Source organism: Parasteatoda tepidariorum, chromosome 8 (genome assembly GCF_982258835.1).
Source record: "Parasteatoda tepidariorum strain Cologne lab strain chromosome 8, Ptep-v5.0, whole genome shotgun sequence".
NCBI lineage: Eukaryota > Metazoa > Arthropoda > Arachnida > Araneae > Theridiidae > Parasteatoda > Parasteatoda tepidariorum.
This window is the reverse complement of record NC_141762.1, coordinates 87367922-87440010: the sequence shown is the minus strand read 5'-3', so window position 1 is coordinate 87440010 and position 72089 is coordinate 87367922. Positions and strand designations below refer to the sequence as shown.

At 29.4% G+C, this 72089-nt stretch overlaps 1 protein-coding gene across 2 annotated transcripts; it reads right to left on the bottom strand.

The window, feature by feature from the left end:
- Window positions 1-28221: 28221 nt before the first annotated feature.
- On the bottom strand, window positions 28222-69523 carry LOC107442533 (uncharacterized). Of its 2 annotated transcripts, XR_001583881.5 has the most exons (3): window positions 69370-69523; window positions 54220-54602; window positions 28222-28347 (listed from the first exon to the last, which is right to left on the bottom strand). XR_001583881.5 is itself a non-coding variant. In XM_016056125.4 (2 exons), the coding sequence occupies exon 2, from the start codon at window positions 65126-65128 to the stop codon at window positions 57878-57880; it is 7251 nt and encodes a 2416-aa protein (XP_015911611.3). In that variant the 5' UTR covers window positions 65129-65142; window positions 69370-69523; the 3' UTR covers window positions 57390-57877. The 2 variants fall into 2 exon arrangements, 1 of the variants encoding a protein (XP_015911611.3); XM_016056125.4 differs by lacking the exons at window positions 28222-28347; window positions 54220-54602 and adding an exon at window positions 57390-65142.
- Between the last annotated feature and the right edge of the window lie 2566 nt (window positions 69524-72089).

The window sequence follows — 72089 nt, the reverse complement described above, 5'->3', positions numbered from 1 at the left end:
TATAGAGGGGAATTTAGGGATACTTCTTTTATCTCACTTTCCCATCCCTAAACAAACCAGCAGATACTTCCAAACCTGGCAGATACCTGTAAGGTGTCAGTGGGATCAATATGCATTTTCTGTCAGGATTGTTCATCAGCTAAAGATTACAATTTTTTTTTTTTTTGTACGCAAGAGGAAGAGTAATGAAAAATAACACATTTTCATTTTTCTCTACCAAATAATATTTTTCAGTCATTTATTTAAGTAATGTGTAATAAGGTTTGGGAACATTGGTTAAATTGCCTGCGTAACGGATATAGTGAACTCCCGGTTATAGTGAACCAAAATTTCGGTCCCTTGAAGGTTCACTATAGCGGGGTTTGACTGTACCTTATTTGCAATGTATACCTTATTTGGGTAGAGAGCGCCAAAAGAAAAAAAAAACCGGACCACTTTTAATTACTTTTGTTTCAAAGATAACGTTCTATGACTCATCCTTTAGTAATTGAAAATATCGTCTTTGCTATAATTATTTAGCATATTTAAGAATATCACTAACCATTGAGAATGAGGTCAATAACATGAAAATCTGATCATTAGATCAAAGGTTTTTTAAGGTGATCTATTTTTTGAAGCATTGTACATCAGAGCAATTGAATATAAATATTGTCTTTCTTAAGATTGGTCAGAATGAGCATTTTAAAAAACGTTTTCTTTTTTTTTCTCAGTATATATTTAGCGTGCATATATCTTTTTGTAATTTTATCACTGACCGATAATAAAGTTCTTCAATTGAATCTAAAATAATTTACAATAGTTAGTCCCGTTCATTGTCAAACGTGTAGAGAGGAACTGATTATTATTTTTTTCTGAAATAAAGATTACATCAAATTTATCAAATTCATTTTTCTGTATTTAAAGTGATAAAATATTACTTTTTTCAAGCGAAAAACATAATCTTTTGCCACTTTTATTGAAAATCCTTGTTCGTAAGGATTCACAATTTGGCGAGGATTGTGGAATGCGATTTGAGCTTTTGCTTCATGGATAAATGGTGGATATCCAATATGGTCAGTATCCACTGACAAGAAAATATCTGAAAATTCATATATAAATATATATATACAACAAAATAAATAAATACAAGAAAGCACGAAGAAAGTTAAGAAAAACAATAAGTTTCATTTATTGCGCATAAGCTGCAAGTAAACAGAACTCATTAGATAAGTTCAAAATGAAGATTAAACATAGGAAAATTATAGACATATGAAAAAAAATGGGGGCGGGGGAATAATAATGAAAAAAAAATAATAATAATAATTTCAAAAAAAATAACAAACAACTGATAAGATTAAAAAAAAGGGATGAAATTTTTTTTAAAAAAGCCGGAAAATAAAAGATGTAATCTTCTCATCAGCCCACTCTTTTTTGCGGATATAATCGTGTGGGCTGATGAAAAGATTATATCTTTTATTTTCCGGGTTTTTTAAAAAAAATTCATCCTTTTCTTTTTCTTTTTTAATCAGTTGCCTGTTAATTTTTTTTACGTTATTATTCCCCCCCCCCCTTTTTTTTCATATGTCTATAATTTTCCTTTATTTTATCTTCATTTTGAATATATATATATATATATATATATATATATATATATATATATATATATATATATATATATATATATATATATATATATATATATATATATATATATATATATATATACAGAGAGAGAACTAAAAAGGTTGAAACGAAGAAAGAACACATTAAGTAAGCATAACATAAGACGAAATCTATAAAGTTTATAAAATGATAAATCTATAAAGTGAGTTTAAATGAACTTAATACGCACTGGAATCTTTTAAGAGTGATTTGAAATATTTTCGTTATTATATTGCTAGATTAAAAAGTATGAAAAGAGAAGCGCAAATAGTGTTAGAAGTATAAATTAAGGGAGCTTTTATGACTCGTTCTTACTTGAGCGCGTTTAACTTGTTAGTTACCTTATATTCATGAAAAACTGGATGTGTTCAAGGTAACAATATTATACAGGATAATTTAAAATTTATAATTAATAAGGTTGATATTTGATTATACATTTTTTAAGATTTTTGAAAATTAGCATTTATTTAAAAAAAAGAAATAATGATTTGCCCGTTTTGCACAGACTTTCAGTCAAGGATTTGCCCGGATCAGATTTGCACATGGTAAGAATATAAATTAACAAAGAAGTTTTATGTAAATAAATTAATAATAACTTACAATTAACTCAATAGTTTTTAAATTAAACTTTAATGCTCCAGGTGGGTATCCATTATTTTTTTATCAAATTTAAAAGAGTTCGTCTATTTGTTTTTCGGATAAATAATCAATACTACTTATTCATTTAATTCCAATCAATTGATTAAAAATGGTATTGAAATAAATATTTTTAGTTAAAGTTAAACTAATAGTTTTAGTTTAACGAAATGGAAAATTTATATTTCGTTATTAACTTTCAAAATCCCACTTTTGATAATATTTTTAAAAATTTTAAAAATTTGTTTCCATTAAAAGATTTTAACATAATTAATTGCTTTAAATAAAATAAATCTCCTGGTAGAACTATTACTGGTAGAATTACAGTGATACTAGCAAAAAGTTAGGTAAAATCAATATATTCGACTATAAATGTCACTCTGAAGAAGAGATTTTGTTGATGAACATAAAGATATTATTACTGGTAATATAAATATTATAGAAAACTTAGAATTTAGAAATTTAATGATAAAAGGCACAAAATTTAGTCCCATTTATACTATATTAATTAATGCATGTAATACTTAATGATCTCAATAATTTTTGTTTATAGATATGAAATAGATTCGTCTTAACTTTATTAAACGTTAACAGCATGGAAATGGGTTGTTTATTATTTCTTGAAAAGCTTTGTTGTCTGTAATAAAGAAAATTCAAATAACAGTAACAATTCAAAAAATTTTCTAAAATTATTCGATCAATATAGCAAATACAAAAAATTTTATAATTATTACCTATAGTATGTGTTTGGGTTTCAAAAAAAAAGAAAATACCTTCTTTGTTGATGTATGCCAAAAAGGAAATGTTTTAATATAAATAAACTAATTACTTGAAATTCTAATGTTTCTAAAAACATCTACTTAAATACCATTTTTAGTCAAATCAATAGAATTAAAAGATTATGTAGTAATGTTTATTTATGCAAAAAAAGTAGAGAAACTCTTTCGAAATTTGATTTTAAAAAAGCAAAGGATACCCACCTAATGAAATAAAGTTCTATATAAAATCATTGCATGTTATTATTAATAAAGTTACTACAAACTTCTTTGTTAATTTATATTTTACCGGGAGCAAATCCAATTTGGGCAAATTATGTTTCTCTCTCTCAATTTTTAAAAAAAAAATTATATTAATTTTCGAGTTAGTTATTTGATATTTTTGGCGCAAGAACCAGAACTAGCTATACCGCATTATGAACTTGGTCTAAAAAACGAGTGCTTGGCTTAAATAAGAGAAATTAATATTTTAAAAGGTAAAAATAAATTGAGGTATAAAATCCTATGTCCTTAAGGTGTAAGAGAATATTATAGTGTGTTTTATTGCCGATAAATAAATGTAAAGTAGGATAGTTGCAGCCAAAATAGCGTTGTCTTAGAAATTTAAATTTGTAGCACTGGGTTGGAATGTATTTAGCAATTACATATAGAGCTATCTGGTGCTGGTTCATCTAGATGTTTATGAGTAATACGTATATGACCAATACGCAAACGATTCAGTATAACTTTGTATTTTCTCGTTACAGTTTGTTTCATTACTGGTTGTATATTTGGTTTTAGACTGTGTAACTTGTTATTTGTCCCCTCATTGCAACTTTTTCCCCATTCTGACTGCAGTGTAAGATTAATTGTGTTTCTAATATCTGAATATTATAATGGTCTAACAGAAAGATTTTAGGTCAATATAGCGAATGCATCAGCCTTTTAACTACCCAGAATGCCGTAGTGACCAGGAATCCACGATAGTATCACAGAATAACCCAAACTTTATAAATTTTCATTAGTATAAATAGCATTAACTACGATTCAATGAGACTTTTGGGTAATATTGTTCAATGCTGCCAGACAACTTTTAGAATCTGTATAAATGCACCATTTTTGGTGCGTTTGGGTGAGGATAAATTATAGAACTAATAAGAAGGCGTAAGATTCACATGTAAAAACTGAACAAGATGCAGTGGTGATTTCATCCGGTGTGACCACTTCTAATGCTGAGTGACAGTCATTCTTCGTGCCGTCAGTGAAAATGATGTTAAAACCCTGATACTATTCACGATGTCATTTAAATATTTGTCGGTACATTAAAGTAGATGTCTCTTGTTTTGTCTGATTTTTAAAAATATCAATGGTGCTAAAATACATTTCATTCCAAGGTGTAAGTTGTTTATATGATGGTAAAATTTCTTAATCCTCTAAATTTTAAATATCGTCATGTGAGGCTACTTTGTGCAGGATTTAGCAGTTTTTGAACTTTGACATGTAAAAAAACTATGTTAATTCAAACTTTAGTAAAATTTATCGATATTATATTCCTATCTTGACTTAGTCGAGTAAATTTGATCAATATTGGCATTATTTGTATGTAATATTTACAAATAATAAGTCAAAGCATACCCTGCACAAATTAGCCCCCAAGTGGGGCTACTTTGTGCAGCGATAGGAATTCAGTTTAATAATCATGTTTTTAGTAAAATATTGATATAAAATTGTTAGAAAAGTTAATTGTTGACATTTTTAATGACAAAAACATCAAGATATGTAAAGATATTAGTTTGAAAATAATTTTCATCGTTAAAAAACCATTTTTTATAAAGAATTTTTTTCTTAAAAGGAATGTTTATTTCAAAACATTTGAGTTTAAACAAAAGGAAACCATATACATTTTTGAACACTGAAATGGATGAAATTTCAAAAATAATAATTATTACATTTCATTAACATTTATAATATTGATAAATTTGAACATAACATGCTTGAATGAAAATGACAGAACTTGCTCTTCAGTTTCTGTCAAAATCACCTGATGTCATATAAAATATATTTTTATGTGTTAAATCGTTTGATTAATTCATTAGAAAAATCTTTGTAGAAGAAAAATAACAGTTTACCAGCACGTTTCACGTGCTTCTTGTGAATTTTATTAGAGATAGTATTTCTGTGGATTTTGTACTTCCGAGAAGCTTCTGCAATCAGCATACCACCAGCTACTGCTTGCAAACATTGTTGCAGCTTTTCTAAAGTGTAATCACGGTAGTTTCTCGTTCCATGTATTTTTTTTAATGTCTAACAATTTTTCTGTCGAAAAAAAAACGAATGAAACTTTACACAAAGTAGTCCTACAGTGACTTTTTTTTTTCATTTTCCGTTTATTTGTTATTAAGTTTCAATTTTTTTTAACGCTAACATGATATAATTGTTTATCAATATACAAATAAAAAAATTTGCACTTACGACAATTGTTTTATCAACGTCTTTGCATTTCACAGCTAAAGTTTCCACGCACACTTTTCGACGTCCGACGTTCTCGGAAAGCTGTTGACATTGGATAAACAAAACACCCTCTGAGATTGCTTTATAACTCGAAAAAATGTTTGTAGTAATAGAGGAGACTTCTATCTTCAAATTCCACGCATTTTTAACTTAAAAAAAACATAATACTGAATAGCAGCACTTGAAAAGTGCCAAATTCAAATTTGCACAAAGTAGCCCCCGCTGCACAAAGTAACCCCACATGACGGTAGATAAAAGCTTTCTCATCCTGAGTCCAAAAGTCGGTGTGCAAGATGATCTATTGTTAAAAAGGACATCGGGAGTGAAAACCTTGTCAAACATGATTAGGGTTACTCTTTAAAACAGATGAAAGTAGTAATTTAATGCAAGCTTAGGTTCGTATGGAGATGAGATCTGTTTCATGAGTTAATAATTGCAAACTTTTAATGAGTGAAGTGCGAAAAGCATGTGTTGCTATACGCATGCCACTGTTATGAGCCGTGTCTAAGTAACGTAATAAAATGAATGATCTGGCAGATGAGTAAACCGCAGAAGCATAATCTAGTTTCGAATTTATGTCTGCTCCCCATGAACAATTTGATATGACTTTTAGCAGGTTTAACTTTGTCACGCATGTCTTTCTTAAGTACTGGATATGAAGCTTAAATGTCAGTATCGAGTCTAAAATCAATACTAAAAATTTGACTTCATTTCTAACTGGAATAATCGAATTGATTAAAAATATTTCAGCATCAGGATGGATACCTCTTTTTCTACAAAAGTGAATGCGAAACGTTTTGGTCGAATTAAGTGTAAAACCATATAAGTCAGCCCATTTCAAAACCTTATTTATAGCATGTTGGATTTGGCGCTCCATGGTGCGCATATGCGAAGCTCTACAAGTGATACGAAAATCATCTACAAATGATCTGCCGTCAACTGCTAGTGGTAAGCAAGCGAACATTTCAGTGTCACACTTATGACGCTGTCCTGTGGAACTCCATCTTCCTGCTCTAAAATATCAGAAAAAGTTGGGTCTAATAAAACTTGAGAAGTTCGGTCTGCTGAAAAATTTTTGATAAAATAAAACAATTAATATGTTTTATATTATATAATATTGTAGAAGATATCTTTCAAAATACCGTACCGTTAAGTGGGATCATAAAGTATTTTCCCATGTCGAAAAAAATGTTCAAGTATGAGTATGTTGTATGAGTTTTACTGTAGAGTGACATTTTCTAAATCCACTTCGTCTGCGAGTTACAATACATGTTGCAATACATGTACTAAACTATTAAATACGATTTCAGTCATGCTGTAGGAAATATTTTTTGGTACAGATGTAATTGAATAGCTGTAATATAGTTTCGATGTGGGTTTCTGTTAAATTTTTAATATGCTGTTGTGAATTTTATCAGGTCCAGGAGAAGTATTCTTACAACGATTGGCTATTTCTAATTTAGTCATGGTCAAATCTGAATTATAATCGTCAATTGGTAACAGGGATGGTTTTAGAAAAATCTTTTCTACTTGGGACCTATGGTTCTAAGCTTGAGAGTAGTTGTTTCGACTTGAAGCATTCGAAAAACTTTTTCCAAGAGTATCTCTTATTATTTTTAAATGTGTTGTTTTGTTGCCATTTATTTCCAAATGTTGGATAGATAAATTGGAGTAATGTTTGGATATTGCTGTGATATTTTTCCATATATCTTTTGAAGAGGTATTACTATTGATTTCACTGATGTAAGTTATCCAGAAATTCCTTTGACTTTGACGATCGCTAATGACTCGTTTGGATATATTAAGAGTATTATGTGGTGTTATAGTTATATTAGCGTTTCCAAGTTTGCGTAATTTTGAGAGAGAAGAAGACTGTTTTTTAGAATTTATTTTCTCTCAAAGGTCACCTAAGGTCATCTGAGGCACATTTTTAGGGTTTCCAGTGTGTGTTTCCAAATATTTCTGAACTAGGAATGGTGACATTTCTTTTCTGTAGAACTTAGTATAAGAAATTTCGCTTTAGAAAAATTGTAATTTGGGCAGCTTGCCGGGATAAAACTAGGTAGAGAGGTTGATGTTTCGCATTTATTTAGGTGAGCGCAACTGAACGCAGGTTCCTTTTCAGCAATAGATAATTAAACAAACTTCGACCATCAGCAGCACCATCCACCACAGAGTCCAACTTGGAGATGCAAGTAACAAATATGAATGTGTTACTTAAGCACAGGTGCCAGCTAACAGCTATACGCCCGAAAGTCACCCTTAAAGCAGTCACCTTCCTTAACGAGGTGCCCAGTAAGTGACCCCACGCTTGACCTTAACCAACAGATGACGTTTGTCACTAACCGATTGATGCACACAGTCCAATAAGCACCTCCTGTTCGCCTGAAGCACGTGCAAAAGCAGCGTGTTGGGGTACCAAGATCTCCTTCAACTACCAGGATCCCCTTCAACTATCAGAATCCCCCTTTCCAGGGACACAGTTCTCCACGTCCGGCGAACACACGGTTGGTTTCTGCCCATCAGGGTCCGATATAACACTGAACCAAGACGAAAAGCCCTACCAACAATCACGACAATGGTGAACATAGAAAACAAATGAAGTTCAACAAAATTAACAAATATATTCATGTATATATAAAGGCAATAAAAATAAGAGAGAATCAAAAATATAAAAATTCCTTATCTTATATGATAACTAGAGTTATAAAGTACATGAAATATTGTTCTCTCACAAGGCCAATGTAATAATTAATGAAAGCCAGAAACTCAAAACAGGACCGTTGCAAGAGAGAACAGAAAATGCTCAGGTTTAAATGTCAACCTTATTAATTATAAATTTCTTTAAATTATAAAGTATAATATTATTACACTGCACAGATACTTTATCGGGCCAATCTTTGGGAACTAACAATACAAACGCACTTCAGTACTGCAATAAGAAAGCGTCATAAAGCAAAACCCCTTTATTTACGCTTTAACTTTATTTGCGCTTCTGTTTTCATATTTTATAAGCTGGGAATCTTATTACGAAAACATTTTAAAATCATTCATGAAAGATTCCTATGCATGTAAGTTCATTAGAATTCGCTACTTGCTTTATAGATTTCGTTTTGTATTTTATCATGTTTTTTCCTTACAGTTTATTTTTCGTTTTTTGCGTCATATATTATTTACTTAATGTAATCTATTTTTTTTTAAATTATCTTTAATAATCTATTTTTGAGTACTTCGCACACTACTGTATTGATATATTTTGCTTTGGCTATATTGATACAATATTTGAAAGCACATTTCTGTGCTCATATAAAAATGTATATATATATATATATATATATATATATATATATATATATATATATATATATATATATATATATATATATATATATATATATATATATATATATATATATATATATATATATATATATATATATAAATATATATATATATTCTATATATATATATATATATATATATATATATATATATATATATATATATATATATATATATATATATATATATATATATATATATATATATATATATATATATATGTATATATATATATATATGTATATATATATATATATGTATATATATATATATATATATATATATATATATATATATATATATATATATATATATATATATATATATATATATATATATATATATATATATATATATATATATATATATATATATATATATATATATATGTATATATATATATATATGTATATATATATATATATATATATATATATATATATATATATATATATATATATATGTATATATATATATATGTATATATATATATATATATATATATATATATATATATATATGTATATATATATATATGTATATATATATATATATATATATATATATATATATATATATATATATATGTATATATATATATATATGTATATATATATATATATATATATATATGTATATATATATATTCTATATATATATATATATATATATATATATATATATATATATATATATATATTACAGTTCCGATTTTTAACGGTTCGCTGTCTTTCAGCTCGAATTTCTGATGATGACGCAATATGGTGCGCCACAGTCATACTCCGTACACGGTGGTCTTCTGTTATGTGGTCCCCCAGAACCCGGTCCTCTTGGAGCAGTACCTTCCCTAGCAATTATGATAATAGCATATTATTCGTAAAAAAAAACTAGCAATTATGATAATAGCATATTATTCGTAAAAAAAAGGAAAAAAAAAACATTATTTCGATAGTGACAGTAAAGCCTTTGGAAAATAGCTTTGAGAATTTTTTTCACCTTATTATTATTATCTCTGAATCCGTCTTAGATATTTAGCCTTATAACAAAATAATGCTGACAAAATTATACACATATTTACGAATTCCACAATAAAGATTTTTGCAAATGCTTTGCAATAATTTTAGCATTGTTATATGTCAATATATTATTTCCATCATTCTTAATTTGTCAATTGTTTATCACGTGAGGGACAATCGGAAAAATCGTGCGAAATTTCGAATGTGAAAATTGATAAGGGAACAACTTTAAACTGAATGATTATAAATGGTAGCTTATCTGGTGATTATGAGGACTATTGTAGTTTGTGTGGCTTATACTCACATCTTTGTGCTTATCATTTATGAGTTTTCAAATTACAATTACAACTCAATTACAATTACAATTCAAATTACAACCCTAAGCTCCTTCCTCGGAACATTTTCTCATGATCGTCTTAAATGGGAACCTCTCAAATGCTACTAAATTATTTTCCATTTTTTTTAAATCTTTATTTTTTTATGGAATTAAACCATTTTATTTTGTTTACTTCCGGTGATTGGCTCAAGTTTTAAAGTCATGTCCCCTTAAGAGACATCTTGTAAAATATGAGAAATTAGAGTAAGAAATTAAATATAAAACATATCTTTCCTTATAAAAATCGATTAGTCTAAACTGTGTATTTAAATAAAAACGTTCTCCGATTGTCAGAAATTAGACGCCTTTCAAAACGCCACTTAATATGTTTTTCCTCTTAGTTCTTGCATTACTTACAGCCATTTGAACCTGACGTGGCTAATCTGGTGTTAGGCTTCCCAATCACGGAGTTAAAAGTAAAACAGGAACTGACAATTGGAAACTCAGAATTTGGGCAAAACATTACACGGGTGAGATTGGCCCTTAAAAGAAAAGTAATATAATTAGTGCATGTAAAATTGAATTTTCACATTCAACTTTAACTAAATATTACAAGGACAATCATGAAGTCACTCAAATGTAATAACTAAGACTAGGAACTGAGAATAATATATCTAAAGGGTGATAAAATATCTAAAAGGAAACCTATGAGGTTAATATCGAATTATGCAAGTTTAAGTCGTCGTTTTGTTTTTGCTTTTTTAACTTAATAACTGAAAAATGAATTACTGGTATTTCTGACTTTCCATCATTCAGACTTTTTATCAAACGCCAGTATTTGATCCAATTTTAAAGCTTATTTAAACGTTCCAGAGTTAGTCTTACAAAAACATATACATAGAGCTTTAAATCTAGAATGACGGTAAAATGACAGAATGGCCTCTTAAGAATTTTGGAATTATAAGATACTTTTAAGTGAATGGTATCCTTTAGTATACAGGGTGATTCTAAAAAGATGGGCAAAATTTTAGGAAGTGATAGTACACACCCAAGCAAACAATTTTTATCAAAGAATGCATATAGACAGCAGAATATATATATATATATATATATATTTGTGATGTAATATATATATATTTGTGATGTAATGGTCACATTTTCATATACGTCTTTTCGTGAGCCTAATCTAAAATATGTAATTGAACAATGTATTAAGTTACGCAAAAACGTATTCAAGAGCAACAAGATTTTCATTAAAAAAAATTTTTAATTTTTTTCTTATTTCTTGCCAGTTGCAAAATAACCTTTTATTTTATGTTCACCTGTTTTACCACGTTCTAGTCATTATCGTATCGTTAGAATTTAAAGCATTTTTGTTTATTAAAACAAGTTGAGGGATATTTTTATGAAATCTTTTTATCAACCATTAGCATCACTTTTGTTTCTCATATGCATTTCGTACCAGAAAAAAAGAGCATACCTGCATTTAGTACCAGATCTTTGATGTAAATAAGCAGTAGCTAAAATATTCGAAAATAAGTTCAGACATTCAAATATAAAAATCACAAATTTACATACCAGGTGACTTCCTGAGCAACATTCCCTGTTAATAGCAGGTTAGAGTGAATAATAAAATTCTCTTTTGATTGGAGAAGCATTGAGTAATTTTTGAAATCCATAGAATATAGCTCATCATAAATTGACATAGAAGGAAACTAAAAAACAAAGAAGAAAAAAAAGAAAGAAATATGATAGTTATTCCAGGAAAAAATTGAATAAGATTTTAAAAATTGGTTTCCTTCCTCCTAAGCAGCCATATGTAAAAAATTGAAAATAATTTTTATCTGAATGTTAATTTACTTCTTCTGTATCAAACATATATTTTTTTAGGTATTCTTGTATAAGATCATATTCAATCTGACACTCACCCTGCATATGCTTGTATGACATATCCTGCATTATAAAATAGTACTAATATGTATTAGAAAAACTGTATTACATTATCTGCGTTTAATAGAACTGGTTTATTTTTTTTATCATAAATCACTATACCCACAGTCACTTTCCTAATGGGCATTAACTGTGTGATAGAAGTCAAAAAAGCGATTAAAAATGTCAGCGAAATTTTATTTTCTGAAATGCCAAAACGTATTTTAGATAAATTAAGATCTTCAAGAAATAATTAAGAGTAAATTCTTCTGGTTGCTTTATACATTCACTCTTAAAGCTGCAATCTATTTTTACGCAAAATTCCGAACGCTTTATTAAGTTTGAAATAAAAACACTTTATATAGCAAGTTTCAAAAGAATTACATTAATAATATCTTTGATATTCGTTTGTCTCAGTTTTTTTGCTTCTTCATTTTTACAATCTTGCTAATGTAACGTGCTCCTACATTAAATCTATACATGCATCTGTGAAGAAAAAACATTAGATCGACTAAAAACTAAACTCAGCGGCGCGAGAGACCTAGAGGGCCAAGGCCTACGGTACCCATCTCAGTTTTCTTGACCTTGGGCTCTGAGGTGCAGAAGCAGATGTTCCGGTCAGGTGGTCAGCCGAACGCAGTGTTTAGTTCCCAAACATGCTTGGTACTCATTTATCGACCCACTGACGGGATGAAAGACTGAGTCAACCCTGCCCGGCCCGAGGATCGAACCAGGGACCTGTGACACGGCAGCGCGAAGCGCTACTGCTCAGTCACCGGGTGTCATTAGATCAACTACTTTTCGATAAAATAATCACTAAAAGATTAACGAGAGTAGAACCTAGGATTCTTTTGAATGAAATTAAAATAATTATTTATGTTTGCCAATTGTACCATGCATACAAATATCCTTCAAAATTAACTGATACCTTTGATACGCAAGCTATCCCCAATGCTTGCGAAATGCCATCTCGCATACAATATCTCATCGGAAAACATCTGCTCAAATTTCCATACTTTCCGTTGTCAGTTAAATGAATGCATCTTTCTTGGAACCTCGAATCGTTACAAACTTTCCTTGGATCAAATCTATGGGGAAAAAATCAAGAATTATATATTTTCATTTTTAAAAATAATAATAACGGAAAGTAAAAAAAATATGCTTAATACTTGATTCTTCATAACAAACAATCGGGTCTTTAATAAAACTCATGTTTTCTCAGAAAAACAGAAAACTTTTTAATGCAATAAAACAGACATCCTTATAAAGCAATGACATATTTATTAGGGTAACCAACAAAATGTATCGTACAGGTTTTAAATCTGGATGCGTGTTTACGAAAATAGACGTATTTAAATGCGCTTTTAAGAAAGTGAACATGGCATTTGACTCCCTTTTTTAAACCACAGTTGAGCGTCAATTACACTAATTGATTACAGAAAATTACTAATATGTAATCGATTACTTGTAATCGCGATTACAGTAATCATGATCTTTGGGCCAAGATAGCCTGGTTGATAGGGCACTGGACCCATTCCCAAGAGATCGTGGGTTCGATCCCCGCCTGCCAAAGTCTCCCGCAATGGTGACTGATGCAGGTTAAATCTGTCAATTCGCAAAGTCGTCCCTGCTACCCTAGCAAATCAATACCTCTGGGGGTATTGATTCAGGAGATTCCTTGTCTTTTGGATTGGTACAAAATTGCAAGGCTACTGAGTTGAACATTAGTAGTCGTAAACTCAAAATTAGGTCGGCTGTTCTACGACGGATATAAAATGAAATAAAAAACATGATCCTAAAATACTTGTGGTCATGAACCCTTGTAATTACAAAAATAAATGATTACAATTATCAGGATTACAAGCAATCAAAATATATTATTTCAGTTAATTATGATGGCATGTAATCGTGATTACAATCAAAGTTCTCGGGAAGGAAGGAAGGAGAAATATGTCGTTCACCAATTCTTGTCATTCCCGTTTCTTTGTTTGTTAATCTTTACAACGAAGTAGGAAAGTGAAACCGTGAGAGCTTTAATTGAGAGTGGTTCACGGCATTCATATATTTTGAAACGCGTTGTTGAATATATGAAATATCTCCAGATCGATTTTCAAACACTGATCCATAATTTGTTTTAGTGGGGCAACAACAAGTAGTGCAATTCACGAAGAGTTTGCAGTTAACGTTGGTATAGTTTCTTATATATACATAAGTCTTATAAAAGTATAGTTCGATAGTATAATTTCTGGTGGGAGGAATGTTACGTTTTGATAATAAAATTAATATCTTTAGAGTAGGTTGGCAGTAGCATGTTGCAACTATTGTATTATATTGGTACCTGTTTAGGTGTAGAAGTAGAGATTCCACAGTTTTATATTTTGATTTAGAAGTTGTGTTTTCTGAAATTGAAGAATAAATTATTTCCGAGAATGTAAAACTTCTTTGCATGTTCAACACATAGCAACAATAGTTAACATGAGTGCTTGGAACGAATACTTAATTTAGCGTCTCTCAGAGGTCTCTTGAATAAGAGTGTGGGCTAAATAGTTCTGTCTTAACCTTAGCGTAGGTCATCGTGAGTAAACCAATCGACACCTTCTTTCCTCCATTTCACCCCCATTAGAAATGTGCTCTCGCTTGTTGCCATAGCAGCAGACAGCTCCAGACTTTCAGTCGTTCTCCTCATAGTCGCAATATACGTAATTATTTACATCGCACAAGAGCTGCTTAATGTATAAGAAGTGAAAAATGTAATTTGAGCTCTTTAACCGTCTGAGTTTTGATAAAACGAAAAATTCTATTTGTATATAATATGTATTAAACTTTGTCCATTACGATCAGGAAACCATTAAAATTTAGTAGGTGGATAGACTATGAAAGAATATGGACTATCAAGGACTAAGAAATGGAATATCATGTCCCCAACCCTTTTCACCGTCACCATCTCAAAAGAGACAATTTTAAATTACCACCTCAAATGGGATTGTTTCAATCCGTGTGAAACTGATGATTAGAGTAAATAAAGCCGATTCAATTTCTTACCCATGATCGTTGCATATGGTGAAAGAAGGTAGCTCAAACTCATCTGGGTTTGAAACTGTAACACTCACAACAGTTTCATATCTCCAATACAGTTGCATAAACTCCCAAGTCTGGAGAACAAATCCAATCACGCAAACGATGAAAAACAAAGTGCGCAATACTTTCACTTGAAGGCTGTTTGCAGACACTATCTTAGGAATGCCAGTGATCATCGAATCTTGAAGTAAATTCGATGAGAATTCCTTAAACGACGTTTCATCTTTTCTGCTCTGCTTTCTAAAACAGGAGTAGAACCTTAATTTGAAATAACATAAAAGACTAATTAATATTGTAATGTAAAGTACGATATATCAACCAAGGAAATTTTTATACGATTCTTAATATTTCTTAAGTGTATATACACACTGGTGGACAAAATTAAGAGATGGAAGACATTTTCCCAAATACCTCAAAAAATACTGAATATAAATAAATGAAATTTGGTATGGATATAGCTTATTCCATGATAATAAAGTATGCAAAACAAAATGAAAGTGACATTCACTGGCAAGACCTATTTCCAATAAATCTAATGTAGTCTGAGCTTAAGGATAAAAGATGACAATAAAAGTGAGGCTTGTACAGTGTGTGTTGCCTCTAGTATGGTGTATGGTCACCCCTGACAGACAGACAGCATGCACAACGAGTTTACATGCTGTTAATAAGGGAGTTAATGAGGAGTTGTGGAAGACCCTCCCATTCTTTCACTAGAGCAATTTTTAACTCCAGAATGGTTCTGGAGGGAGGTTGGCTCATCGCAATAGCTCTCCCAAGAGCATCCCAAGCATGTTCAATAGGATTCAAGTCAGGGGATTTGGCTGTCCAATCCATTCGTTGAATATCCTCGCTTTCCAGATACTCATCAAACATGAGAGCCCTGTGTTACGGGCATTGTGGTCCATAAAAATGAGCTCAGAGCCAACAGTGCCCCTGAAAAGATGCAGATGGGGCTCTAAGACCTCCTGTCTGTACCTCTGGGCATTCACGGAACCATTGTCAAACACATGGAGTGGTGTGCGGGTATCTTGCATGTGCGAATGAATATGCGAAAAGGCTTTCCATCTCTTAATTTTGTCCACCAGTGTATTAATAGTTTAAAATTGAATGAAAATAAATAGTTTAAAATCCTTTTCACAAAAAAAATCAATGGTTTTATTTTTTGCTAGACACTAGATGACACTTAATCGTTGATTAAGCTTAATAAATGACTTCAATAAACTGCAGTTAAAAAAATAGAGCATTATATTGTCTTGAATATGAATCTAGTTTGTAATCCTACTTTCAATTATGAAATGCTGATATGCAAAAATAAGACTCTCTAGTTTGCTACGCAAAAATATCAATCTCCTGACGTCTTCCTCCTGGTATATCAGTCTCCTGTGCCAAATAATTAACTAAGGCAGAGTCATTTTTTTTCTATTAAGACTAGAACGATCGACATTTTTACTTTCCAAGAATAACCATTGCGATCATTTTGACGCCATTAAAGAAATCGGATGAATTTTTGTTAAAAATATTATACCGAAAGTTCAATTTAGGTAATATACTAGTGTTAATATACCAGAAAATAATATACCAAAAGTTTAATTTTGACTTTCTGCAGTGTTTTCAATGCTGTTTATTTATTATATAAAAAAACCTGTTTTTAGGCAAATAATATGACATCATCATGAAACAGTTATAGATCATTGCACATGTTAGTACATTATCTGAAATTAAAGTCCTTACATTTTATTTTTGGAATTTCACTGTATGTTTGTCTGTTTAAAGCTGTTTTATTAGAGCGGTTGCACCGTTGTGACTACGGAGTTTTCTCGTAAAGTTAGGACGAAAATTTGTTCTTGTATTGCAAAATACAGTGGTGAACTCTGAGTTACTTTGTAGCTTTTGCGGAAAAACCTGTTCTTGTACTTTAAAAACCGTTGAGCCTTCGGATTTACTTCGTATGTGTTACGTTTTTGCACAACCAAACCCATCTGCCAGTATTTAACCCTAATTTGTGCGAGATTTCCTTACAGTATACTTCTGCTGACTCTAATGATGCCTAATTAGTTGTTGTAATTGGTAATATGGTTATGGAAACCAAATATACTAATATAGATACAAGGGCACTGTGTTAACGTTGTCAAGTTGTCGTAAACTTAAACTATGAGAAGTAAGTGATGGACTCGTGTAGGTTTCAAAGTCACGGCAAAGAAAAGTTTTAAAAAAATAATAATAAATAAAATTTTACTAACAGCAAAGCAATTTATATCATGAATAAGAATTATTTTTAGCGGCGAGTGCTGTCAATTTCTCAGTTTATCGAACGAAAAAGCAAATCACGGACATGTTTGAGATGCCAGATGTGTTTTAGAAGTTCGCTGAAGCAATATGCGCTATGAGATCCTGCTTTGCGTCTAAAGGGCATCTTATAAAGAAGTAATTTAAGGTGAACTTAGGAATCTTTGGAAAATTGAGATATTGATATCTGTGCGAACTCTCAATTTAGGTTGCCAAAACTCAACTTACCCCCATCTTTCATCTAATATAAGTTCAGAGTACTACGGTAAGTTTTTACCCACGTGATCCCCATTAACCCCCTTCTGAATTTCGGAATACCTTGCATACATTAATAGTCGCTTCGCCGATTCCTTAGTTTCTTTGCTTCTGTATTCGAGCTTTTCTTGGAAACAATATAGTGATTCATAGCTTCGAAATCTAATTTAATTTTCCATTATCAATGATTAACAAAACAACATTCTATTTTATGTTCAAGAATTGATACGGATTAGTCTTCATATTCTGCCAATATAATGATCTCGCGAGTTTTATAAAACAAAAAACAGTCGAAATAGATTAAAAAAGAAATTTGAATGTAAGAACACTTATTGATTGGTCTCCACATTTGCTATAAAACATTATTTTAAGAAAATGAGAGCAAATATTTGTAAGATTCAAGCTTCATGATAAGAGCAATAAATTATTAACTGAATATAAATTATGGTGTATAAATTATGGCATGAATCTCATATAAATTTGAGATAGCTTTGTTGCATATATCAATTAATACAATAGCTTATGATAACTTGAGTCATATATAACTATAAAAATATATTAAGGAATAATTATAAAATCAAAATATAAAACCTTGTTACGTTTTCCGGATCATTTTGTAGCGCTGAAGCTATCAGATATGATTATTATCAAATAGTTACCAATAATTAAATTATTTTAAATCCGTAAATGGCATTTTGACATTTCTACCAAACCTTTAATTACATAAAATTATTTTAATAGTAATAAAATACAAAAAATGAATTAGTAGCCAAAATTTAAATTTGTCTTACCTGATCAAAATTCTTCCGGAATTCATTATTAAATGAGTGAAGAAAGCAATTAAATTTCCTCAGAATGCCATAAGTAGACTAATGTGTTTGTTAAAAAAAGAAAATCATAATTGAGATTTTCTTGCTTTCAAAACGAGCTTGTCTATGTTCAAGAGATAAGATGTATTGTATTTTTCTAAAAGAAATTACTAATTAATAAAATTAAATTTCACTGTTATTGCAGTGTTATTTTCTTTACTGACTGAATTAAAATACTCAATTAACTATTTTTAAAAGTAAAATACTTCCTAAATTTGCTTTCAATATTTTCTGTACCTGATCAAGGCGTCATAACGGGCAAAATTAGAATAACAACTTGATTGACTTTTTTTTTACATGCAATCAAACATTTCGCTTCATTTTAGCAATCGTGGTCAAAATGCTTTTAGTTAACTCCTAATTTGAAATCGAACATTTTTATTCAAATCTTTTTATCGTTTTGTAATGATGATTTGCATTTTTTCATTAAATTCTTATTATTCGGCTTTGAAAACGTATAATCATCTTTAAAACATTTTTTAAGATCCTATTTGCATTAAAGCGAAAAAATGATTGCGTGTGTTACTTATGCGCTGATTAAGTGTGAGTGAAGTAATTACTTTCAGCATTGTTTCTGAAAAATATTTCTAAGACTTCAATCAATACAAAGTTGAATCAGAGAAGAATCATGTTTTGTCATGATTGAAAACTTTTATAAAATTTCAAATTGACACTGGATCTGCCTTTGAACATATTCCCGTTTAAAAACAGAAATTCATCGTATTTGTTATTGCAATGCATGTTAGAATTCATCACGCAAGTAAATGGTTATCCAATACGTTTTTTACTTAATTATAACCTGTTTTTTTAGAAAAACTCACAGACCATTAAAAACAATCTATATTATATAAAACTTTTATATGTAAGTGGTTATAAAATCGATGAAATTTCCTTTCATGGGTCAGCAAAGCAAAGCAGTTCGACACTGTTTGATTATTCCACTTTTTAAGTTAATTTTTTTTTTTTTGTCAATTAAATTATGTTTCATTAAAAGTAAGGTGTTATTTAAATTTAATTTCTGTCAGTGTTTAATTATGCTTAATACTCTCCGTACGGTGTATAATAATCTACGGTGAAGAGGGTGTCGCTTTAATAAAATTCGAAATGAATAATATCAACAGAGAGCAATCAGCTGCGTTCTAAGGAAACACTAGATAAAATAAAGGAATTATAGTTGTTGTGCTTCTGAATGCTGAAATTCACATTTGTGTACTTGTGAAAAATCTGTAAACTGTTTGTGATTTTAAATTTAAATTAAGATGGATATCTAATATATATAATTCTCTTACGTGGCTCCCAAATTTTGGCTGTATTTCTTTTCCGCCGGTGGCAACGTTTGCTTTGTTTTGTTTACGTTACTATTTCTCTTACACGGCGACAAAAAAAGCCTCATTACAACTCCCCGAATGGCAACGCTAGAAAATCGACCAATGATTGCCGCTAAAAATGTCACATGCCAAATCTAGCTAAGGTGACTCAACATATAGCGCTTTTAAAAACGGAAACTGTTATAACTGGAGAGCATCAGCTGTGGCAATCTCATACTATTAAGCTAGGCAGAAGTGAGAAGTCTTTGTCGATAGATCTCTATTTTAGTATTTTGTCGAAAGCGCTTCTTTTCACGAATTTATTTGACGATTTTTGATTTATATCACGAATTATATTATAGCACATTTCCTATAGGTTAAGCGAATTACATGTCATTTATTTGAATTCAAGTTTATTTTAATGACTTAGTATTTACTAAAAAGATGTAATTTTTTTTTTTAAAAGTTTTTATATGGATTTGAATGAGTGTTTTAAATTCTTTTGAATTTCGTGCATTTGCAATGTACCTAAGTTAGTAGCGAGCGAAGCGAGCTTTTTTTGCGAAGCTAACCATATAAGATTGTGTAGCAATTTTCGGGGATTGGTGAGCGTTAGCGAGCAGGGGGTGCATCCCACTAGTTATTTTAGAGTAAGTTTTAAAGAGAAAAGTTTTTTGAATTACTTATTCTAAACTTAATTTTCAAAAAAGTACATAAAGCTACGCCATTATTCCTCAGTTTTCCTAGTGTTAAAAGGGTTTTCTTTTGATATCAAGTAAAGCAATACTCGTTTGCATAAGAAATCGCTATGTTTATAAGTACTTTAACTGTAATAAATGTACTACTGTATGTAATAAAAGTGTATTGTTCAAACGTACTACTATTATACACTCCCATTTTATTGAAGATGAGGATTTGTTAGGAGACATGGCATTTTTCTGATTCTAATAAATAAAAAATTGTAAAGTTAGTAAAGTAAAACTCAACACAAAAAAATTATCAAGTCTACAAAATTGTCCCAAGTTAAATTCGATTTTCCATCAAAAGCTTTTACACGAACTATAAATTTCCTCTCTGCTCTTTTAGATGTTAAGCGAATTGATGCTAGACAAGATGAAAAATTTTGTTTCAAATGTCATTGGAAAATTGGTTCAAAGTGTAGAATTTTAAGTTCTTCTGATGAAAGAGAAAAGACGATCATTTGTGCGACAAAGCAGATTATGTAGAATCCATAGCGGAGTGAATTCGTATGACGACACTGCTAATGTTATTGAGTCCGACACAACTGATAATCTGGAATATTTAAATATTTAGCTTAATGGTATATCTTAAAAGTTTTCCTTGTGTTATATTTTTTGAAATACTTTTGAATATAATATCTAAACTTTTGATTTATTCTGAACATAATTCAACAGATTGTAATTGAAAAAACTTTAACATGTAAAGCAAATTTGATGAGCGAGAATGCAAAACTAGTTAGATTTAACATATTAGAATTAGTTTTTGAAATTCTTTGTTTATCATGCTTCTCAATTGCCCGATCAATGAATGCCCGACTTTATTACCAGAGTATAAGACGACTTCTTGGTTTTCGTAAAATTTTAGGGGTATTAAAAGTCGACTTCTACACTTATACGGTAATGAAATTATGTTGTGGACTATAAGATTAAAATCTTTTACATTTTCTAAAATTTCAGCAAATGTTAACATAACAGGTTGTCAATGATTGTTCAGATAAAGCAAGATTTTAAAGGTTGGTAAAATGCTAGGAGCAAATCGATACATATTTCATCAATAAATATTAAAACAATCGGAACAATAGGATAGGATTTGTAAACAATACGAAACAAACAGGATATGGTAAAAAAAATCGTCTATTTTGTTAAGGTAAAACAACAAGGCATAATACAATGATGCAAGGCAATACGAGTTTTATCTCCTGACAAAATCTCTGTATTTTTACATTATGATATTTTGAACCTTGCAAAGACCATATTAAAGTCTTACATACTTTATCCTAGACCAAATCTCAATAACTCTTAATAATAACAACTGCAGATCTTAATAATAGCAACTAGACATGCCCCTCTCAGAAATAAAACTATCAGTTTGGACGAATCATTAATCTTTCAATTATATTTCGTTAATTTTGAGAATTATTCTGCGCGCGGAAGAAAAAAAAAACGGCTGAAAATTTTGAGAATACTACGTTTTTATTTTCTATTATAACTTGCCACGCTTTTAATTGCTATTTCTCTTAAACTACTTAAACAATTATTTTCAAATTTCAGTTTTCTCATAAAGTATCACATCGATATACATTTATGAAAAAAATTATCTAAATATACTGGGCTATTTATAACAAATTAATTAGTGCTATTTTTCTGGCATTTTCCTTTACTTAAATGCACGATTGACATATCGATGAGATATGCATACATCTCTGTATTACCATAGGCTCTCCGTTCCCATTTTTTACAACTGAGGTACTCTATCCAGATTACCTGGGATTTTGACTTTGTCTAACTTGTTCCTTATAGCCTTTAGTATTACCCGGATTTGTCTGATTAACCAGGCCACGGTTATATCCAAAAATACCAGTTAACGGAAAAAAAGAATAATTTTTGACGTGTTGCGAAGCTAAAGAGAGACTTGGAGGTTCCAAGGATAGAGAGTTCAACGCGTCCGCTGTTTGAAGCGAATTTGTTCCCCCTGGCTCGCACAGACTACAACGCTGACATAAAATATCCTCAGTGGTAAACAGATCATGGATTAGAATACCCTTTTCATCCGACTAACCATAGGAGGTTTTCATAGTTTTCCTCTCCAATTGCGGGTTAGTTCCATTAAAAAGATTTCCACCAAGCGTAGATTGACTTAGTGCTTAATCTAGGATTTATCTCTTCTTCTGAGTTAGATTCAAATTTAGAATGATACGGAGTTGAACACTGATAGTTGTAAACTCAAAATCGGGTCGACTCTTCAACGCCGGTTATGAAATAAAAATGAAAAAATAAAAGAGGTGTTATCTGATGTTTGACTTATCTAAAATAAATCCTCAAGTGATTAGAGTCCAAAAAGTAGACTAGGTGGTGTAAAATTTTTCATTAAAATTTTTAAATAATTGGGGTTGATACATATATAGCCTATTTTGTCGTATATTCATCACAAAATAATATGGTGACTGCCTGCAACTACCTTGTGCTTTCTGATAAATTTCCTGGAATTGTGCAGGTAATATAAATGTCGGATCCCGATTTTATCCAACTCACCCTTGCATTCCCTATGGAATGAAAATATCTCTGTATTAGAAATATTTCTTTCTTTTCTTTATTTATAAAAAAATGGGCACCTGGTAACAAAATAAAAGACAGTTTTAGTTCAGCAGTCTATGGGGTGGCTGTTACAGGGAGACAAGCACCTTGCTTGCATAACGGAAAGAAAATGAAAATAATAAGAGCAACTTGCTGTAATCTGTGAATGGCTGTAGTTTGATTGTCAACATGAAGTAACATAGGTCAAGATTTCAGTATTGGTAAAGTGTTTGATGCTGTGGACTATTGTTACTTTGGATTATTGATGTAGACTATAGATGCTGGAATTGAAGACTATTATTTGTGCTGATAGTTGTGGTATGAGGCGTTGGAGGTGAAATGAGCGGCTATAGGTCTTAGTTTATCGTCTTTCTTATAGTTCTCGAAGTTAAAAATCTGATTGAAGTTGGCTGTGCTGCATTTTATGGCTTTGTCGAAGAAGTCTGCATTAAATTTGTGTATATATTCGGATAGAAACGGAATTTTGAGATCTTTATAGATATTTGACTTACGTATGAACCATCTGGCACGGGTGATCTTTCTGAGTATTTTATTTTGACATTGGTTGAGCTTTTTCATTAGGTGTTCGGGTATTGTAGTCCAGGCAGGTGAAGCATATGTAAATATAGGTCGGATCATAGAGGTGTATAGTAATTTTCTGGTTTTTAGTGAGACGTTTTGGTTATAGATGAGGGGTTGGATGATATTAATTACTGCTTTGGCTTTGTCTGTTATATTTTTAATATGGTCGCTCCAAGTGAGTTTACCATTAATTATGAGTCCAACGTACTTTTCTCTCTTAACTATTGGGATTTGAATGTTGAAGAGTTTCGGTTTGCATTGAGGTAAAATTTTAATTCTTCTTTTTTGTATGATGAGGATTTGTGGTATTAGAAATCTCTCTACTAGAAAAATCTCTGTATTAAGTATCTCTAAATATAGAATTACCTATACCTTAACTGTAAGAATTAATATTCTCAAAGGATTTAAGCCATAATGTCTCTTTGAGAGCAGAAAACAAATATAAGGCTCTGTTATGAGCTAACGGAAATTGAAGATTAACGTTTGCAAAATACAACTAGAATTAGGTTTTATTTGACAGTGATGCGGTACAAGCTAAAGCATGTGTATCCATGTTTGGAAATGTTCGATTAAGAAATTTTGAATTCGTATAGGGAACAGATAATATAGTTCGGCTTTACCCTGTCCCGCCCCCATTTCGGGGCATCCAGGGAATACTGTTGAAGGATCGGTTTAGGCCAGATCCACCATTCTGTTTTCAAGGAAAATCTCTTCAATTCCTTTGTTTAGTTTCTTTTGGTTCCAGTTTCTTTTAATGGTATCAAAGTTGAAATTTCTCATAAAAAATTTAATTCTTAAATCATTATAAACCAGACAGACAGTAAGTATGTGTTCGATATCTTCATAAGTTTTACAAACTTTGCAGTTTGGATCTTTCTGGAACAATTTTGACTGGTAACTAACTACCTTGGGCTCCATGGTTAGTTAGAAATTGATTGATATAGAAGCTGGAGTAGATTTTTCGATTGTTGACTTTTGGGATAAATTGGTAAGTGTGTCGACCTTTTGTATCATCACTATCCCATCTTTGCTGCCATGTTAAAAGGTTATTATTCATAAGTTCTGTTCTTGTTGTTTGTTTTGATGGTATGTCATATGGATCTATTGTTGATTTTTGACAAGCTAATTTGGCCTGTCTATCAGCTTCCTCATTGCCCTCATAATGTAATATATATAACGACCCACCCTATTAATTCAGGGTATGCGTTAAAAATCTGTACCGTCGCCGCGGCAGGCCCACCCAGAAGAGGGGGCGCAGGCTCAATCAGTGCCTCCACCGTGGCATTTGTTAAAATTCAGATCAGTTTATTATAAGTTACATGGCAACAGCCCGACAATTTGATTTCAGCAAGGTATACACTACAAGTTGTTCAAAATATGCCACAAGGGATAATGATAATTAAACATTTAAAACACAAATAAGGGGAACCACCGAATTGAAATAAGGTCAAAGGATCCTAATAAATTAAGAAAATATTAAGTCTAGAAGTCAATGGACCCTTGTATTATTATACAAACCCTTACGTATTGCTCAGAATAGTACAGTGAGAAAAAATCTTGCAATAATATATTTGCATACTGATTTCAAAAATAATTATGACAGGATTACTCGTGATGACGCAGTGAGAAGATAATCCCGCAATATTTTGTTTGCACTTTGATTTTAAAAAAAGATTGCAAGATTAATCAAGATAGTATGGAAGAGTGATCCTGGTATAATTTTTTTGATTTTTAAAAAAATATATATGACAGGGATTACTCTGAATAAATTATTAAAGCAGAGTGAAAAATTCAAAATATACTTTCAATCATCATTATATAATTTTTGACAATTACATTAACGCTGGATCTTGAATTCTCTTGCCAATAGTTTTTGAAGCAAGCAAAATATAAGGTTGTCACCAATTTAGAGTTTGAGAAATATAGCGAGCATTTTTTTGATAAATTCTCGACTAACTTTTCTGACGAAATTAAATCATTGCCATTCTGCAGTGAGTATTTCTTAAAAGATTTATCACTACTATACATTTGCTTGCTTTTTAGTTTCTCGATAAATGTTTTTGTTTTTGCACAGTTACCGCTAGAAAATTTTTGAATGACTTCCAATTTTGATTTGATATGTTCAAATAGCAATAAAAGTCAATTTAGACAAAAATTAAAAGGCAGAGATATCTACAGTATTAAACTACCTACCTAAAATGACTAATATGTCATACAATGATGCCAATCATTTAAAAATCTCGATTTTGAATTTTTTGCCGATTACTTTAATATCTTTACTGCACGGTAATATACACAAATATTACAGCGCTTAGAAAAGTAAATAAATATGTGGTTGGTGTTATCGCTGATATAAATATTTACATTTTTATTAAAATGAAGCAGCATCTTGTAGTGCCCCAACGCCTCCTTCAAACATTTAAAAGTAAAAGCGAAAATATGAAATTTTCAAAATTTTTCTTTAGTTTTTAAAGACAACTGATTTGATTTAAGGTATCCGACTAGTTTCGAAATTTTCTTTTGAAATATTATTATGAGATTTTCAAAAAAAATAGTTAATTGGTTTTATTAAGCGTGAAAACGTATGAAACTAGCAGAAAATATTTATATTATTATTTTTTAAATGGCTATTTTCATGTAAATATAAGGCATTTTTTGCATGCACGCTAAACAATTTTTAAAAATTTCCATGGCGAAAAACAAAAAATCCTTTAAGAATTTTACTTAGAAGGCTATCAACTAAGTTTTGAACTATTATCTCAAAAATTTTATTGCTTACAAATTTTATTCGTATGTTTTAAAACCTATATTCTTAATGTTTCAGTATGTTTCATGATATGTTTACTAATATCATCAAAAACAAGACAAGGTACGATTTTGGCAACAACAAAAAAAATAACAGCACATGAAGAGTGCATAAAATAAATAATTATAAATAAAATATTATTTATAGCTAGAAATATTTACCTCAAATTTTGGTCTATATAAATAAGTTGTTGTCGACATCTCATTTAATTTAATAATGATTGTTGCGTTGTGACTGAAATAAATGTGAACATTTACTAAATTTTAAAATTCTACTTAAAGAGAAATTCATAAAATTTTCCCCTTACATTGAATAAAGTATATAATTAAAACTACAGGTCTTAAAATATTTCCAGGAGCTAGCATAGTATAAAATTTTTTCAAAGAGCAAATATAACATAACCACTATTTTGAAAATGTGAAATAACTTCATTCGCTTCAAATTTATAAAGATGGTAGACGTTCGATTGTAGGCATACATTTGCAAGACTCGCTTTTCAATCATATAAGTCTGGTGAGTTCTTGATAATGGCACCAGTTTTCGAGCTTTCGGAGCACTCTTTTCACATTTTTAATGTTTTAAGCAAATTGAGTTTTTGCATTATCAAGTATAAATTACCTCTTCGGTTTGCTTTACTTTTAAGGATTATTACAATACTGTGAAGAGAATAGCAAAAAAGTCTGAAACCAAACTTTTTAACTTTGCACAGTTTGAAAATTTTCTCACTTTTCAAGCTTAATTATATAAATATAAAGGAAGTACTTTTCTGTCTGAAGTTTCTAATTTAAATGAACCAGAAAACCCAATTACAACTTTAGGTTATTATCATATTGGATTTGACAGCTGAAATCTAAAAATTACTGTTCCTAAAGCTTCGAAGATGACAAGAGGCACAATTGCAGAAATTTGCATTGACCAGTTTGCTCGTTCAGCATCTCAGTTCTGTTTTGGAATATTTTTCATAAATGGTTGCCACTAGCCTTAATCTTTTTTCATCAGATTGTAGAAACCCAAAATAAAAAACTGCTTCCTCTAAAATATGAAAATATACCATAGCACTTTGTAGATTTTTCTCTTTTTATGTTGTAATTAAAATTAAGTATCAAATATAAAAAGACGAAATACGACATAATAAGAAAGTCTGGTTCCAAGAATGTTCTTTTTTGAAGTACTGTTAAGAAAAATCGTATTTTTTATTTTACTAATTTCAAAGAAATTATTCAAAGTTTTGTGCCAGATAAATAGTTTTTAAATACTTGAATATGGGCTCTAGATGTTTATCTTTAGGTACCATGACAACTAGTATTCCAATATTTGCCGATTAATTTCATTCAATATGCAAATATAAATAGAGAATAAGTATACTGATTAATTTTATTTGCAAATGGATTAAATATAAACATAAATATGTGTCGTTCTGTAAATCAAATAGCATTTGTCTTTGATAACATTTATCGTCGGAAAAAATGTAGACATTATGGCCAAAATGTCTACTAAATAATTTCGAAAATAATTCTCTCAACTGAAACTTTCTTACAGAACTGAAATTGGCCTTGGATGAGTTAATGAAATGTAAAATTTCTCTTTTTTAATCACTAATGTATTTCAGGTACTTTATAAAAATATTACAGTTTCTTATACGTCTTACATTACACTTCTCTTTTTGCTTTGCTTGCTTTCCTTCAAATGATGGCTACAGGATTCCTGGAAAAAAATAAACAAAAACATACACAGGAAATACGATAAAAGGAAAATTCTGTTTAAAAGCTAAAGTTAAGATGAAACGTACATTTAACTATATTACCACTCCAATTTTTTCAACCGTAATATTGCGCTAAATTGAGCTATATTTTGATACTTTTTATACTTTAGTACATGACATTATGGTTAAAGTTGATAGGAAATACGATTCAATTCAAGATCTCATTAAGGTTGCAGAAACTTTGAATCGTATTAGGAGCCAAGGTCAACCGATTTTTCTGAAAATGTTTAAACGTATATTTTTAGAACTCATCTACTTAAGAAATTAGAATTTTTTCTGAAAGAATGTAAAAAATTGCAAACATTGAGAAAGCAATGGTAGTTCAAACAGTCAATCACTTTCTTGATGAAACTATTGGGACCATATTTTCCAAGTTACTGCAATTTCACATTTTGAAAGTAGATATTCTGAAATCGTGAAAAAAATATTTATGCAGAAAAACTTCAATTTTTGAGTCAGATCCACTGCTTAAAATATTGTCTATCTCTTGTACCATTAAGAATGTAGCTTAGAATATTGATTTTTTTTTTTTTGTCGTATGCTTGTTTAGGCAGTGGGGGTACGATTGTTCCTGTTTTTCAGTGGCGCCATCTATGGCCAGGAATTCGGCTGTATATTGATGAGCCGAAATAAAAAGTCATTGAGTTGGTGTCTGTTTTCTTCCTTTAATTTTGTTTTACTTTCATAAAGTTAAATGAAAATTCATCTTCCTTTTTTTAAATGAAACCTCGAATTTGTGGTTAAAAATAATTTAAACACACACACACACACACACGCGCGCGCGCGCGCGCGTGTGTGTGTGTGTGTGTGTGTGTGTGTGTGTGTGTGTGTGTGTGTTGGCAAGGGCCGGCAAACGAGGACACACACAGGCAATTTCGCCGTCGAACGAGGACCTCGTGCCAACCGAGGACGTCCTCGGTTAGAAAATGGTATTTTCGTACTCAGGGGGTCATGAAATAGTCCCAGAAAATTTTTTAGCAAAATCTAATTTTGTCCTCGATTGGCAGCATTTATCAAAGTTGTGTATAAAGAGCCGAGTCGAAGTGTGTATGCGTGCAAAAACGACGTCCTCGGTTGGTCGATAAAACCACACGTTCAGCGGGGGTCCTCGTTTGCACTTAAAAACCGCCTACTCGGATACACCCACCCCGGTCTTTTTCGTATTTAACGAATAAACATGAAACAAATAAAGGAAATGTTTTAAACATATTTAGATACGATATTAACTGATTTCATTTCATTTTTATCAGTTAAATGTATATGAGAGTTCATCAGTTAATGTATAGGAATAAATAGTTGTTCCTATTTGAAATATTATCACATCCATATTTTGTTAACTTTCTTGATATGTAAGAACGTTAGAACTTAGAAACGTTTTCACGCAATTTTAAGAGAAATTAATGATTTTCTTTACTTTTATTTCACTGAAAGTGCTTGTATGTTTATAACGAAGAACGTGTTAATGAAAAATAATACCGTTATCTAGTCATTATTAATTAAAATGTAGTCATTTAAAGTTAAATTGTTACCTTAAAAAGCTCTCCTTTTTTAAATTATTTTTTTCAGTAAAATTCAGATGATTTTAACATGAATTACCTTTTGAAATAACAGATTTTTAAAAATTCGCCTTACACATATTTTAATGTTGACACGCGTTTCAAAGAAAACCATTTTCTTACTTTTCTTGTATGATAAGACTTCTTTTAATAAATTGTAATCAAATTATTTTTACTTTGTTGATAAAATGATCTAGTGATAACATTAGAAGCTTTTAAAAATTTATGTCTGACATTTTCTTAGGACTAAAATATTATTTAAGTCTCTATTATTAATTAGAACTTATTAGAACTATACGTTCGGAAAAAAATAAAATTAAACATATTTTGTAATTAAATTTAATATTCGAAATAAATTGTTTTAAATAAAAAAACGATTATACTTTTTGCTATTTAAATGGATTTTAATTGAGATTAAACTGGAAAACAGTTTTAGATATTTTCTTCAAACTAGAACTTTATTATTATAAAGAACTTAGCGAAAGACTTTCGTACACACAGCCTACGATACATACAGCCAAGGGAGGACCTACAATACACACAGCTAATCGAGGACCTTCTATACACACAGCTAATCGAGGACCTATAATACACACAACTAATCGAGGACCTACAATACACACAGCTAATCGAGGACCTACAATACACACAGCCAATCGCGGACCTTAATTACACGCGGCTAATTGAGCTTTTTTAAGGGATAATTTTTTTAAAATTAGTGACTAATCAACCATATGATATTGACTTATACTTTAAGACTTTGTTAGTGATATTTTTTTCATCAGACTTTAATTTAAATTAATTTTAAAATTGCAAACTAACTGAAAATAGTCTAATATTTACTATTGCTCGGCATGAAAATTTTTATCTTTAGGTCATTCAGAGTGTTTTGTAAATACCACCCTTAAAAACTATTTATTTAATATTTGTCGAAATTGAAGACAAAAAATAAGTTTATATGAGGTCAAAATTAATATTAACGCAAGGTAAAAATAAAAAATACAAAAATACAGTCGAAATATAACATATCACAGTACAGTGAAGCAAATGAAACAGAGAACAAGGCAATTTTGATTAGGGAATGAAACAGAAAACAGTTGAAAAACGATGGTTAAAAACATTTAAACCTCAATAAAACTTATTTTTTTGCTTATTGGACATTCACACTCCTTTATTGTAGTTAGTAAGATTTCAATAAGCTTTCTGTTTTTAATCACTTAAATACTAATTTACAAACCCCAATTACTTGGTTTTCATTTTTAATAAAGATTTTAAATATATATATAAATTACGGATTTTACGGAACACCCTGTACTCTTATAGGTCAAAGCTTAAGAATGAATATTACGGAAACATTATGGAATTAAATTGCCAGAAAATACGCAGCAATCAATTGCAAATTCTTTATTTGAAAAAAAAAAGTGTTTAAATTTGGCAAAAGACGAATCACCAGTTAACCAAAAACATTTTACCTGTGAAGAAAAACAATATTTTTTGCATGAAATTTATTTATTTCTATAACATTAAAAGATTCTTACAGTTTCTTACTGTTATCTGCGCATACTTGTTGACCACAAAAATTCTATCTTAGTGTTTTTAATCAAAAAACACCTGAAAAAAGTATGTAGATAACATAATGTAGATAACTCTATGTAGATAACATAACTTAAATTAGGAAAAATATTCTTAAAATTATTATTTTTTATTTATTTAAATTAACCGTCGTTGAACAGCCAACCCAATATAGGGTATACGACTACCATCTCCATATCCTTCCAATTTCGAACCCAATCCAGAAGACTAGGGAACTCATGGATCAAGTATTGGGAGAAATTTGACTTCCTGTAGGACATTTTGATGTAACTAGACCACAATTGCGTTAGATAAAGAGGAAAACCACGAAAGCCTCTCGCGGTTAGACTCACTGCAAGGGGACTTTAACCCATGATCCATCTACCACTGGGAATATTTTAACTCAGCACTGAGGTCGGTGCGAGCCGGGTGCAAAATTTGAATCAACCAGGCATTGCCGGAATTCGAACCTGGTTCACCCCGTTGGGTGGCAATCGTTCGATCTCCTGACCCACAACTGCTCTCCTAATCTTATTGTGCTTTTGCTACCACTCAGTAAAGTCTTTCTCAACGATCGTTTTTAAGTAGGCATGAATGTATCTGCTGTGCTAAGCTGGCCTACGCCTCAAAAAACTAAAAACTAGTTCTAAAATTTTTAAATTAATATATGAAATTAAATATTCTGATAACAGAAATACTTCGCAGAGATTCTCTGTTATATTTTTTTATTTTTTATTTTAAATAACTAGAAAGGTAAAGTGGGACTTCTCGAATGTTTTTTTTTAAAAATGCTTCTGCCAGTTTTCAGTTTTCTGAAGACCCTGGTAATCTTACACAATGCGGCAGTGCAGTGGTCCACATATCTCTGCAAAAAATTCGGTTTATATAGATAATATATTAATATTTTCTTTTCTGTGACATAAATTAAGTTTCAAAATTGCCACAAACGCTTGAATTTTATAGAATGAGGGGGGGAAATATTATAAATTCACAGATGATAAGTCTTTGCTTCTCCCTTAAATATATATATTTGTACTATTATACTGCGAATAATATAATATAAAATTACAAAGGACTAGTGAAAAAGTTTTCAATCTTCATCTTCTATTTTACTTTCATAATTTAACATTAACCAAGCATTAATTTTAAGTGACATTAATTTTGTTAAGTGACATTAATTAATAAACTAACATTAATTTTGCAGTGAGTTTTCAAATAAAACATAAATTCTTTGCACAAATTAAAGAATTTTTCATGACTTATTTTGCAACTATGTCAACAATCATGTCAACATGTTTCCATGCCAACAACTACGTGATTACTTAATTAAACAACTATCTTTAGTTATTTAATTAATTTATTTATTCTTTTTGTTTGATTCCGGTAATTTTCAAAACTACTCTGAAGAGTTGTGTTAAATAGTGTTTAATTTAAATTCTTCTCAAAACAGAAGAAGAAGTAAAATAGTTTATAAAAATTAAAATATATCATAAAAATTAGATGAGAAACATTCAAGTAACTATCTCTATCGAAATCATATTTTATTAATTCCCAAGTACAGATTTTGCAAGTTTTCGGTGTATCTATTTTTATTAGATGTAATATTATCATTTTGATAAAAATATATTTCTAACAAACTCTACACATTAAAGGCATGCTTTTCCAAATAAAAATGTTTAGCGGGCAGTAAAAGGATTTACAATGACACGGAAGTAGCTCTCCCTCCTAGTTGAGGGGAGAGTAAAACTGGTTCCTCACCCCCGACCCCCCAAGAATTGTTTCCAAACGAAAGCCAAGAAGTACTTTGGAGAACAGCCTCAATCCACCAGCTTTTAACTAAGGGAATAAAATTACTTATTGCAATGATTATCCATAGTAATTTTTATTTTTATTTTTTAATGCTTTTATAATTTATAATATTAATTTTATATTATAGTTTATTTTATTATTAATATTTCATTATTTTGAGTTTATTTTACATTATTATTTTTTTACATTATTATTTTTATTTTCGTCTCAATGCTTTAGGATGAAAAACATACTTATTAAAATTAATTTTTAATATTTTTTCTTCAAATTTTGTAAAAAGTTTTAAAAAGTAAAATCTAATTTAATTTACTTTTTAATACAAATATGTGACATAAAATACGATTCATCGAACATTTAGATACTCACAAGAAAATTCCATGATTAATGCAATTACTCTCACTTAATAAACATTAAAACTAGTAGACATTTACAATAAAACAGGCTAATCTGCTCTTGATACTTAATTGCAATCTATTTAAATACAAACATTTAAAAGAAAAATGTATAAGATGTAGAAAAGTGATGAAAGGGTTACAAACTAACGAAGATATTTTTCTCAACCACATATTTATCATACCATAATATTTTAACTAATAATATCCAATAAATGTGTTAAAGAGTTTTTATAGTTAAAATCTCGAACAATTTCTAAGTAAAGTTCTTAAATCAAGTCATTGTCTGATTTCATCTGTAGTTATATTATTTAATCAAGATGACAAATTGGGTCACTGAAGTATTCTTAATTCGATAGCATCCTATCAAAAATAAATACTTATAAGTAGTATACTATTCCCCCAACCCCCAATATTTGTATATACATATATATTTAAATGACAGTCAATTGTGATGATTGGAGAACGAAACGAATATGGACCAGCCTTCTAGTAATTCATATTATCACACTGTAGAACATAGTCAAAGCATATTTTTCAAAGAACATTCTTCCCAAAATAATAAAGAGAACACCCTAAATAACATTATTATCTAATGATCTGTTTTTTATATTCATAGATTCAATATTAATGGTTCGAAGGCTTCACCTTATATATACTAATTAAAAAGTAAAGACGATGTTGAAGTACGAAATTAGACTCAAAAATGTTCCTTGTCTGAATAAAAACAATATTGTTTTAGACTGATTTTCATTTGTGATCTATAAAAAAAAAAAAAAAAAATTAAAAAAAATTTTTTAAAAAAAACGATTATAGAAATTATAGAAAGTATGAGATGTAATCGCAATCAGGAAAATATAGTTCCAATAATTCAGAAATGAAAGCGCTCGGGCGTGTAGGCACCTTACAGTTAATGAGTGTTTCGCCCTCACAATGAAACTGCATTTTATCACTGTATCGGATATAAAAATATGTATACTTTATTATTCATAAAGTTTTTGACTATTATTAAATAGAAGAATAATAAGCAATTATTAAAAATGAATTTTTGCAAGGAATCATCTTCGAATAAAGTTTTTTATGAATGTGTGTAAAAACTTTTCGAATATCTTAAAAAGTTCTCGAGATATAGCAAAACACGTAAAAAAATTAACATTAAAGATTGCATTCCTACTTAAGCTATGAGGGCCATATTTTCCATAGTAGCTACAAGGTGACCAACGTCCTCAAAAAACTAAACTAGTAGACATTTTTTTAAAAGAACATTTTAAAACTTATCTTTTTACCTTTTCTATTGTTTAAAAAATATATACATCTTTTTCAGACTCTCGACGAGGGATTTTTGTTCTCTGATTATTTAATTGCAAAGGTTAATCATTGGGTTTTCAAATACGCCTTTTGAAATTTTAGAACCAGTTTTTTTAGTTTTCTGAAGACGCTAGTCAGCTTAGAATACCCTCCATATCTTCAGAGATTCGTCAGAAATCCAAATCCGTTTAAAAACAGGGTATATTTATTCAGAGAAAGTAAATTTTTGTATCTAATTTCAAAACTTAAAATAGAGTAAATGCTTAATTAGCTCTCAATCAATTCAGACTTAAGAATCCCAGTACATATAATTTTAGCCACTAACCCGAAGTTATTCAGAGAATTCGCAATTTCATTTTACGCACTGTGCGCTTGAAGGTATGACAGGATTGCAAGAGTCTGGAGAAGTTTAAGAAGTGAAAGAAAGTAATAAACGGAACAAAATTTTTCATTTTAATCAAAAAAATAGTCGTAAATCAAATATGTATGTTAAAATTGTTCAAATCCTATTTGGAAAGCGGAATTGAAATTTTCTGAAATTTTGAAAGAAAAAAAGTCTGGTCCAGAGATGTCTGCACCAAATTTCTTCTTTTTAAAAACCTTGAGATGAACACCTAATACAAAACGGGAACTTGAGATAAAAAAAATTAGCAATTTTCCTGAAATACGCTTATTTAGAAATTATGAATAAATAAATTAAAAAAATTACTAACCCGATCTTTCTTTAAACTTATGGATTGATCATTTATTTCACCGACATTCTCTTATCTTAAATGAAAAATAAATGATCTAAAATTCATTTATGTTTTTCTTTTCCTCACACATCATTAGAACATTTTATGTTTTTTATCGACAATATAATGCATCCATTTTTTATACAATTTAATGTACTTTAATAAAGTAATAAATCAAGTCTTGAAAGAGTTGCAGTCAGAAGACTTCATAAAAATAGAAACAATAACCCATTATGAAATTATGCAAAGTTACTCAAAATTGGAGGAAATAATAACTTGGACGGTTAACTCGGATGAAATAGCAATGCTAATCAGAAATGCAATTCTAACTAAATACTTTTTAGAGTCTGACGCAGGTACTGCGTCGACAGTCACGCGCAAGGGCTGTTCGAAATGAAATTAAACTATGATTCTACCATTGGAAAGAAAACTATGGATTCATTTAGGATGAAGTTTTAAAATGCTAAGCTTAAAATAAAATATGATTTTCCTGTTTAAGATTTCATCCGAAGTTTCATATTTAAGGGGCCATTCTTACTGCATGCGATTAACCTATTGCGGCAAGCAAGAAGTTTTTCTTGAAGTAGTTTCTAATGATTTTCACATGCACGATGAGAAACCAAATGCTAAGGGAATGGGCATTAAGTCTTGTTCAGAATCTCAGATGATGAGACAAGCAATGGCATGTCTTCCTGACTATGCGTTGGCATGTCTTCTAGGATCTGAGCAGTGTTCACGCTGCGAAACTTCAGTAATTTCATTACTACTCAGAAAAATCATTGCTTGTTTAAAGCAAGATCTTCAGTTTGGTATGAATTTCTGATGGATTCTTACTTTATTATCAATATTATTATACCTCTGACAATCGTTGCCGCTTGGATGGCGATGTAGCATCTGCGTCAGCCCCTAGAAACCTTCTAGCATTAGATTTGTGTTTTCGACCCAGCGTATATGTTTTCAAATTGTTAAATGTGCAGTGTCAAGTACTATTATGCATTCACAATATTTCATGAGGCTAGAAACCGGTGTGATAATTAGATTACGTAGGAGATAATTTAAAATACAAAATCAAAAGCAAAAACTCTCTGAAGAAACATGCTTTTTCTTCTACAATTTTGGATTCTTGATCATCACAATATTATGAAGAAAAGTAGCCGTAATTTGGAAAATATGGTCACAATAGTTTATGTAGAGAGTGAACGAAAATTTAAGTACTTTGATGTTAATTTTCCTTTCTGCATAGTATGTCATATCTCATGAACTAGCTATTATTGACGGTCAAATTTGTTTAAATCATAATGTACACACATTTGTACATCATTTCAAAGTACGTTACTATTATTCATAAAATGCGAAATTATGAGCAAAATCGGCTGAATCGTTTCTGAGTAATGAAATTTAAATTAAGTCGCATTCTTAAATTTCATTTCTCTACTGAAATAAAAAGATGCCAGAACTTTTATCATACAGGTAAGACTCAGAAGGATTTTCACAAAAACGCAAATTTAGAAAAATTTCGCCAAAAATTTTTTATAATATAAACAAGTTTAATGTTTAGCACATGAATTCTTCTCATAGTTCAATATATATAAAAAAAAAGTGTTGTGAGTTTTGAGTTTTGCAAATTGAAACAAAGAATTAAATCTTTTGAGTTCAAAACTTTCAATAAGTATGATGCTAAACAATTTTGAGTTTGTTTAAAATTTCTTTGAAAAAGTAGACAAGATTTTAATAAAAAGTTCGAAATAGTATCGCTAATTACAATGTGACTGCATGACCAAAAATCAAAATAACGTGCTTATATGCAAAACGTGCAAAATATTACATTTTTATCCATTTCTTGGTATATTTGAAATCATCAATTTAGAAAAGGTATGATAATCGAATTTAAAAAAATCATGACAAAATTGGTTTTAATATTTTAGGAGATATTTTTCAATATCGAACTTAAATCACAATTAAGAATTCCATAATAAATCCGTTACGGGACGATGGAAAGACACAATGTTGTTAAAATAATAAACAAAAGTTGAAACATAGTATAAATAAATATATACAAGGAATACTATAAATATGTCTGAAGAATATTTTCAATATATCAAAAAATATAATAATATTTTCTAGAAGAATGCTGGCAAAGTGACTGAAGTTAACATAAGATTAACATGAATACGATTTACATAACATACAAAAAATGAGTTATAATTGAGATAAAAATAAATAATATAAATAGTGAGAATACGCAGAAAATTTGCCAAGAATTATCGGTGCTTTACGTTAGGGGGGTACAACTCCTTGAAAAAATGTTAATTGATTTGATAAATATTATAAAATTTGCATATACTAAAAAATCTGCAAGCATCAAAATAAATCACCGCAATTTTTTAAAAATGAATTTCGATTTTTCTTCGAAAAAATCCAAAGCAATATAAAAAAAATTAAATCATGTTAGGAACATAATTAAAGTTGTTGTTGCTTTTGTTTTATGGTGTTACCAAATGATATCACTACTTGAAATTTAAAAAGAATCGACAAAGAAAGCTAAGTATTCTACTTTTTTTAATTAATTAAAAAATGAATATTTGCTAATGATTATGATTTTTTATTGATTATTGTAGTTGATTATGATATATTAATTATTATTAAAATTATGAGATGATTATGAAATTTCAAAAATCTTAAGAAATATAGTGGATTCTTAGCTTTTTTGAAGATCTGAGGAAACAAATAAATTTTTTTTTCTCTATTATGTTGTCATCCCGCTGTAAATAACCGTGGAAAAAACGACTGCCATAAATATTAATGCTATTCTCTATGGCTTTGGAGTATGAATTAATTGAAAATATTAAAAAAAAAGTTTTTGAAAAAATGAAATCTTTTGAAGTAGGTCTTGGAGTTCACACTGTTTAGCTTTCAGAATAGTGGATTCGTTTAAAACTCACTATGTGTTTGATCTCGCAATGCGGCAGGAAGGAGCGAGGAGTTCGCGGTTTTTTTTAAATGTGTTACTTGTGAGCGCCGATTAGAGCCGGTCAAGTGTTTCTTCCGAGGGTGGGTCGTCAGCATTCTTTTCAGTCTAAAATCCTTGTAGATTTATTACTTAATTAAAATTTTAGTAATTTATTTTCCACGTAAAATAATAAATTATAAAATTCCAAAAAAATTTCTCTTTTTTTTATTTACAATAAAGTAATTTGCAAGGAGGTAATTGTATAACATTCACTGAGGAAAATACCTTTACAATTTGAGTTACAATTACTATTTGTTCCCTTGAATTTTTAAAAAAAATATTTCCCCTTCAAAAAGTAAGAAACAAACATTTTTGTTTAGCTCGGAACATTTTTTGCTTTAATTATAATTCTACAATTTGTTTAAATTAATATACATAATACTAATTTAAAATAATATTTAAATTTAAAAAATTTCATTTTAGTTTCGCTAAATTTTCAACTTTTAAAAATTTTATAAAGCATTTTGTACAATTAAAAGCAAATCTATTAAAAAAATGTTTTCGAGCAAGCTTGTGCCATATCAATTGTTTAGTCTACACAGATGTGAATTCTAGTTATCAACTAAAACTCGATGATAAATAAAAATTTATCATTTATGACGTCTGAAAATATAATACATTTATTCATTTTACTTTTATATATGTATTGCACTTTTATATATTTACGGTTTGGGGAAAGTAAGCTACAATAAAAAATGGGTTTTACAGGTGCTTTATAGTTTAAATCTTTGAGTTTATTATTATTTTCTGCATGAAAAATATTTTTATAGGACATCCTGAGTTGTGTTTTTCATGAGTGTATCAGAAATATCGAAGGATTGACTTGGTTAATCTGCATCAGATGCCCTACAAAATAGAAATTTTTAAATTACTGTTGTCATGCGTAAAAATTTCACCTTTGAAAAACAGTTACGACTTATTGAGTAAAAATTTGACCTCGTTAATCGTTCCAGAGTAATAAAAAAATTATTTTATGATGTATGTAAGCGTAATAATCAAGAGAATTATTTAAGAAACCTTACTTGAGTGACAAAGTTACTTTAAAGCAAAAATTCGGATGTAATCTAATGACATTTAAAACTTTATCAGAAGTAAGGATGTTTGTTCTGATTTTAGCAATCCAGAAAAATCCCTCAGGTGGGTTTTCTTTTTAGAAAGAAAGCATTTGAATGAATAAATATTTTTTTTAAAAAATGTATTTTAAATACTGTTTCCCAGAACTGAAAATCTTGTTAGAAACAGTGTTAAATAATTTCTTTGAAATACAATTAACACAATTAAATCATTCTAATCCTATTTATTAATGCAGTGAAACTTATTTTAAGACTGAATTTAAAAAACTCATTATTATTTATTTATTATAAACTCAAATTATTATACTTTTCCACTTTAAACAGTATCTAACTTAATAACTTTCTAATATTTTAGTATGCGATTCTCTAAAATTTAGCACCATAATTTATAGATCTACAAAGTTAGTAATATCTTCTCTTATGGTGTGATTAAAAAATTCCAAAAATACAAAAATTCCAAATACTTTACCATCAGAATTATATTGTCTTATAATATTTAAGAACGTTAAAAGTTTGTACGATGAATTTTGATATAGTAACTGAATTGATTTGTAATTAGATTTAATTCCTTGCAGAACGCTATATATTTCAGACGTAAACTATTAAGAAATCAGAATTACCACACTAATTAGTAGTATCTGGGAATATAAGAACCAAATTAATGAATGATTGGTCAAGTGAATTTGTAAATCTGCAATTCAGTTATGAATCTTAGAATTTGGAAAATAATTGGTATATTATGAGTCGGAGAATCAGTGAATAAGCAACTAGACTAAATTGTGAATGAGCAAATCAATGAATAAGTTAATCACTGAATGAGTTAATCAATTGAATCAATTTGTAGATAATTATACAAAAGAAAAAGAAATATTTGTCTGACAAAAATCGGCAACCGCTATTTTTCGAATGTTTTTTTTTTCGCGTGATAAACAAAGTGCGAATAGTTTTTTTAAAAAATTGTCGAGAAAAAATAAATTTTATTGAAAAAAGTAATTATTTAATTATTTTTTTATGTTTCCTAACTATTCAATAACCATTACCAAATTACCATTTAATAACCATCTTAGAGGCTTTGATTTATGAATTATAATATTGTATTGTGAGCACAAAAAAATAAACGGACCACCTGAATACTTTTTGATCAGGTCTTCTATTTCAAGGATTTAATCTTAATGGTTTCAGGAAGTGATCTAAAATATGTTGTTTAATTAATGCAAACGATATAGCAAGTTATGAAATCAGATACAAAACCGTATCTTCTCTGAATAAACATATCCTTTTTTTCGACGAATTCTGATTTCTAACACCTTAAGCAAAGGGGGACCTATTTAAAAATACACTGCAGTTTTTCTACAGAACTGAAGTTGTTAAGTTGTTTTTCTGAAGTTAACTGCAGATTTTTTGTATTGCAATCTTAACTGTAAAAACAGAGCATTTATTTAGCAGCTAATGTGAAATAATTTATCAGTAATTTATTTTAAAAAAAAAAGAACTTTTAGCTCTTTTCACCAAAATTACTGTAGTTTAAGTGAAATTAAAATACAACTTTAAAATTATAAATCTAAAAAAAAAGAAAAAAAACTTAAAATATATAGCTGTGCTGCAGTAAATTCGAAGTAATTATGCAGTCATTGTCTAAAAAGGCTGGTAAATCAACTTTTTATAATGTTTACGTCTCTTTTTCTTTCCTCCTTTTTTTTTTTTTTTTTTTTTCTGATTATTTATTAATTTTTTATCTTTAAGAAAAAATTCTAAACATATACTGTAAAATCGGAAATAACGTACACTGTCTAGATTCATAAAAGAAAAATTCATAACATACATACTTGACTTAACTGTACTTTTTTATAGTATAAATATTAAACATAAATAGTAAAAATATTATATATTGCATTTACAATCAGAAATCAGTGAAAAATATTATATCTTGCATTTTAATAGTTTATGGCTATGAAAAACAGCATGAAATATCAGAGCCTTTTTCTGCGTCAAAGGTAAAATTTTCGAAGAGCGGCTCATTTTCCAAACAATAATTCTTCAATTTTGTACTCATTTGCAGTCATTAGATCTAAGAGAAACAGTTCGCCATTGTTGAAATTTTTTCACTTTACAAAATCAACTATTGATAAATTTTGAAAAAGAAATTTCAAACTACTTCGCTTCAAGATTTTATATTTTTATACAAATGTAATTCTGCTAACTGAAAGATTTTTTTAGTTACTTCAAGACTATTTTTTATACTTAAAAAATACCAAAATATATTTTTACTCGTAATTAATACGTCTATATATATATATATATATATATATATATATATATATATATATATATATATATATATATATATATATATATATATATATATATATATATATATATATATATATATATGTAGACACCGACGTCCCATCTGCATAAAAAGGTTAAGAAACAATTGTTTCTATCTATATTAAAAAACCTGTTTTGTATCAGAAAGGTTTTCTAAACATTTCAATTAGAAAATGTTTTCAATTTCAAATAATCTTTTTTATTTTATTCACTGTACTTTTAAAATTATATCTGCTTGTAAAAACTATTTGAAGTGATTTCTTTTTTTAAAGCTTTAAATTTTCCTATTATTTTTATTTTAAAAAATGAGAGAAAAAATCCATATTTTTACTTAAAAATATAAATATTTCTCTGTGTAAACTTCCTAACCATTGACAATAATAGATAAACAGCGCTTTTCAACAATTATTACATATATTTTGAAATTATTCTTTAAAAAAATGTATAAACCTCAAGGACACTGTTGCTCAAATAAATAAATCTAAAAGGAAGAAAAAATCCCTTTAATTTAAAAGGGCACATATGTAAAAAAAATGAAAATAAATAAATAAAAATGAAAAAGAATGAAAGGAATATGTTAACACCAATAATTTCTGGCATTGTTTGAAATTTGCGTTCAATCCAATTCTATGCGGACTACATTCTGTAACTCAACAATATTCCTTTTGATAATTTATTAAGTTTATAAATTTTTAGAATGAAACAAAGTAAAAATTGCAATTTTCAACTTGTATTTGAAAACAGATTTTGTGCATTCCTGGTTATTTTGTAAATTTCGAATACAGTTTCGAGTCCTTTTTACAGTTCAATTTATTTTTAAAGCAGTTAAATTGACATTTCATTTATTATATTTAAATTTAAAATCTCTATTTGTTACATAAGCTAGAAGTTGCTTATTATTTTATTTTTGTTCTTATTGTGGCGTTCAAATAATGCATTCAACATTCGAGCAAAAAAATCAGTGCAAATGATTTTCCTAACTTCCCAACATAATAAATATATATATATATATATATATATATATATATATATATATATATATATATATATATATATATATATATATATATATATATATATATATATATATATATATATATATATATATATATATATATATATATATATATATATTTATATATATTTATTTACACAGTTTTAAGTAGTAAGAAAGTACAACAGAATTCCCTCAAAATAAAAATCACTTTTCAAAGGGAGCATTACATGTGTTCTTATTCTGCAAAAGCGCGGGAAAGCAGAAAGAGTGGGAATTTCTGGGAATCATCTTTTCACGAATTAGGCAGGGCCCATTTTACGTGACCATCCGGCACCAGCCTTTCTTTACACCAAAGCATAGTGGGGGAGAGACTTCCCTCCCTTTTCAAAATGAACCGTCAAAAGGAAGGGTCAAGCCCATAAATAGTATAAGGACAGTGACCTTTCTGCAATAATTAGGCTTATCTTACTGGTTTAATTATCTTATTTGTTAAAATATCTTTTATTTTATTTTATTTATATCTTATCTTATAAATAGTGTTTTATTTATAAGGAAATAAAAAAAAATTTTCAGAATGAAATAAAATATAGATCCTTATGAAGTAATTAAAAAAAAATTTCCACTATACGCAAGGCAATGCACGAAATGAAATTTAGTATTTTTGTCTCTAAATTTGCATTCTCTAATCAAAAGTATTATATCATATTCATATTATTTTGAATCATATTATCATATCATGTATTTTGAATAAAAATCATTTTTAATTAAAATAATATAAAATTTCTAAAAAAAAAAAAGTTGCAAATAATCTCACAGAAATTTGCACTTTCAACCAAACTTTGAAGCATGTATAAAGGCTTGAGTTTCACATTCTAAGGAAGCAAAAATTCAAATGTTTTTACATTCCAATAATCAGGAATTATTTAGCAGCTACTGTTAAAAAAAAAAAAAAGATGTTTATATAATGTAAAGCATATGAAGAAAATTTGAAAACCCTGAGAAAAAATTTAAATAAAAAAGAACGTACAATACATCAAGTAAAATGCTAAAACTTTTCCCTCAACGAAATTATCATATTTTAAACTACAATAAGATAACCATATTTTTCTTTTGAGCCGGACTTATTTATTTCATAATTTTTTCATTATTTTGTATTAATTTAGGACAAAATAAGTGAGCATTATAATATCGTGCCTTTTAGCCTTTTAATAATATTTGGTTGTAAAAAACAGCATAAAACACCAGTAGCTTTTTCTGTCTTAAAGGAAAAATCTTCCGAACATGGCTCATCTTCCAAACAATAATTTTTCAATTTTGTACTGAATTAAAGTCATTATATCTAAGATAAACAGATAACCATTGTAGAAATTTTTTTTCTTTGCAAAATTAATAATCCATAAATTTTTGAATATGAATAAAAAAAATGTCAGGTAACTTTTTTTGGATTTTATATTTTTAACCAAATATAAATCCGGTAAACTTACTTATTTTTTTTAGAAACTATTAAACTGTTTTTTATACTTAAAAAATACCAAAATATATTTTTGATCGTAATTAAAGCGTTAAAAATATATATACGTAAGAGACGCCGATGTCCCATCTGCATTCCTAAATTAAATTCTTGAATGAATTTAGTATTAACATAATTTATCGTTTTATTTCATATTTTTATTTTAATTTATTTATTAATCCTTCAATCTCTTTTGCTTGATATTTGTTCACATACTATTGCTAAAAAAGACCTGGTTAAAGTCGTAAGATCTTGCTGTAATATAATAATTAGCTAAAATTTTAAATTTTCATGATCTTTGTGAGTTTTTCGCTATCTATATATTACACTGACTAATAAGATGAAAATAATTATAGTTACATGAGGATTATTAAAATACTTTTTATATTTTGGATAATTTTATAAGACAATTTTAGAAATGTTTACAAAAAATTGGTATGTAATTCTCTAAAGTTAAAAAACAACAAACTATTGAACGATCAAATTAGTGAGATCTTCTCTTATATTGTTTTTAACCCCTTAAGGACGGAAATCGCGTGATTCTCCCTTCACTGCTTACGATATCAAAATTTTCTCTCTCTAGCAGCCCAAAATCACAAAGAATGGATTTTAATACGTTAGACTATTACGTAATGTATTCGCATGTATACATACTCTTTAGTACGTATACTCTTGGAGTATTCCGGGCTGTAAAAGTTCTTTCTCATTTTGAATTCGGTTAATAATCAATATTTGGATTAAAAATTATATTGTCTCATGTGGAAAAATCGCAAAAGTTTTTAGGTATTTGTACGATTTATAATAACAATATTGATTTCTAATGATCCTTGATTCCCTAATATAACACCATTTCTTTCAGTCGAAAGTTATTTAACAAGAGGCATTTTGTATTAGTAAGTGATTGATCAATAAGAATAAATAAACTAATTACTATAATTTAGGAATATAGGAAATGAATTAATGAATGAGTGATTAGATGAATTGGTAAATTTGCAATACGGCTATAAATCCGTGACGGAATCAATGTATTTCTGAATAGGAGAGGGGTCAGTGGCTCGTACTGGGCAAGGGAGTGAATCTGTGATTAAGCTAATGAAAGACTAAGCGATCAGTTTAATATTAAATCAATTTGAAAATAAATAAATAGAAAGACTATATGTATATCTTCGAACGAATTAGGGAGACCGCAAATTTTCTTGAACATATTTTTATAACTAATTCCGTTAAATAAATTCACTAAGTTGAGTCGCAATGCGCAACTTAGATAATAGTTAAAAACTAAATAGAATGTTCTAATCGCATCGCTAGAAAGTTATAATTTAATCGTCGAATCAACCGTTAATGAATGTAGTTTTTAAAATAAATTGAAATAAGTGGATCATCCATAAAAAATTTCAATTTTAGGTTTAAATTCATTATGGATGAATGTATCATAAATATTAATTAAATACTGATTTTCGCTTAAATTTCTAAATCAGAATCTAAATTGTTCTAACTCAAGCATGATAAAAAAAAGTAAATTTAGTGCTTCCTGTAAAGTATATTTAGCTAATTATGAGATCTACTGAAATTTTCTTAATAGTGTCCCTCCGAAATACCATGTTAGCGAACTCAATGCACGTTCTTAAAATATCTGATTTTAAAATTGTTATATTTCAATCTGAATTTACTTCAAATTTTTTTTAATAATTCTTAGAAAATTCAAAAATATGTCTGAAAATATCATTTATTTATATTTAGTTTTTTAACTTCTCGTTCATTAGTTCATTGCTTTTAAAACAGTGGTTTCCAACTGGCTGCCCGGGGGCCGCATCCGGCCTGCGAAGCTTTTTTTGTGGCCCGTGAACTGAAATATATTAGTTGCCATTTTTTTGCGGACAATTTTCGTAAGAAATATGTTTGGGTTTAAAATACTTTTCTCGTTAATAAACACCTAATTTCTTCGTTTCTGTGAAATATAACATACCAACGGTGCAAAAAAATTTATTTCACTGGTTTTTCCATTCAATAAAATATTTATTGAAATACAAGAATAATCGTGTATGTTGCTTTTTTTTATTTCATTTTTTTTGTATTTTGTGAATGTAATTTAGCATGTGTGTATCAGAAATTTTCTCGAAGAAATTCTCCGATTTAACTTTTTGAAACCACTCATTTTGGACGAAAATATTTACACACACATTTGTAAATTTTAAATTTAAAGTGTAAATATCTATTCTCTGGTGGTTGCAGCAGACAAACCTCAATTTTCTCATTGAACGTTTTGTGTGCTACTATGTAAGATTTAATACCAACCTTCTTAAAGTTTTATATTTAAACAATTCGATATCTGTTGCACATTAATTATTTAATACATAGGTGCACATTAAAGTTATCGAAACCCGAATTATTTAATACGCAATTAAATATTTTTTTAAATCTTATTTTAATTTTCTTTTTATTTTAATTTGTTATTCAATACTTTTGTTTTGCATAACTTGATAAGAATCTGACAGTAATATTTAATGTTCCTTCAGACATAGTCCTACATAAACTTTAGATAAAGTTGCGGCCCGCCATTTTATTTGTCTTTATAATTGCGGCTCCCGGCCTCATGTAAGTTGGAAACCCCTATTTTAAAACATACATTTACTTTTTAAAGGAGATCTATACAATAGGTTTTCGAAGCAGATTCTGTACGAAAGTATTTGAAAGAAACCCCTCATGACTAGCCAGATAGTATAATCTATTTGTCCACCTGTTGTTGGAAATATGTTGAGTTAGTTTCGGGATTAACACAAGTTCAGAGCAGAAAAATAGCACAAATAATGTCTAATCACTGAAAAATTAATTTTTTTTAAAAAAATTAATTTTTTCAGTTAATCTGAGAATTTTTGTCTCTCATACAGCATTTGTTCGGCTAGAATAGCACTGTGATTGATCGCATTAAATTTGTTCCTGTATTTTTTAAAAATGCATTCTTAAAGTCCTCAGTTGCCGGGGTGTATAGTAGAAGTCCTCAGTTGCCGGCGTGTATTACAGAAATCCGCAGTTGCCGGTGTGTATATCAAAAATACACAGTTGAATGAATGTATAAGTAGTTTTTGTTCATCGCTCTTGTTATTAGAAATATTTTCACTGCTCTATATGTTTGCAGTACCACCTTGGTTGCCGATTCACAAAAATCTTATATTTTAAGAGAGTTACATTCGCATATTCAGCCTTCAGAAAAGGAATTAATAAAATATTTAAGAGTTTCCTTGATACTTTAAGATACTTTAAGCATTCCTCATTCTTCATTCGCTACTTTGCAGTTGAAAACAACTTCAGTTATGAACATGTTATAAGTTTCATCAATAAAAAATTAAACAGACTTCTTAACTAAATATTTTAAAAAATGGCAAGAATAAGCAAATAAAAAAAAAACTAGAAATCATGAGAACAAAATATCCGTGATGCGCAAGGAACTCCAGTTTTATAGGAATGGTACTGGCAATGTTGTCTGAATTGCGCGCCGACCGCCTTTACTTCCCAAATAAGTTCATTTTTATTGATCTGAATCAGGATGAGCTTTCATCCGCGACCGAGTTTAGTGCCCTAACATAAGCAAAATAATGAAAAAAAATTGAAAAAAAGTATGGTATTTTAGAGTTGAAGGGAAGTATCTTAAATTTTGACAAAATTGAATTTTTAAAAAGTCTATTTTTAAAAGTCTATTTTGCCGTATGGGTATTAATTTTCTTTCGAGTTGTCATATTTCTCGGAACAAAAAGGTATAAAAAAATATATATATACATTTTTTTTGCAATAACATTTAAATAAAATGTGAAACACAAAGTATATGCATCTCCTAACTAGATGTTTTAAAATTTAAATGACTTGGAACAAAGTAATTCAGCAAAAATGCATGCTATGCGATATTTTCTACTGAAGGTCCTCGATTAGCTGTGTAAAGTGTGTATGTTGTGTATCGAAGTCCTCGCTTACCTTGCAAAATTGCATACTTCGAAAAAATAAAAATATTTTAAATTTGAGCATCAAACTATTATCTACCATGTATTAGAATATATATACCCAAATTTTATCAAAATACACCCATTATTAACGGAGGTCCTCGGTCGCGGGTACTGGCACACACGTCCCCGGTTGCTGGTTCTTGCGTACCTGTGTGTGTGTGTGTGTGTGTCTGTGTGTGTGTGTGTGCGTGTGTGTGTGTGTGTGCGTGTGTGTGTGCGTGCGTGCGTGCGTGCGTGCGTGCGTGCGTGCGTGCGTGCGTGCGCGCGCTCGTTTCGTTTCGTTAGCCATGTTATTCTTTCAATTCGTTGCTATTAAAATTAACGTTTATTGCAATTAAGATGTGATAGATGTAAGGATTGTGGTTCAACATTGAACTTAATTTTCTGAGAATGTAGAATAAACTGGCAAGGTATCTGGCACATATCTGCCAAAATTTATGAACTATATTCCGCGCTAGATTCGATTTCTGAATATATCTTTTTATAGCAGTATTACTCTAAAAAATGTCCTATTGGTAGAGTTTAATCTGCTTAGTTAAAACTATGCCGTGATTAAACTGTCAAGACGTGTTAAGACTCAGTGGTTGTAAACACTGAGAGGTAGAATGGGTTTCGATCCTCAATGGTGGCATGAAGCTCATTCAACTTCAGATTCATGGGAACCAGCTTATCTTGGAAATAAGAGCAGCTTATGTACACAACTATGCCATTGATCACTAAAGTGTTGTGCCCTTGCCCCCACGATTTTTCTGGTTCATAGAGGAAAAGCTTAGGATTCATTTTGTTATTGTTAAACTGTTAAGTGAAAGGCCAATGATACCTGTTATACCATAATTACCTGTTATTTACCACACATTTATTTACTCTTTTTCTTTTTATGCTTTTCAAGTGTGGAGAGAGGGTAACATGCAAGTAAGCATCAGTTTTTCTTCCTCTTTCAGAAACCAATTTTAATTGAAATAGAATATTAAAAAAAAAAAAAATATATATATATATACAGTGAAACCCCGATTTTACGTTTTCCGTCGGACTAGCGATAAAAAACGCTCGAAGCGGAATAACGTAAAATCGGGTTAAGAAAAATCTATGCATATTTTTAAAAATTGACACCTACCAGTTAAATTAATGGAAAAAATGAGTAATCTTAACTTGCTTTTCGTTTCTAGCTACAATTTCGTATACAGCTCGTTCAATACTAACAATTTTTTGCAAATTTGCTTCTTGATTTACATTTGCAAGTAAAAATTGTTTTAGAGTTTTTATGCTTTGTATCGCTTGTTCAGCTGTTGGCACGTCTACTGTTATTGCATCTTCATCGTTATCAGCACTATCGTCGTAATCAGGCATTAAATCACTTATGAAAGGGATTTCTGAAGTAATGATATCTGTGTCACAGTCATCATCGACTTCCGGAAGGTCCTCAACTTCAGGCACGCTACCTTCTTCTTCTTCCAAAACAACAGCGCTCTCCTCCGATATTGAAAATCCTGCTTTATTGAATCCATTGATAATGTACTTTCGGTCGACACTGTCCCAAGCTAAAGATATCAAATTAAGAGCCCCAAGAACAATAATTTTCGCCTTAGGAGTATCCTGAAAGCCACCAGAATCAAGAAACATAAGAGATTTTCTAACCAGTTGCTTCCGGCAACTCTCTTTAAATGATCGTATAATTTCTAAATCCGGTGGTTGAAGTTTGCTCATACAGTTAGCTGGAAAAAACTCTATTCGCACGTTTTTCAATTTAAGGTTTAAATGAGCAGTGCATTGGTCTAGGAATAAAATTATGTTGCGCTTTTGAAAATTCATTTTCTTATCCAGTTTTCGAAGAAAATTTTTAAATAGTGCTTGCGTCATCTATGCTTTTTTGAAGTGTAATCGGTAGGAAAACTTTTGATATATTTGAAACACCGTGGTTTCTCTGCTCTACCGATCACAAGAGGCGTTAACTTTTGACTTCCATCGGCATTTGCACAGAGCAAAACAGTAAAGAGCATTTTTGAAAGCTTTCCTCCATGGCAATTTTCACCTTTAATTGTCAATGTCTTGTTTGGCAATAGGTTGAAAATCAATCCCGTTTCGTCCGCATTAAATATGTCACTTGGATTACAGCCCTTTAATAAATTTGGCAGAGTTTCTTCTTTCCACTGTTACACAATTGTCATATCCACACTATCGGATTCGCAACGGATAGATTTGAAGCATACATTGTTCCTTTTTTTTAAATCGATCGATCCAGCCATTTGATGCACTGAAGCCTTGGAGTTTAAGTCTTTCAGCAATTTCAAGCCCCTTTTCTCTCAGGATGGATCCATTTATAGGAATCTTTGTTGCTCTGGCTTCCTTGAACCAGTTCATTAAAATGTTTCCTAACTCATCATACGGAGATGTTTCAAGTGTTTTTCTCTTCTTGGCATATTTTCCGAGTTTTTCAGCGTGTAGTTCTACTGAAACTTCTTGCTTTAAAATCATTTGCAAAGTTGAATAAGCAATACCCAAAGATTTAGCAAGATCAACTTTAGTGCCATGAAATTCTTTAGCTTTTTCGATGATTTCAGCCTTTTCGGCCAGAGAAAAGCATTTTCGTTTCGACATCTTCTTTCGAGAAAAGAACACGATGACTAATGTTTCGAAAATGAGAAAAAATGCTATAGCTTTCAAACTCAAACAAAACCGACTGAAAATCTCATTTTGTATGCTAGCACGGAAAAATAAGTAAAACCATTTCGAATAAAATAAAAAAATTTTTTTGATCTGTTAGTAGAAAAACGCATCAAGCGGGATTTTCATAAAAGGGGTAGCGCAAAATCCGGGATTTTTTAACATTATCGGTATAGGCAATTTTTACGGATCAGCAGAAAATGACGTAGGAAGCGGAATAACGTACGAAACGGACAACGTAAAATCGGGGTTCCACTGTATATATATATATATATATATATATATATATATATATATATATATATAGATATATAGATATATATAGATATATATAGATATATATATATATATATATATATATATATATATATATATATATATATATATATATATATATATATATATATACACTGGTTATCATAAATTAAGGAAAATTCACAAAAATCGCGATAACTCAAGAAATTACACATGGAATTTTATGAAACTTACCCACAATATACAACACATAGTAAGGTATTAAACAACATAAAAAGAAATTATCAGACATTAATAGTAGTATAGAAATTAGCACATGTATAAAATAAACAAATTGGAAGTATCGGTTTGCAATAGAAAAAGTACCTTTAATATGGAATATGATTGCCTCTAGAAGCAATACAGCACAAACAGCGATGTGTGATGCTTTCAATTATGCGGTCTATCAGTTCAATAGGAAGTGAGAGCCATTGCTCTTGTAAAGCAGTTGCAAGCGTGGCAAGGGTCTGAGGGGGCGGATTGATGGCAGATACACGCCTCCCTAGAGCATCCCAAACGTGCTCGATAGGATTCAAGTCCGGGGATCGAGCTGGCCACTCCATGCGAGTAATTGTTTCCTGTTGAAGATAATCATCAACAATGCGAGCTCTGTGTGGTCTTGCATTATCGTCCTGTAACAGGAAGCAATCACCAATTGCCCCGGCATATGGGCGCACATAAGCATCAAGGATGTTGTCTCGATAAACCTGAGCATTCACGGTTCCCCTTGGAAAGACATGGAGGTATGTGCGCCCTCCTAAGGATATGCCTCCCCAAACACAGACACTGCCTCTTCCGTATGCATCTCTTTCACGGATGTTTGATGGATGATAACGGGTCCCAGGTTCTCTCCATATCAAATAACGTCTACTGTCACTTTCTAGACTAAACCTGGACTCATCCGTAAAGAGAACAGGCCTTCATTGATCTGACGTCCAGTGGACATGTTGTCGGGCCCACTGCAAACGGTCTCTCCTATGGCGTGATGTGAGCGGCACGCAAATGGCTGGTCGTCTCGCATACAGACCACCTTCGTGGAGCCTTCTGCGCACAGTTGACGTTGACACCAACCTTCCGGTGGCTGCAGCAAGAGAGGATCTAAGATGTGTCGGAGTAGCGGTTCTATTCCTGCGTGCACTTAATGTCAAATATCGGTCATCGGCACTGGTCGTAACAGTTGGCCGTCCTTGACTGAACCTCCTAGATGCCGAATCTGTGGTTTGAAATTGCCTCCAAAGTCTATGAACCACAGATGGACTCACATTTAGCCATCTGGCCACTTCTGATTGACTCTGCCCTGCCTCTAGTCTCCCGATGGCTCTCCATCGTAGTTCTTCAGGCAAATGATGCCTAGAGGTCATTATTACGAATTGGCTATCTCAGATTTTCAATGTCGCAATCACAGTAAAATTTGTGTGCTTTCTCTCAAACTTGGACTTTTATGCTCCAGGCAGATGACGTAAGCCGAGTGCAGCGCCACTAATTTGCATATTGCAATTTTACTCAGCTACTCTTAGTGGACAACATATGCAAATTTTGCACGGTTTGGCTTACTTTTGAAAGAGTTATCGCTATTTTTGTGATTTTTCCTTAATTTATGATAACCAGTGTATATATATATATATATATATATATATATATATATATATATATATATATATATATATATATATATATATATATATATATATATATATATATATATAGTATATTACTCGTGAGTACTAATTCTGATATATTTCCAGGAAAAGAAATTTAAGGAAATGTTTTAAGTTGAAAAGAAAGGCTGTAAAATTTTTCCAACTTGGTTAAATGCTTGTTTAACTATGCAAATTTGAAGCAAAACATTATTTTTCAATTTATGAATCAATCAAGAAATGATTAAAATGCGTAAAACATAAGGAAATCTCATTTATTTATGTAAGAGTCATTAACATATCTATTTACTTGTCATATTAGTTTAAAATTTTACAATGAAATGGATTTAACGGATGATGCACTCAGTTTGAGGGTAATTTTTACAAGAATTTATAATGTAGATTTTTTGTTGAAATGTTTTTTGCAAAAGTTTGTAATTGGCAGAAAATCTATTTGAATTTCATAGCTTTCTTCAGCTTACTAGGAAATCAAAGCTAATATTAAAAATTTGTTCCAGTATATGCGTTAAAGTGGCCATTTATAAATTTTATGATTTCTTAACTTTTGAATCATTGAGCATATCATTCAAAATGCAAAATGATCAGCCATAATAATTTAGTATATTTCATTATTATGTATTCATACTGTTTACGTATTTCTCTTTTTGCTAAATAAGTGTCCTGTAAGTTATGTTAATCGTAAGTGATTATTTACTTGTTAAATAATCAAAAGTTTAGAAAAATACGTTTTTTGCATGATGCAATATACTGGATACCCAAATAAGTGGGTATCCACATTCTTCCGAAAGAGATGTCTAGGTATAGTAAATTGGCTATGCGTAACTTAAGGAATTCTTTTCGATGTCGCTTGGGGGAAATAAAGCATAGGAATTACTAGATTAAAAACAATACAATAAAGGAAAAGAAAAGTAAAATACCGAATTGTAGAGCGTCTTTGGTTCAATACAACAGACAATGAGCCACAGTGGCTCTGGAGCTAGCTTCTGAATGAGATGCTTCGGGTTCGAATCCAGCGATGGTTGATCGATACGTTCCCAGCTCAAACTTTCCTTGAAGCTGACGCAAATTATCCTCTGTAGTAGACCGATCATGGAATAAAATCCCCTTTCTTTTAGCTTTACCTTGAGAGATTTTTGCGGTTTTCCTTACCAGGTAACGCAAATGCGAGTAAGTTCCTTCAAAAGGTCCTCCACAATGGCTAATTTGTCTTGGCCTGTTTTATTTGTGGGGTTCAAAATTATAAAACTTCTGTCACGAACACTGATAGTAGTAAACTTTAAATTGAGCTGTTCAATGCTAGCTGTAAGAAAAAATAAAATATGGACATTTACTCTACTTTCTTTTCCCTCAGTGTAGGTAGGAATACAATTTCACACATTTATTATATGCCCTAATAACATTTTTCATTAATACTTTTGAAGATAAGAAAAGAAAAATAGTTATTAATGTCAAGTAAACTGGCATAAGTTTCGCCATCAAAATAACCGCATTGGTCATTATAATATAAAGCCAAATAAAGTCAGTTAACAAAAGTCTCGATTTTTCACGTTACGTTTTAGAAATGTATTACTTCAAAAATTCAAATATTTTGATTATCTGATTTACATTTAATTCCGAACAATTTGGATACTTGAGGTTCCACTTTATAGTTAAACTATTTATTGACTTTTTAACAAGATATGTATACAAATTATTTTCGGAAAAATATCTTAACATTAATGTTTACCATTCCATTAATGTATGTTTATAATATAGAGTTACATGTATGAATCGCAGGTGTAAGAGCAAATTATTGTGCAATTTTGCAGCGTAGTTTTGGCTAAAAATATTGGTCTAGTCTCAATATATTGGTAAAGATAATGAACTTTAAAAACGGAGAAAATAACAATTTAGTTTTTGTGCCATCTCTAGACACAAATAATTCCTTTTTATCAAAAATTGTTAATATTTATGAGGAATTGATAAAAAAAATTTCTTTTATAATCATATATGCATGCATCGATCTTTACGTTGTTTTTTTTTTTCTAAAAAAATACATGCATTTATTTTTTAATCTATGTACAGAAGAGGGATAAAATAGATGTTATTTAAAGTCATCTATGCCAGTAAAAAGATTTATATGAGGTCAATTAAATTATAAATCAATAATGTCTCATATTTTAAAAAAAATAATTATACAAAAAAGGAAAACAATCTCGAAGTTCTGAAACATTTAATTCAACTTACAAGGGAAACTAGGGAAGTGTGACTCGCCAATTTTGAAATAAACTAGTGGGATGTATGCCTTATGAGGAATAATTTTAGGGGGCAACATTCGTTTCGGCCCATAGAGGGTCCTATGACAGATAAAAAATAATTAAGTATGTAGAAAAATCGGTATTTCATTACTTCACTGCAGACTATTAGTTATTGTAATTATCTCATACTCCAATTAATTTTGTGCTACTTTCACGTACTATATAATGCATATTTATTGTCAAAATTGATTTCGAAAATTTTATATATCTGTAGTTTTTCAGAAAAAAAAACAAAAAAATTGGCATTTTTTAAAAAAAAAATTTTGGCATCCAAGTTTTTAAATTTTTTTTTTCCAAAAAATTTTCCAATATTAAAACTAGTAAACAGTAATAAATTTCATTTATATGAGAGTCGAAATATAATTCGCATTTTCCCAAACTGATGGAATTTTTTCATATTTAATGTGTATCCAAAAATGTGATTTATAAAAAAAAAAAATTTTTTTTTTTCATATTGTTAGATCTTGCAAAAAAATCTGAAATAATTTATGTGATTGCATAAAATTAAATTGCATTTATAAAAATGTTTTCAAATTTGCTTGGCGGGAAATTTGAACTTAAAAAAATATTTCAGTTTTCAACGATTTTCTTTTTTTCTTGAAAGGTCAACCGTACTATATAAACAAAATTTGTAAGTATTTGTCGCTTTAATAGACACATTTTTTTTTTCTTAATTATTTTCTTGCACAACTGGTAAAAAAATGTAGAAAAAAAAAGTTTCAAAAAAAAAGTTTTTGCCAAAAAATTAAAATATTATTTAAAAATATTGTCCTGGGAATTGTTCAATATTTTGTCAAAACATTGCTATTTTTGAAATATTATTCATTAAATTATCTTTATACCTGATATCCTAGCTAATGCCAACTTTTAAAGTTAAATATTTCAAAAATTAGCTAGGATATCAGATATAAAAATAATATTATAAAGATAGCAATGTTTTGACAAAATATTGAACAATTCACAGGACATAGATATCAACGGATTTTCCACTTAAAGTGACATATCACTTCAATTTTTGTGTATAGAGTACAGTTGATCTTTTATGAAAAAAATCGAATTGAAATATTAAGTTCAAATTTCCCGCCAAGCAAATTTGAAAACATTTTTATAAATACAATTTAATTTTATGCAATCACATAAATTATTTCAGATTTTTTTGCAAGATCTAACAATATGAAAAAAAAATTTTTTTTTTATAAATCACATTTTTGCATACACATTAAATATGAAAAAATTCCATCAGTTTGGGAAAATGCATATTATATTTCGACTCTCATATAAATGAAATTTATTACTGTTTACTAGTTTTAATATTGGAAAAATTTCTGAAAAAAAAAATTTCAAAAATTTTATGCCAAATTTTTTTTTTTTAAAAATGCCAATTTTTTAAAAAATTTTTTCTGAAAAACTACAGATATATAAAATTTTCGAAATCAATTTTGACAATAAATATGCATTATATAGTACGTGAAAGTAGCACAAAATTAATTGGAGTATGAGATAATTACAATAACTAATAGTCTGCATTGAAGTAATGAAATACCGATTTTTCTACATACTTAATTATCTCTCATAGGACCCTCTATGGGCCGAAACGAATGTTGCCCCCTAAAATTATTCTTCATAAGGCATACATCCTACTAGTTTATTTCAAAATTGACGAGTCACACTTCCCTAGTTTCCCTTGTTAGACGCTTTTTCAATTCGTAAAATAAAATTTTCTTGAAGTATAAGTATAAAACGCTAAACAAAATTTCCAAACAAAAGTCACTCTTTGTGAATATAACTCGTTTTTCTTTCCTTTTTTTTATTTAAAACTATTATTTTACCTTAAAAATACATTATAACAGGTTATTATTTTAGCTGCAATATTAAATTAAATCCTCTACAAAAAAATATTTCACTGCAGCTAAGGATAATTTATAAATGACTCATATTCTGTCTTTGATGAAAAAAGAGATTGTAATCAAGTTTCGAGTTATATAACACCATATATATTTTTTCAGGAGGTTAATGATGCTCATAATTCTATGTACATATATATTTAGCACAGAAAATTTAATCATACAGGTAATTCAATCATACACATAACGATAAAACACATTTAAAGAAAATTCTAATATTACAAAAAGTTCATAAATGATGTTGAACATAGTACAGCATAACAGTACATAACATACAATACGTAAAAATCAAAGTTAAAATGTGGAAATACTAAATCTTATAACTTTTTAATAGTGTTAACAAATATATATATATTTGTTTATAGAATTGCAGACTACATTACTAAATTCAATTGCTTCAATAGTTGTTTATGTCCATTGGCTAAGCAAACTTGAAGCAAAGTAAAATTCTGTTCATTTCTAGCATTTGAGACTGCTATTTTCTCCTCAAAACCAAGAATCTTTAACTTGGACATTATTCTGTTGTCTCCAATTGAAACACACATGAAAAGTTCATCAATGAGCTGTAGAAAGTCAGAAATTTCCTTTAAGGTTGTGTAATCCTTTGGTGTTTTACAGTCTTTATTTTGTATGTTATAGATTGCTCCATACTTAAGCAAAGTAATGGCGGTTTCAAAATTTGCTGCTGCATGCAGTGCCGAGTTACCACAGTTTTTTGTTTTGGCATTTATAAATGTCGACAAATGATGTACGTTTTCACCTTTAACATGCATGAGCAATAACTCGGCAATTTCAGCATGTCCTTTAGACGATGCAATGTGCAAAGCCGTATTTCCTTTAATAGTTGCTTGCATAGCATCACATTTCTTCTGTAATAAAATTTTAACCACAGATATATTGCCTCTATGTACAGCAAAATGTAGAAGAGTTCTACCTTCGGAAATAGTGCTTCTGAGGTGACGCAGCTCTAACTCTTCTACTGTTGGAACATGGGCATTAGTTTTCTTTAAATCTCCTGATCTCCATAAATTTAAATCATCCAAAGGATATTTCATAGCCTCTATTAGATTTTCTGATTTCAAAACTTCGGAATGTTCATTTCCCAAAACATATTTTAGATTTTCAATATTTTCTTTCAAAATTTTACTAGCTTCAAAAAATTTCCCCATATTAAACAATATCAATCCCAAACTTTGTTTTGTTCCTACTGTATCTTTATGATTTGGACCTAAGTCTTTTTCCTGAATATTTAACATTTCTCGCAAGCCTTCCACAGATTCATAAGGTTTATTTATATAATATAATATAGCGTTTATATTATGGAATGTTCTTAAAGTATTTGCATGAAAAGGACCATAAACTTTTTTTCTAGATTCATAAACACATTTGTAGGTGGACAGGGCTTCGTCGTATTTCTCTAATTTAGATAAAGTTATACCTATTTTACTTTGCGTAAATAAGGTTAGAGGATTGTCCGGACCATAAATTTCAAGGTGCTTTTCGAAAACAATATTATAGGCTTTCAAAGCCTCTTCATAGTGTTCAAGGCTGTTTAAAACTGACGCCATACCAGACAAAGTTCTTAAAGTATCAAAATCATTTAGACCAAACATTTCGCTTTGTTGTTGAAAAACATATTTAAAAATTTGAAATGCTTCGATGTTTTGACCTTGACCATGCATTGCTTGAGCTACGAAGGATTGCATTTTTAAAGAATCAGCATTAAACTCTTTCTCATTTCTTATAAATTTCGTACAGGCACGAAGTAATTTTTCATAGTCTTGGCTTGACAATGATGTTGATTTTCTACTTTCAAAGATATCAGGAATATCTGTACCAAGGTTCTGGGATGTTTTCTTCTGAAAATCGTTTAGATTGGTTAGAGCGTATTTTGGCTTGTTAAGTATCTGAATAATTTTATGTCTAGCAATTTCAAAATCCTTGTCAATTATACTCTCGAGGTGTTTCAGTTTGGGAAAGTCATTTTTTACTGCACAAGTCATTAGAGTTTTTTCTTCGTTGTTTTTTGCAAATGCTATAGATTTTAAAAATTCAGAATTTTCAACTTTTTCTAGAGTACTTAAAATATTAATATTACAATTTTGTACATTTTTGAAAACAATGTCAATGAATTTTAATAAGTCGTTAACATATTTGCCTGAAGCTAAATCTAGAGGAGTCTTTCTGTCATTGGACATGGCATTATAAATAGCCCCATTTTCTAACAGAAGTTTTGCTGCCTCATATTTTCCATACTTGGACGCGATGTGAAGCGGTGTGACATTTTGTCCTCCAAATGCGTTAGGATTTGCTTTGTATTCCAGTAGTAATTGAATAATTTCCGTATTACCCTCCCCTACAGCATAATGCAGAAGCGTTGCATGATCTGAATCCATGGCATGGATACAGGCTCCTTTATCAATAAGCAATTTTACATTAGAAACGTTGTTACTCTTAACTGAGTGAAAAATTTCTTTAATCATCAGTAGAAACTTTTTAATATTTTCACTATCAGTAAGTAATAATGGAGTTCTATGAAAGATATCATGAAAGCAGTCATAAATTGCACCGTTGCTGAGCAGTACCCTGAGGACTTCCTCGAAACCAAACATGGCAGCTAAATGAATGGGTCGGGCTCCATTATCACCAGATTCGTTTATATTAATTCCTTTTTTAATGAAATATTTAACGACATCTGTTTGACCAGCTTGAGCCGCATAATGAAGAACATTCATATTAGCACATCCACGTTCCCTTAATAAAGTTTTCTCGCATTGAATAAAATATTCAACAATATGTAAATGTCCCTCTCGTGCTGCTAAGTGTATGGGTTTTGAGTTGAAACTGTTAACTGCACGTAATGAGGCATTTTCGCTTATTAGAAATTTGACTATGTCTAGGTGGCCATACTCAGCAGCAATATGTAACAAAGTATAATCACCATTCAATTTTGCATTTACGTTTGTAGTTTTCTTCTGGAAAATTATTTTTACGAGATCCAAACGATCATACCATACAGCCCACTCTATAGGTCTTCGATTCTCTGAATCCAGCTTATTAATGTCTGCTCCTCTATCTAACAGTAATTTTGTGATTTTGGAATGGCCTCGTTTAACTGCTAGATGCAAATTTGAAGTAAAATTATTTATTAAAATATAATTAACATCAGCTCCATGATTTAAGAAAATAGTTACAATGTCCTCATAGCCACACTCAATAGCACGAAACAAAGATTCTTCTAAACTGAAATCTTCTGTTAGTGATTTATTATGCAAAATATAAGAAACCACTCGCTCCATACCATTGAATGAAGCGTATTGAAGAAACTTATCTATATCACCTTTAAACTGCTTCCCTGAATATATTTCGTTTTGTTGTAGAAGAATCAAACACATTTCTTCGTGCCCACCTTGGATAGCTTTCATGAGTGGATATCCAGCATTTACATCAGCTCCATTTTTGATTAACACACGAGCTATTTCAGTGAAATTGAACTCTGAAGCTAAGCATAAAGCAGTGTTGCCTTCAGATGTCATAGAATTTAAAGAACACTTTTCAGTCGATAACAGTAAATTAACAACTTCAAGATGATTCGTTTCAACGGCGCTATGCAAAGGTGTATATCCGCTGTCGCTAGGTATGTTAAGATCAGGCAGCTTGTTGACAAGATATTGAACAATATAAGTGTTACCCGAGAGGCAAGAAAGATGCAGCGCAGTCATACCCTTATTATCTTTCCACTGTAACCATTTCATCACACTACTACCCATCGCATTGGTAGCCATTTCTACAAGAGTTTTAAAGATTTTAAACATATTTGAGTTAGATGCGAACATATCATAATTCACTACATTAACTATTATACCCAACTGTTTAAAAAATATAGCAATATATTTTGTGGTTAAAGCACAACAATGTAACAATGTGTACCCATTTTCAGTACTTAGAGAAAAAGCCTTCCTGCTTAATAAAAGAGTACTAGCTATATCGTAATTTCCACCAAGTATTGCGAGTCTCAAAGGAGTAAAACCTTTCAGATCTACGGCAGTTACATCTGCTCCATGTTCAATTAATCGCTTCGAGATATCATTTGTAACGTATTTTATACTTAAATGAAGAGGAGTGCAGCCCTCAGGATCCCTTTGATTAATAGGAACTCCATTTTCAATCAAATAATTAATTACGTCTAAATTTCTATTTAAAATAGCATACTTATATGCAGAATCACCACATATCTCAATATCTTCCAGTCTTGCCCCGTTTGTGATCAAGATTTCAAAAATCCTCATGTGTTTTTCTCTAAAGGCATAATGCAAAGGTAAACATTTTTGGCTACTCATAGCATTTATATTAGCACCATTTTCAAGTAAGTATTCAACAATAGACTGGTGTCCGCTCTCAACAGCGATGTGTAGAGGAGTTAAGCCCTCTTTTGCTCTTGCACTTACGCTTGCTCCCCGTGAAATTAATATCTTAACAACTTCTAGGTGACCAAAAAAAGAAGAGAGATGCAATGGAGTGGTTAAATGTTCCGTCGTTTCAGAATTAGCATCAGCTCCCTCATCGAGTAAGTAAACAACCATATCCAAGAAACCAAATTCAGCGGCAATATGTAATAACGTAAATCCATTCTCGTCCCGGATTGAATTAATATTTTTGTTGTTACATAAAAACAATTCAGCTATTTCCATTCTATTATTTATTACAGCTTTTTGTAGTGCCGTCTGATTAGCGACATCTACAACATCAGTTTTAGCTCTGTGGTGCAGCAACGTCTCAACAACATCGAAACAACCATTCTCTGCCGCAACGTGGAGAGGTGATTGCTTGCGCTCGCACTTTTCATCTACCGATATTTTTAGCTCTTCTAAAATGTATTCAACTATACACTTGCTTCCAAAAGCTGCAGATACATGGAGAATATTTCTTTTATGAAAATCTTTGGCCTTTGGATTCAATCCCCGATCAATCAAGAACTTAAGAATGTCAATGTTGGAAGATTTTGCTGCGAAGTGTAAAGCTGTCATCAAATTGCTGTTCCGTCCATAAATATCAGCTCCTTGTCTTATCCAATGCTTCACTTCATCTAAGGAATTGCCAGACAACGCACGAAATAATCGCTCCTGATTTTCTACAGTATACCTTGCATTTGATTTATTTCTCACACGCTTGATTGTGATATTTCCTTTGCGATATATATCATGTTTTATAATTTTCATAGCAAATAGGAATATCAATTGAGTTGAATCCATTAAAATGTCTACTAAAGGATTTCCATGAGCTAGATAATTCCTGAGATATCTACCAACTAATAATGGGTTATCGACTTCGTTGTATTGCTGACTAGTTATTAAGTAATAATTAGAATGCTCCAAACTAGACAAAATTGATAAAATAAGCATTTCAATTTCTGCTTGCATTTTTAAATTATTTTTATAGATGAAAAATGATTCGATGTTATTTTCAGACAAATTATTCTCTTCCACAAGTCTTTTTATAGCTGTAATATCATTCAATAAGATTTCTTGATAACTTAATGTTTGTATCAGTTTTCTGTTCTTAATAGTCTTAAAGGTTATTTTTTCAGTTTTCTGAAAAAATTTTCTGAATTCATGTAGATTTTTTATTTCATGATTTCGACGCACAGTCATGTAAATAATTCTGGAAATCAAAGATAAGGCATGTGAATTTATTCTTCCTTTTCCGATACTGCGGTAAATTTCGCTTATTAATGAATTAATGTTTTCTAATCCTTCTGAATTGTATAAAGGATTTATGATGTCTAACCTACACTTTATTCTACACTTCGTTGAAAAAATGTCGTGACTGCTCATTTCATACTCAGGAGTAAAATTTGAATTTAGCATATTAAGATGTTTCTGAAATTCGGTTTCGGATATTTCTAAAAATTGCTTCTCAAAACTGATAATTTCTGCTATTTTTGAAAACAGACTTTTTACAAAATGCGTTTTTTTCCTCATTATTTTATCCAAATCAGATACCAGTTTTTCGACTTCAATCACGGCATTATTTCTTGGAAAAAACTGGGATACATCATTCTTGCAACATATCAATCTTATCATATGAAAAGTGTCTTTCAACACGTCAATGTCTTCGCAATCACAAATTTTTTTCAACAAAGTTCTGAAAATCTCAAATTTTATTTTCTGAAATGCTGAAGTGATTCCAACGTTTAAACTTTTCAGATCATTCTGAACTCGAACGTAGAATTCAGAACCATACATTTCTTCTATTTCGTGACAGATTGCCAAAGGAAAACCATGCGAGAACGAGTTTCGCAAAGCTTTTATAATTCTAACAGTTTCCTTAGGTAAAAATGACATCAAATAATCGCTTGTTCCAGAAGACAATTTAGGCGATTCCAATGTATTTTTAAAATTTTCTCCCATCACTTGCAATGCCCTGACTATAACAGTTTTCCCGCTCTTTTCTACAGCATTCACCTCTGTCACTGCATCAACGCATTTCTTAATAATGCTAAGGGATTCATAATCGCGAATGAATTCATAATTTTGGTAAAATTCTTCAAAGTGGGAATATTTATGGGTAATGCTGTTAATCATATCACCACGTGTTTTGTTAGGAAATGTCGATAAATTTTTTATGTCTGTAAACTTGATATCTTTAGTTTCGTTCTCTAAACACTCAGAAAAGGTCGCCAGGTACTTGAGAAAATCAGTCTCCGTTACGCAGCAATTAATGTAACATCCTTGATTGTTCAGATACCGGATGTGCGAGATTAGGTGAAATTCCATTTCTTCCCAAGGAATCCGGTCATACGTAGATTTCAGCCATTTTTTCAAAGTGAATATATTTCGCGCGATCCCTTTCCCTAAAACAATCAGCAGGTCTTTCGATTTGCTGTTTGCGTACTTTGTTTCATACAAGTCACTGTACTCCAAAATAAGTGATAAACTCTCTTGGATGTCATTATGTGAATAATCACTAGACTCAGATGGTGGATTTTCCTCGAAGTAGTAGTCAAGTAAAAAACTGTGTATGAATATTTGAATTTCAATTGATATATCCACGTTTTTCAGCATTAACTCATTTAAACTTTCCGATAGGAGTGAGCACAATTCTTTTTTCCGAGAAGAAAAATAATTCATTGGCCACTTCTTCATTAGAACTTCCAGAAGTTGCGTATTCCCTGAGCGCACAGAATAATAGAAGGCATTGTGGCCTTCCTCATCCTGATCGGTTGGCAATGGAAAAGTTGCCCCTACTTTAGTCGAGAGATCACTGATAGTCGACGAATTATCACTGAATATGTTGTTCAATAATTCTAAACGATTGTGTTTACAAGCCATTATCACCACATTAGATTTTTTAAATGGATTGTCGTTGTAACTAAAGTACGAAAATAAATGGGTAGAAATGTTAACATTGCTTATTAATGCCAAGATGCGACATAACTCTTCAAAGTTCACTTCATCGTTGAATTCTATGGCGTTTTTTATTGATTTTAAAACATTTATGTAAATACAGCGTTGATTTGATCCATTGAACTGCAGAATTTGGTTGATTGCTGAAATCTCTGATTTCTTTAGTAATTCTAATAGCTCTTGCACTTGAGTATCAATCTCCAGGCTTCTTGCATCCATCGTAGAAGCTCAAGCTATTAAAGAAGAGAAAAAATAATCTAGAAAAATGATTTAAACATTTAAATCCCCTGTTTGGAATGAAATCGAAATTAAAAGAACAATTTGAATGGTATTTAATGTGTCTTTTGATGTTTTTTTGTTTTAAAAACTTATGAAAGAAGAAATCTCTGAAATTCTTTAACCCTTTATCTACTGCATTACGAACTACTGAAAATTTTTTCATAAATATATTTTTTTTAGCTGTCATATTGATAATTAAGAAACATACGTGAAAAAAAATTCAATTAAGAATTAATTAAAGTGTTACTTAAAAATACCACTTTAATTAAATAGTTTAAAGTGATTGGTACTTTTAAGTACCGTCAGTAGATAAAGGGTTAAAAGTTAAAAGTTATATATATATATATATATATATATATATATATATATATATATATATATATATATATATATATATATATATATATATATATATATATATATATATATATATATATATATATATATATATATATATATATATGGAATTCTAATGTTTCTAGGAGCATCTATTTAAATACCACTTTTAATGAAATGAACAGAATTAAAAGAATATGTAGTAATATTTGTTATCCAAAAAATAAATCGATAAACTCTTTCAAAATTTGATAAAAAACAATGAATACCCAACTAAAGTTATAAAATTTTATATAAAATCATTGAATTAATCGTATATTTTTGCGGATATATTTACTAAAAATTTTTTCTTTGTTAATTTTTATAATTTTTCCATGTGCAAATCCATTTCGGGCAAATCCGTGGGTAAAATTATTTACTCAAAATTTCTTTATTAATTTTTCCATGTTCAAATCTATTTCGGGCAAATCCATGTCAAAAATTATTTGCAAAACAGGCAATTAATGTTTCTCTTTTCTATTTTATATTTTTTCTTAAATAAATATTTATTTTCTAAAATTATTTATGGTCAACTTTTTTAAATTATCCAGCATAATATTACCTTGCGCACATCCATTTCGGGCCCATCCTTGGTAACTAACAAATCAATGCACAGCATAACAAATCACTTCAGCAATACAGTAAGAACGGCACAAAACCACTCGAGTTACACTCAATTTGCGCTTTTGTTTTCATATTTTGTAATCTGGCAATCTTGTTGTGAAAATATTTTTAAATCATTCTTGAAAAATTTCCAGTTCATGTAAGTACATCTGATTTAGCTACTCGCTTTATAGTTTTTGCTTTATACTGTTTTTTTCTTTTTCTTTTATTTTATTTTCTGTTTTACGTGTTATTTTTACTTATTGTGTTCTATTTTATTTGCTGTAATTTTTGTTAAAAATTTTTTGAGTGCTCCTCACACTATTGTATTAATATATTTTGCGTTGGCTATATTGATACAATATCAGAAAGCACTCTTTTTCGTGGATATAATCGCGTGAGCTGATGAAAAGATTATATCTTTTTTTTTTTCTTTTTTTTCCGGTTTACTTAAAAAAATTTCATCCTTTTTTTCTTTTCTTTTTTAAATCAATTGTAGGTTATTTTTTAATTATTACTCCCCCCCCCTTTTTTTTTCATATGTGTATAATTTTCCTTTGTTTTTTATTTTCATTTATATATATATATATATATATATCATTATATATATATATATATATATATATATATATATATATATATATATATATATATATATATATATATATATATATATATATATATATATATATATATATATATATATATATATATATATATATATATATATATATATATATATAAATGTTTTTGATATCACTTTAATCCTAACTAAAGCAAGCATAGATGTTTTTTGAATACATGTATATATATATATATATATATATATATGGGTGATTCTCACGAAATATGACAATTCACTGTCCCTTGCTATACTATAATACTAAAAGAACTTTTTTTAAAAAAAAATTAATAAACAGCATTGCTCTTAGCATTTTAAAATGACTTTGCACTAGCATTGACTGTTTTGTATAGTTAAAAAAATTAATTGAACTTCAAAATGTCATTTTCCTGCCATGTCCCAAACAATGTCTCCTATAGTAACTAGCTTCGAAACTTCCCATAAATTTTTCAATATCTAATTTTTTTTTTATCTCAGCCGGTATAAGCATTTCTAGAATATACGCAGAGGCTATTATGTACAAAAAATTCGTTTAAAATAATTTTTTCTGTCAATAATTTGTTTGTCCCAAGAAGATCAGTCATTTTCCTGGCTACTTTTATTTAGAGGTTTATAACCAAAATAGATGGAACCAGCAATCAATATCTTGTATTAATAGATTGATTAGATATCCTCCTATATGAACATGTCTTGTTGCGTGAATAAAGAACCAATTTTCTGGGTCAAAATCTATTTCAAAAAATTTTTCAAGATGAGTAGGTTTTTGTGTTGTCATTTTTCTGGCTTCTTGAAATCATTAATAACATAAACTGCATAGATTTATCTGAGTAATTTTAAGAAACCCTGTTGTTTTCTGCAGAATGTAAACGTCTTAGGCCAAAATATTAAATTAAAGTTACATGCCATAAAATGGCGAATTTGTCATTGTCCTGGCTGTCATTTTCCTGGCTTATGTATTCCAAGACATTGAAATGTTACCAAAAATTTTTTTAACTGTTAATACTGTACAGAGGAAAAGCAAACATTAACCTAATACCAAGTTTATGTGTGATTGTAATATAGTTGGATGTAATCAAAGTTATTTATTTATTTAATGATTGATTATTATACACAATTTTATTCTGTACGTATCAGCAACAAAAAAATTTGATTCTTTCTACAGTGGATAAAAAGAATTAATTTAAGCAATTTATGGTCCATCAAACATATAGGCTTAAGTTGAGTTACTTACTATTAACTTAAAATAACTGTTTTTTAAACTTCTAAGCTAATATGTAATTTTCCTGGCATTCAAGATTTGGTGAATTTCTAGTTTATTTTTTCTCTCGAGCAAATGTCAATAAACTGCACTGCTGTCTGTAAGATATTAATAAATGTAACTAAAGAAGTATACAAAAAAAATGTCAGATTATTTTGAAGACTAAATTTGAAGAAATTTTTGGTCCGAATTGCCATGTTTAAAAAGAATCACATATATATATATATATATATATATATATATACAATATATATATATATATATATATATATATATATATATATATATATATATATATATATATATATATATATATATATATATATATATATATATATATATATATATATATATATATATACAATATATATATATATATATATATATATATATATATATATATATATATATATATATATATATATATATATATATATATATATATATATATATATCACAGCGGGAGGAGAGGAAACGAACATGTAAACAAACGAAATGAAGCGTTGAAAAATGAAGAAAAAATTGCAAGAACTCAAATTTGATTCAGATTAAAGCTGATTAAACAAGTTTGAAATTTGATGTTTTTAATGATGTCAATTTTTTTTTGTCTGTTGATGCATTTATATTATTTTAATGATAGAAAATTATTATCATAAATAGGATAATTTCTTATTGAAAACTCAAAAAATAAGAATAATGATACGTCCACTTAAGATAGTTAAAAATATTAATACATATTATTGCAAGAATATTTACGACGGTGTGTCAAAAAACAATAATGTAAAAATTATTTTTTTTAAAAAAAATGAGGATTATTTCGTAGGGATAATAATTTTAAAATTTTTACAAAACAGATAAAAATCGTTTAAACTACACTGTAATATATATCCTAATCAAATTAATATCCCAATCAGTATATCCTAATCAAATTACGGTTAAAAGTACTGATACTCTAAGTGCGGCATTCGTAAAAGCCATTTTACAATAAAATAAATTTTCACCGTAGAATTTTACACCGCAGTATTTACAGTATTTTTTATTTAATTACAGTGATACAGTAACTTTTCAGTAAATATTATATTATTCAATATATTCATCATATATACTTCAATATTTACGAATACTATATTTTCAATTAAATTAAGTTAGGTAATACATAGGAGATATAATACTTCTGAGATATAGAAAAACTATCAACCAAGTACTAAATAAAAAACATCACGTGCCATAAGTATTCATATGTATTTTTAAAAATCGTATTCAGTGATTGAAATTAATTCAAACTAATTTGTTTTTCGAAAGATAAATGCGATTTAAACTTACTTCTTAATTTGATGAACACTGGGTTACATTGAGATCATAGTCGTAATGTAATTTGTTAAGTCGTAAACTTTCAAAAGAATCCAAAAATTCCAGTCAGTTTGTTTAAGAAGAAAGAAATATAAAGAAGTGAAAGCATTTAATGTTTTTCATTTGACAGGCGATAATTCTAGTCAGGAGACAACAGATATCACTTATCTTCAGCAATAGATAAAACTTAATCACAACTCTGAAAGTAATGAAATAAAATTTGCTTTTCTGTTATGATTTTCATAGAAAATTAATGCATAATCTTTTTTAAACCTTTTTTGCTGGCGTTGCATAAACTCAATAGACTTTTTATCAGTCACTAAGGTTATGAAATTACCAGTTAGTCAGTTATACAGTCAGTTCAACAAATCATTTTAGTTCTGGTGGCTGACGAATTCAGTAATACGTTTAAAAAATAAATTTAGCTTTTCTCATTTTTCAGTCCTAAACTGTTACAGACTGTTACTGTATGAAATGTTAATTAATTAGCAGGAAAATATAATATTCATTTTGAAAATTCTTATTTAAAATGAGAGAAAGCAAAAAGAATGTTCATTTGATGTCGTAAAGAAATTCTTAAGTTAGGAAAAAACGAAAACGTTATTGAAATTTGCCAAATTACATTTAAAAACATTTTGCTCGATTTCAGGTTGAAATACGAGGGTGTTTCTATGAACGTCATTAATCTTCTTTTGTCTTCTCCCGCAATCAAACAGGTCTAGGTGTTTTATTTAGCTGCCACCTTCACCTGCGATTTATCATATTTCGATATATTTTCTTGTTTTTATTTGTTTAATTATGTAAACACTTTAATCTTCTCCTTTGATGAGGATTAAAAAATATTATGGGTGAGTTTTTATGGAATACACTGTAAATAAAAATAAGAGAAAAATTCATTAAGAATTTCGAGAACTCTCCCAAATATAAAAAAGATGCAAATTTAATTTTAACATCTCAACGATTAAAGTGTCAAAGTATCTGCAGAACAATTATTTTTTTTCTAAATAAAATTAACATTAACACCTTTTCTGCTCCAGGACGAGAACACTTTAATTAAGTTCAATTAATTTTTAGGACTCAGAAATGTGGCTCAGATATTTTAAAAATTCACCAATTTTTAAACATTTTAAGTCGTAAGTTTCTGCAATATTTTTCTCAAAAAAAAAATTTTTTTCAGCATTACGATTTTTGCAGCAAATCTGCTCGTTCATTTGCTTATTACAACATTTTATATGGTTCCCTTTATGTAAAATTGAAGAGAAAAAAAAATTTAAAAACATCGAATTCCCAGATGTAAGTAGCATGCTGTGAAAATTTCAATAATTTTCAAAATGCTTATTCAATGCACAATTTAATTTTAGGTTGATTGTGAAAAAATTCCTATAAGTTCTATCATCTTACGAGTTATTTGAATTCTTAGAGATTCAAATAGCATGTTATTTGAATCTTTAGGATTCACGTTACTTGAATCCTTAGGGATTCAAATAACATCTAAACATAAAAAAATTATGCACATGAAGCAGTTTTGCTTACGCTGTAAAAACCTCTGCTTTTTTTTCCAAAAAATGCTCGAAACTTATCAAATAAGGCAGGTAGAGAAATGAAATTTTTTTTCGTGTGTTTGGAATTACTTCAAAATTTAATGTATGACTACTGGAAACTAACTTGTTTGAAGATTAATTTCAATGTAATAGGCAATTATTCGTGACTTCATAAGACATAATATAGCAATTCATCTGTGTAAAAACGAATCTTTGTTTATGGAGTATAAACAACAGTGACATTAAAACTAATATCAAATTCTTTACCGAAACAATAGAAATGATTAACAATAACTGAAATTTCTATTTTTTATCAACAGTGAATGCGCATGAATTTTTCTTCATTCAAGTAAATTATTTATTAAATTTAAAACAGATAATAGTATACCATCATTAAGAATTAATAAGCTTCAAGTACCAATCAACATTGTTATTGAAATAAAACTAAACTAGTTTTATTTCAATTCAATTTTACTAGTTTTTTAAATAATGAAAGTTTCGGTTATTTAATGACATCTGAAATTTATTTTCTGGGTTAGTTTTATAATTGATTCGAATTCATAAATATTTCCCCAAAACAAATGATGTTTGTTTCATTTCCTGACCAAAAGTCTTACAAAAGTATGAATGTTTTACTTGTTTTATATTATGATATCCGTTAACAAACAATAAACACTACCCAAAACATTACGATTCTTAAATATGACTTTTTGATTATGTAATTAAGAAACTTATTATAAAGTCAGCAAAAACGAATATTTAGAAATGAAAAATAAATAACACTATTGGCTGCTACTTTATAAGCGTAACGTTTAATCGAATTTATCTATTTTTTTATAAATTCATTTTGGGGGAATTAAAACGTAACGTAATGTAAACTGAAATTTTAATCTCATTTGTATGATCACTTTTACAATTCTGTATTGTACATATATATGGCATGTTTAAAATGTATATAATAATAAATATTAAGAATAGCATAACTAACGAAGCTGTTGTTTAATGTTCAGGGAATGAACGTACCCTGATTTGGACTAAACAAATGCTTCTTAAAAATTTTAAATATTTATTTCTTCTAATCTGTGGGAATTTTAGAAAAGATGTGGCGTGCACTTTATTATTTGAAACAAGTTTCACAGTAATTATAAAATT

Bases quoted from the DNA above. Each gene is read 5' to 3' on its own strand.
- LOC107442533 (XM_016056125.4), bottom strand. From the start codon at position 65,128: ATGGATGCAAGAAGCCTGGAGATTGATACTCAAGTGCAAGAGCTATTA.